The 60,948-nt window shown below is 49.1% G+C and overlaps 2 protein-coding genes across 3 annotated transcripts; both read right to left on the bottom strand.

The window, feature by feature from the left end:
* Window positions 1-1,986: 1,986 nt before the first annotated feature.
* PWWP2B (PWWP domain containing 2B) lies at window positions 1,987-19,220 on the bottom strand. Of its 2 annotated transcripts, none has more exons than XM_080911042.1 (3): window positions 19,090-19,220; window positions 11,673-13,063; window positions 1,987-2,598 (listed from the first exon to the last, which is right to left on the bottom strand). In XM_080911042.1, the coding sequence occupies exons 1-3, from the start codon at window positions 19,212-19,214 to the stop codon at window positions 2,585-2,587; spliced, it is 1,530 nt and encodes a 509-aa protein (XP_080767168.1). In that variant the 5' UTR covers window positions 19,215-19,220; the 3' UTR covers window positions 1,987-2,584. The 2 variants fall into 2 exon arrangements, with proteins under 2 accessions (XP_080767168.1, XP_080767167.1); XM_080911041.1 differs by having other exon boundaries at window positions 11,368-13,063.
* A 4,247-nt stretch (window positions 19,221-23,467) lies between these two features.
* Window positions 23,468-49,775, bottom strand: LRRC27 (leucine rich repeat containing 27; the record flags this gene model as incomplete). Its single annotated transcript, XM_080912983.1, has 10 exons — window positions 23,468-23,614; window positions 27,459-27,582; window positions 28,788-28,906; window positions 35,213-35,306; window positions 37,232-37,378; window positions 38,970-39,342; window positions 41,577-41,729; window positions 42,619-42,677; window positions 45,965-46,095; window positions 49,398-49,775. The coding sequence occupies 10 exons, from the start codon at window positions 49,773-49,775 to the stop codon at window positions 23,468-23,470; spliced, it is 1,725 nt and encodes a 574-aa protein (XP_080769109.1).
* Window positions 49,776-60,948: the final 11,173 nt, after the last annotated feature.

The following is a 60,948-nucleotide window of genomic DNA, read 5'->3' on the forward strand; positions in this document are numbered from 1 at the left end:
CTGCCCAGTGGAAGGTACTTCTGGGCCTAAGCTCTCCCAGAAGAGATGCTGAGCCCCAGAACAGTGCCTTCCCAACAGGCTGGCTAAAACAGGATGCCTGGAGCCAGAATGCATAGGAAACTCCTTCTCTACTTTGGTAATGAAACTGGTCTTTCCCTCCTTAGGCTCTACTGGCCTCAGCCAGGACCCGTGGTTCAGCAATGTGGGTGATATAGTTACGGACAGTGGGCAGGGCTCTGAGCAGGATTTCATCACATAGCACTGGCTGGCTCCAGGCCTCTAAGATCCTTCCAGCTCTGCCTATCACACCTGGTCCTGGCCTAATGCTCTTGAAGATGCCTGATGCATTCCACAGGCAAAGTGAGGATGTACAGTCTACCGGGACCTGTTTGTTTCAGAATAAGATAGACCCGTATTCTTCTGCCCAGCAGAGCAGACCTCCTGAAGATGAAAACCTGTCGCGGGCCACTGATGGCAGGGTCCACTTGGCTCAAGCTAATTGCAAACATGAATTCCCCTAGCTCAGCCTTTCCTGGGGGAACCCCTGAAAGGAAGTACAGCAACTCAGGATCTGGCATAACATGACCACTATGTGACTACAGGGCCCCTGGTTGTCCAGAGGCCAAAACTCAGGCTTCCCAGATTGTAGGACAGAGGTGGGGAGACCACAACCAAGAAACAGATATGGGTGGCGCCTCCATTTTCTTCTCCCAGCCTCAGAACCAGGGGTGGTGGGGGCACAAAGGCAAGGTTGGATGCTCTCACTCCTCCAAAGACCCCTCTCATGCAAGGTCCCCACTTCCATGTGTGTGGATCTTCAAAGATTCATAGGGCCAGACAGTGGGGTGCTGGGTGAAAGGGAGATCTGTTGTTCTAGCCATGAGCTGACAGACAAGGATGCCCAGAAGCTCCCATTCATCAAGGCATATCCCTCCTGACGAAAGGGTCTCCAGGATGGCTGAAGAGTCCCTGGAAATGGAGAGATGGTATGTGTGTAGGGTCTTGCAGACAGTGTCTGGTGTTAACATCTTTCTGCAAAGCTTGAATGTGAAGAAGGCTTTGCTTCTACAAAAACGTTGGGCAAACAAGTGGGGTGTGGTAGCGCATACCTTTAATCCCAGCACTCTGGGAGGCAGAGGAAGCAGGTCTCTATGAATCCAAGGCCAGCCTGGTCACAAAAAAAGTTCCAGGACAGCCAGGACTGTTACACAAAGAAACCCTGTTTCAAAAAAAACTGTCACAAAACAAAAAACATATTTTTTTTTTCTTTTTTAAAGTTGGGAGAACATTCTCCCACCTCCCAATCGCAGATCCAGACCCACAGGATACCATCAGAACAGCCCTGGGCTAGTCAGTGTTGGATCTGCACCACGCCCCTTCTTCCTGAGCCTGGAGAACACCTTAGAGGCAACCAGTGCTCTCCTATTGTCCACACGTTCCTCCTGAGGGCTATGGCACCCTCAAAACCCAAGAGTATTTTCCATCAAAATCAGGAACAAGAAAAGCCACTACCACCATCTCAGAACATCCCTTAGCTCTGATCTCAATCAGAGAAAATGGAGACAGGAGGCTCCAATGGAGGAAACAACCAAACCATTCTGGTCTAAGCCTCTGTCTGAGGGATTTAGGGGTGGACAGGAAAACCAAGAGGCCTGAGGCAGGAGACTGAAACCACCACCTAGAGCCTTGCTTCAGATTTGCATCCTGTCAGGTGACCGTGAGTGAACAGTACAATGGGCACAGTGCCACCTTGACGGGAAGGCCAGGGCCCTTCTCTACCCCATTAGAGGATTGTGGCTCTCACAGGTCAGGTAGGTTCAGCTTTGAGCTATTCAGGCCTCAACACCACCCGTTTCTTTTCACACTTAAACAAAGGAGCAGAGACAGTTTTTTCTTTCTGTTTTCTTTTTGGTCTTGGAAGTGACAGAGGGGAAAGGAATGTGGCCTCACAGGGCAGAGCTGGTATCTCCTAACCTGAGGCCTGTTTTCACTTCTGCCCTCCCTCTCCCCTTCCAGTCCTGGTGACACAGCAGCATCTCAGATCAAGGTGGCACCGCAGGCCGGGGCTGGGAGCCAGGGACCCATGCTTTGAGTGGAATGTGGAAGAGATGAAGCTAGGTTTCCGGCTCAAGTGCACAGAGACCCTACACCCAAGGGCTGGAGGAGAACCCCATACATGCAGTTTGGTTTCCTCAGGCCTGAAGGGTGGCTCGCGCAGAGTAAAGGAGGCCAGGCACAGGAGGATGTCCTGTAGCTAGGCCCAGCACCCATACCAGGAGTTTCACAGGCTGGGCAGAAAGCCCTGTTTCTGTGTGAGGATGCCTAAGCCTTGCAGCCGATAGCACACAAAGCAGCAAACATGTCACCAGGCTCCAGGCCACTTCTCGGCTAGGAACGGTGAAGCTTGAACAGATACATTCAGCTGAGAGGAGCCAGGTGCCCTAAGCTGGGCCCCTCCCCATGCACACCTGCTCCTCTGGAGTCAGGCCAACCACTGTGCCCAGCATGTTTCTGCACACAGCCAGCCAGAGACACATGGTCCCCTTGGACAGAAGTCAGGAGTTCCAGGACAGCAACTGCACCCTCATTGTCGGTGACCTTGGGAGAAGAAAAAAAAGGGTAGAGGTTACCAAGGGGTCAGCTGTAGGAAACAGGACCCTAGAGGGTTTAAGTATCAAGACAGAGCACTTCTGAGTTTGTATCAGTGTCCCTTCAGCCCTTGCCTTTGGACACTATGGCTTTGCAGAGCTCCCAGAGGCTGCTCTGCCTCCCCGCCAGCTCTCACCAGGCTAGTGAACCGTACTTCCCTTGTTCCCACAACTTCTGCTGCCCATGCCAGAGGAAGGTAGAGATCTTAGGCGGTGGGAGGCTTTGGAACACAGGATCAGCCATGACCAGTAGGAGGGCCAAACACTAAGAAGTCTTCGAGGGAAATCTGCTGTTCTAGTAATGAGCTCACTGCACGGGGAGTCCCTGAGTCCCTCAGTCACCAGGCAGACCTCCAGGGTAAGGGAGGGCAGACCCCAAAAATAGATGATGATGATGATGATGGTGGTGCATATGTGTGGATGGATGGATAGAGGGTGTGGTATCAGCTCTAGGTTATAGATAGAGCCTTTCTACAGCTCCAAGCATAACCATAGTTACTACTCAATTAGCACGGATACCTGTAAGCACTGTGCTAAACTGAGGTGCTTTGGAGAAATGTGTCAACTCAGCAGTCTTGAGCTAAAACGATGCCTAACATGTCTGAAGCACTAACTCTCTCTTCAGAGATGCAGATAGGCAAGTAACAGGACTAGAAAGTGAATCAGACAGGAAGCAGGGACTCAGCCAACTTTGGAGAGCAGATTCCTGTACGATCTGCGTGACAGGCTCCATCTATTTCTGCAAACCTCAAATCTCACTCCCAGCAAGCTAAGTCTGTACGTATTGATGGAGAAGAATGTTCAGAGAACACAAAATCTCCGTCTAGGAAACAACTCCAGGGAATGCCTAACCTGAGAGACAGAGACTCTGCACATCAGGAGCTGGAGAAACCTCAGCAAGTAAAATGCTTGCTGTGCTAATGTGAGGACTAGAGTTTGGGTCCCCAGTACCTGGATGGGTGTGGCAACTACTTGGGATGCTGAATCATGCAGAAGGCATGAAGGGGACCCTCTGCTTGTGTGCATGTATGTATAGCATGTTTGTGTGATTCCATGTAGACAGTCAACGATTGTAGCAGGTCAGCAATCTACAGAATTAGGGGACCTTGGTTCTCCGGACCCCTGAAGCCCCTTGAGAGTCAAAGGAGGAACTCAATTCATCAAGATGTTTATGTCAGAAAGTCACATGCAAAAAGGTTCTGGGGTGAAGAGCCTCACCCATCACCCCAGCAGCAAAGCACAGTTGACCTAGAAATATAGCACACAATCTTCTCAGTGCCCAGCATTCTAACCCACTCTGGCCCTACAGGCTGACCTACATCCAGGCTGGAACACATCTAAAGATTGCTACCCTGGGAAGGGAGTTCCAGATCTCTGAGTGGCCTTGGGGTGCCTCTAAGGTCTGGCTAGGCTCTGTGCGGATGCAACAGGTGTACTTGCAGCAGGGTGTGTGCATGTGTGTGTGTGCGTGCACGTACCCATGTGCAGCAGCGGGGTGGGGTGGGGTGGGGGTGAGGCGTGGAGGGAGGGAGAACACGCCTGAAAACCATTTCTCCTGGCCCTTCTAATGAGTGCTTTAAGGTTTGAAAGAGGAAAAAAATAAAACAGCCCTGGGAAACAATTAAAGCTAAGTCTCTCTGGCCACCCTGGCCTGACCTTTGGAAATGCCCTCAAACATCCTGTGAGACCTTCATTGGGGAAAAGAACAAGCTTTGAGAGGAGACTCTCAAGGGCTCCTGGCCTCGAGCCTCTCTTTGTCTCACAACTGGGACCTTCAAAGAAACCCTTCCTCTCCACTCTCAGGGAGCTGGCCGCTTACCAGCACTTCGGGGCAAGCTTAGCTGCTCCGGGTTGCTGACAGGCTAGAAACCCACATTCTGCAGAGTACAGGCTCATCCTATCCCAGCCTAGCCCACCCTGCAGCTTGGGGCACCTCTCTACAAAGGTGGAGAGCTGAGGCAGCTAGAGGACTCGCCCTTCAGCTCCCTCCCCACCCCAGGGACGGGAACAACCTGGAAGTAGTTGCTTTTTGATGCTGCTCTGCCTTCAGGGGATGGTGTGCATGAGCCTGCTTGTGCTAAAATCAGAGGGACAAGCCTCCTAGATTAGGATGCTGACTCTAGGAGTCAGGAGGGACCATGAGGGATGCCAAGCAGGGGAACCACAGAAATGCTTACAGCATTACAAAACACAGCCCAGTTAAAAAAAAAACCCAGTAATGAATGCAAATGAAACAAACCTGTCTTATCCTGTTTGTGTCACGTGACTCAGAGAGGAACTGTCCTCAAGGTCTTTGACACACAGGAGTGTGGAGATCCTAGATTGTTGTGTTATCTATCACTGGGGCAACCTTGGTGGCAAACCCTCCTGGAGGAGGGTATTAGTGATTTTATATCCCCAAACTATCGTATTGTATTGTAATGAGGTAAAAAAAAAAATTATAAGTATAACACACATTACTAAAAACAATTCAATTTTGCATATATAAAATTAATAATTGTTTTTATCATACCATTAAGCTTTGCTATAAAGAGAAAAGAAAAGGAAAGAAAAGAAAAAGTAGTTTCAAGTGTTAACACCAGAAGCAACACTCAGCCCAGGAACAAGCGCAAGCTGGAGCGTGGAGCAGCCTAGTCCCAGGCCTGGGCTCTCAGGAACTGTGAGGGCCTCAGGCGTGGCCAGAACATAGATTATTACCAGAGTAAAATGGTGGGTGTGGCACGAAGTAGGGATGCTACCAGATGCTGTGGTCACTGAAGGTCTGGGGCTGACTGGGGAATGTGACTTAGGGTGGGCAATCTGAGCAGCGGAGGAACTCTTGCTAGAAGTAATGGGGCACGTTACGGAGCACCGAGCAGTTAGTAAACACCGTTCGGGATGGAGCTTTATTCAGCCAGGACGTGCTAGATAAACACTGGGACGGGGGAGAATGCACACAACCAGGAACGGATGACACAGTGATGCGGTGAGCATGGGGACCACCCTCAAGCGTAGAGCGGAAATATTCTCTGTAGGGAGCAGTTTATGTGACAGCTTCAAATCATCCCTCAAGTGAGCAAAGGGAGTGACTTCTCGAAGGGAACAGTCTGAGGAGGAGGTCTATCAGATGAAGCCCAAAGCAGGGGGTCAGGAACCACCATGTAGAGATGGGTGTGCTGAGGCCATGGCTTCTCACTAGAAAACAGGCAGTACTTGGTCCAAAAGGTTCAGACAGGCAGGGACATCCAGAGGCTTTGTAAAGGGCCAATGATGCCCCCAGATACCTTAACACCTGGTATTCCCACTCACCTCCCCCAAACTGTCTGGTCTGCCTGCCTGCAGGCTCCCAACATAATACCCAGTGGCAGTGGCAGGGACAGGCCACTGGGAGCCAGTGGGTGGGAAGGCCTGAGCCCCTGTTAAAGACCTGGAATTATAGGCCTTAGTTTCCTTCTGGAACAAAATAATTACAACCTTCCCAGAGGACCTGAATTCCCTGAAAGCAATGCAGAAGTCAGCTGACAACCCATGGGGGAGCAGAAGTGCTGGAAGAAAGAGCTGGTTTGGTGCATTCCACTAAGGGATGCTGTTCAAAGGCTGGATGCGGGAGACGCTGTGATGTGGGGGGGGGGGTGGTACCCAGTGCACTTGGAGTCTAGAGGCATGTTCTTCTCTCCACTCCGCCAGCACAGTGTACTAGCACCTGCAATAGACTGGATCCTGATCAATCTCTGCTTTTCCAGGAGAAATGAATATCATGAAGTAGGAGGGTGAGGGGGCCATCATGTTCCTCAAACTGGCTGTCTCACTGTATTCACAGATGGATCTTTCTGGAACAACAGATTCTTCCCTCATAGGACAGACCCTGGAGCTCTACATCACAATGGCCCTTTCCAGATGCTACTATACAATTAGGCTGATGTTGTGGGGACACAGAGGCAGTGGTCCCTGCTGTCTTTGTGGACCCTGGACCAGTCTATCCTTGAAGCTGTCTCCCCTCTGCTACATGAGAGGCTGGCACAGACAGTGTGTGCAGGTAACTTCATGAACAATATGCTAGGAATGTTGATTGAGCAGAATGTAGAGGAATTTAAATTCAGAACATGGCTGCTCTGGCAAGAGATCACATCCAAAGATTTTCTAGGTCTGTGTGATCTAGCCAGAGTACAGACATGCCTTTAATCCTAAGAGACAGAGGCAAGCAGATCTCTAAATTCAAAGCCAGCCTGTTATAGAGCACGTGTCAGGTAAAAACAAACCACTTTAAGTCCAGGAGTGATGGTACACTCCTTTAATCCCAACACTCAGGAGACAGAGGTATGTAGATCTCTGAGTTCTAGTCTGTTCTGTTTGGTCAGTTCATGGAATTCAGAGGCAGTTTTACCAGGAGGTTTCTAAAGAGAGAACAAGCTAGACACAGGTGAAGGCAGAACAGGCCAGAGAATGGGAAGGAGCCAGATTAGAACAGATTGCTAGAGTTAGTTTGAAGCCAAGCAGGACAATTCAGTGAGAAGCTGAGAGAAGCCAGATTAAATCAGTCATCTTAGAGAGGAGTTTGAGCCAGAACAGCTGAGCTGATTATTAGCCAGCTGGAGGTCAGAAAGAACTAGGGAGGTGTGAGCTTATTCAGCAGTAAGTCTCAGAGGCTGAAAATGTTCTAGGCCTAGATTAGATTGTACTGAGGCTAGAAGCTTCCGGTTAGCAAATGGGGAGTGAACATCCAAAATGACAATTACATCAGGAAAATAAAAAATACTTTTACAGGAGAATGAGAGGTGAGTAGACCCCCCCCCACCCCCAGTAGGCTTAGACCTCTGGAACTTGATCATTTCAGCTTCTATTACATACTTCCATGGATAAAACCCAATTAGTTATTTCTGAGATGATTACACTGAACTAGAAGAAGGGCCCCCAAAGCCATTTTGGGTCCTTGTCAGAAAGGCATCTTAAGATACCACCGAGGAAGAGGAAAGCTCCAAGATGATGGAGGAAGACTAGACAGACATCAATGTAGCCAGAAGCACTTGAAAGGAGCTCAAGCTTTGGTTACCCTCTCCAGCCTTCTGAGGGAGCCCAGCTGGGCTTAGCTTTCAGACCTCTGACTCTAAAGATGTTTGTAGGCCCTACTTTGTGGCAGTTTGTGACCATGGCTACAGGACAAACTGACTCTAGGGAGGATGACAGATCAGGAAAGGGGCGCATCCTAGGCATGGGTGTGTAGTACTTCCTGGTGAAGTTTTACAGCTTCAGTCCAAGATTCTGGCCATTCGAGGTTAGGACCTAAATGCTCCCATGTCTGAGGCCTGTGATGTCTCAGTAGACACCTAGATGTTGTGGGTGCCGGGATGACCTCCCAGCTTCTTTGTAGGGAAGTGCCATAACTTTCAGTCTGTCCACAGATTGCCCTGGCATGTGGGTAAACAGAAAAGAGGTGCCATCAAACAGAACAGGTTTGCTGTACACCTCTTGGCCAATCTCCAGGCAGAACCTGGCAACCATCAAACCAGTACCTCATGTCTTTAGATAGTGCAGTGGTACAAGGTAGGCAAAGCCCCACCCCACTGTTGTCAGTCCTGAGGTCTCCCTCTCTGACCCTATGTGGCTTCCTGTCCCCAAGGGTAGTCAGCCCATTCTCTCCTGGACCCTCTTCCTGCCTCCAAGGTGCTACTCTTGTCACCCTTCCCCCCACCACAACCAGGGGTTAGAGAGGAACCTGAACTCACTCGAACCCTTTACAGTCTTTGCTGGCCCTTTGCTCCGGGAGCACCCACTCATACATAGGACAATTGGGTGGTCAGCTCCTGCAGGGCTCCAGGCAGCAGCACAGTCCAGAGCAGAAGAAACCTGTCCTGTCCAAACAGGGATATAGGCTCAGCTTTCATCCAAGACTTTTTGCCCACAGCCAATAAACTCACACCAGAGCCCCTGGGTAAACAACCCCTGGAGCCTAGCTAGCGAAGGCATGGTGGTCATCTATAAAGGCAGCTGCCTACAAGTTCATTCCTAAGCCCACAGTGCTGCTGTATCCTTCACGCATCCACAAGACAGGTGCCACTGTCACCCTGTGACAGACAAGGAAATTCGGATCTCTGTGCACATTTGAGTCAGGGCAGCCTAGCCTGTACATCTGGATCAGGACCTACTTGGAGGAGTCACTGAGTCTGATACACAAGTGACACATCCCAGGGTCAGGGCACCCACTCCCCCAGTGTGGAGAGTGTCCACGCCGAGCCCCATCAGCTGGTCCTTCGGCCATCCATCAGAGCAAACGAAGGGTCTCTCGGGGATGAGATACTGAACTCCATGGCTTTGGAAGGGAATAAATATACCTGGCTTTCTTTGATGGCTCCCAGCACACAGGAGAGTGGCACTCTCGTCCCCCAACCTTGAAGGACTGCTCTTCCTGTCACAGCAGGCTTCAGGGTCAGTGAGCTGGACCTGGAAGCTGACCTTCTCCATCACTCCTCTCCTACCTGAACTCAGTCCCTGAGCAGCTTCCTGTCCTCAAATGGCCAGGCCAACAATTGTGTCCTTTGCTGGATCCCCACCAGCATCTCAACAGCTTGTGCTTAGAGGGTCCCCAGGTATCCCTCCTAAGCAAGTTGAAAGGGATTAACTCCAACCGCACTAGGGGCTTTGCAGGGTACATTTGTCCACCAGGGGCCCCTAATTCACACAGCAGGAGGCTCCAGCTCCATCTGATGAGCCCTTGACTGGCCTGGCAGCAACCTCCTCTCTGTGTTTATACAGTCCTTACACAAAAGCAAAACACCACCAGACAAGCACCCCGCGGAGCACTTTGCTGCTATAGGGACCCAGTGCCTCATACTCCCAGAAGGCAAAGGGCTGCTGGGTGCATGCCGGTCCAGGCACAGCCTAGGACCAGGCACCAGGCAAACCAGTTGGGTGAGATTTTTTCCCCCCCTCTGCTTCTGGATAAACAGGGCCTGCCCAGAACCTACAAGGCTGCATTCTCCAAGGTGCAGCTAAGACCTGGCTGGTCTTCCAGAGTCCGTGGATCCCTTTGGGTAGATGTCTCCAGTCACTGTCTCTGTCTATAGCGTGGGTAGGAATCGAAAGTCGGTTTGTAAGGACTAGGCTAAACTCCATCTCTCACCAGAAGCTGGGTTTAAGTCACATAATGGAGGCACGTGAGAGGGGCTGGAAGCCTTTTATTTATCCGTATTGCTCCCAGCCATGACCAGCAGCTGAACAGAGAGGGCCAAAGCAAGGAAGAGGGTGAGGGAGCAAGGCAGAGCCAGGTGCAGAGTGCTCCAGGACTGGGTGTGGCTACAGCTGAGGTTCTGTGAGGGCCAGGATACAGCAGGGGGACTCAGGGCAAGTCACCTGACCCACCTCTGTTTTAGCCTGATGGACGTCCTGCCTTAGGATAAGTGGAGGCTGGAGGTCGCTGCCACAGACCCCATGTCTGTTTTGTACCTGCCTCATCCTGCACAAAGGTCCCCAACTGAGAATAGGTTCAACTGTTATGCATAACCAGGATCACAGCAGCCTGAAAGCTAGCCCCAAAGCCTGCCTCCCAATACTGCTTCCTCTCCTGGGACCTCCAATGTAACTGACAGAGCAATGAACAGGCTTGAGGGGTATCCCAGACCCTTCCTGAGCAGACATCAGTTGGTCCTGCTAAGGACCGAAAGACTGACGAAAGGCTATCTCCCAAGAAACCATGATACCAAAATGGTGGAGTGAGCAGGTGGCCTGGGAAGACAGGTCACCAAGGGAACTAATACCAAGTCAACGGGTCTAGCTGGAGGTAGAAGCAGGGCTCTGGTCTTCTGAGTATAATCACCTGACATGACCTCCATGTCTCTGTACCATGGAATTAGCATTAAGGATTAAGAAAAAAAAAAACAAAGAGGCTGCCTGGAGCCAAGAAGAGAGAGCCTTAGACCTCTGCAAGTTATCCCCATGACAGTCAAAGCTAGAAGTGGCTATCAAATGTGAGGATGCCCAGGGAGAAGTACAGGCAGGTTGTATCCCTTATGTCTCCAGACACTCATGGTGACCAGAGGGCTACCAGAGATCCCCCCCAACTCCCATGAGATGACGCCCAGCAATGCCCCACAAGCCTGAACAATGACACACCCTCACTATGCTTGGTGCAATGTCCAGACCCTACACAGACCATTTGAGGATTGACTATTAAACTAGAGTCCTCCTAGAAGAGCTCAAGACACAGAACTGGGTACACCTAGTCACACTGAGAACCATTCAGGAGCTACCACACCTACAGAGAAGGAGGGACAGGACATGCTGAGTGGAACAGCTCCACTGGAGGGTCAGATACTCTCCCTGCCTTGCCTCTCTTTTCCCTGCCAGTCAGACGCCTGGCCCACATGAGCAGGAGGTATAAGGCCACTAGTGTTTGGGAAGAGAGTAAAAGAAGTTCCCTCTTCCCACAGAGTGACAGAGATGAAAGCCTGCCTTATATCCTTTTGCTCTCCCTTTACTCCAGCCAGAGTCCAGCAAATGGCATCCCTTTCCTCAAAAATCCTAGCAAAAGACTCAAACAAACAAACGTCCGCTAACCAGACCCTTTAGAGCATCTCTCTTGGGATGTGTGAGCTCCAGAGGCAGCATCAGTGAGGGCAACCGTGTTTAGGATGGCCCCCTTTGAACGACACGCCCAGCGTCTGGCTCCCTAGCGTCCGGATGACAACACACGAGCTCACGCTGGCTGCTTTGGGAACAGCAGGCACCTAGTGAACACAAGACTCACCTGCTCACGGTACCAAAGTTACATTTCAAACTGGGTCAAGAGCTCCCTTATTTCTGGGGCCACATGTTGTGTGGCATTTGCAGCCTCGGTTATGGCTTTCCGATACATCCCCTTCTTCTTACGATTAAATCTCAGTTTGAAAAATTCAGAGAAAGGGGACAGTTTTGAAATAGACAAGAATGATGTAGTTGGAGACCCAAACCATGAGACTTTCGCTTCTTGCCAAGAGGGCTCTCCATCCTCCTTCTGGCCAAGGCTGATGTCAAGGACACGTGCTGGCCACCAAGGAAAACCATGAATCTTACCCCACACAATGTCCCCTACAGCCACCGTCCTTCCATCTTCAGTCACACACTGTGAGACGCTCTGCGTGTGCAGCCTGACCGTGAGGGGAGGGACTGTCTGGCGAGTGTCAGCAGAAGATGAAGGAACAGAGGCACTGTCGCCAGATGACAGGTCTCCTGTGTCTGGAGATGTCACTTCTGAACCAGATGATTTTAATTCATCCAGGCTGTCGGCGCTACCCACAGATTCGCTGGCACAGTCTGCTCTCCTCCCCGGACAGCCAACAAGAAAAGCCAAGCCATCACGGCCATGTTTACCTTGGGGAAATCTCTTGAGGTCATCGTCCTCGCCAGAACTTCCAGAAGACAAGTCCTCTAGCCCATGGGTAGAGCCCTCAGCAGAGAGAGCAGGAGAGCTGACTAGGGGGCCCCGTGAGCATCCATTCAGCTCCTCTACCAGCTCAGCCCTGTACAGAGGCTCATTTTCGCCATCCCCCAGGCGGTGGGGCTTCAAGCGGATTTTGGGAGGTGGCAGGTCGGAGACAGGAGGCACTGGACGAGTCAGCTTCAGCTTGGGGATGGAGGCTGAAGGCCCGCTGGGTGGTCGGTCTCCACCACCCCTGGGCTCCACATCCCTCGCTCCCTCTGAGTCCTGGCTGCCATTCTGAACAGACTGTTGGGGGCAGAAGGGCTCCACAGAACCATGCACTCTGGAAGGGATCTTCACCACCTCACCCTTACCCTGTGGTGTGCTGTAGGAGATCTTGATGACTGGGCTCCTCGGAACATGCTCTCCAGCAACCCTGTCCTCTTCCCGCTTTTCCCTCTTGCTTCTCCTCGGTGCAGCCATGGCTAGGACAGCACTGTCTTCTGGTTCCCCTAGCTTTCGGGGTTCACTGTCGGGGCCACTGCCTAGCCTCCGGCGGGGTTTGGGGGTGCTTAGGGAGCCAGGACTGGCCTCCTGAGGACTCACAGTACTCTTGCATTTTTCACATAATATCTGACGTGGCCGCAGGCGGATTGTGCTAAGAATGAGTCTGCCAGGATCCCGGTTTCGGGAAAGTCGCCGACGGGTCCGCTTGATGGTCCTGGGTGGGGGCTGTGGCACCCATTGCTGGTAGGTGTTCCTCAGCCATAGTGGGTGGGGGAAGGGGGCACCCTCAAAATAGGGTGGGAAGGGAGGCAGGTTCCCGGCAGGCACAGGTGGTATAAGAGGTGGGGGTGGCTCAGGCACAGCTGTCTTGGGAGGTTGATCCTTCTCAGGGTCTTTGTGGTGAGGAGGCAGAGGCCCTGTCTCCAGCTGCATTCCTTCTCCAGCTCCTTCCTCAGGAACCTGGCCATGACAGCCAAGAGCAGAGGTGTTATCAGCCAGAGGCAGTAGAGTAGACGGAGACAGGCCGAAGAGGCCAGCCCTGGTAGAAGGAAACAAAACCAGAGTAAAGATAGTGAGGATTCGAGCTATACCCAGCACCTGTCACCTAACCAGCTCTAGGCTTGGGAGGCCATCATCAGAAATTAAGTCTGGTTCTTCCTCCCAATCCCATGCTTCCAGAAATAAGACTCAGACTCAAAATGTATTTACAAGGCTAGGCTCTTCTCTGACTAGGTCATAACTTGTTATTACCCATTTGCTCTAATCTACCTTCTGCCGCACGGCTGGTTACCTGTACCATAAATCTGTCTCCTCACCTCTTCCGAGGCAAACCCTCCCCTGCACTTCACGCCATCCCAGATTCCTTTCTGCCTCCTGATGTTCCAACTCTTATTTCCTGCCTGTGTCATAGGCTATCAGATTTATTATTGACAGGCAACACATCCCTACAGACATAAGACATTCGCTCTACAGTCATCTGAATCTAGGTCCCGAGTGGTGGATTGGCATTCAACAGGTACCCAGGCCCCACATGTCCTGTGACATGTGTCTTGAGGGCTTCTTCTTGGTCAGAGTATTAGAACCTGAGTCTGTAGACACAAGAAAGAGGGCTTGAGGCTAGCATGCTTCTAGAAGACTGAGAAGAGCATCTGCATCCCCAGACAGTAGCCAGTAGCTGCAGAACCCAGGCCTGTTCATGTGCCTCACTTTTCCTTCCCTTTCTTTAAGAGAACTAGAGACTCAGCTTGTTGGGATCCTCCCCCAGGCAAGCCTCTTGGCCCTGAAAAATAGGTCTTATAGAGCACCCTGGTCCCAGATGTCTAATATGCATCCTGTGTGCAGGGTGGGAGCCACGTGTGGCCAGATGCAGCCAGAGCCACAGCTCTGAGGACAGAGGCACCAAAGCAGAGCCCTTAGGGTGCTGTAATCTCCCAAAAGTCTCACCACTGGCCTCTACTTCCATGGCTCCTAGAAGAGGTTCAACAGCCAGCCTGTCACCTCTGAACCCCACCCTCAGAAAACACCACAGGGTCCCAAAAGAGGGTGTTGGCAGAAAGGGGAAGCTGGAATAGCCACCGTAGGGAGCAGCAGCATTCCTGTGATAAAAGGCAACCAGGTCCTGGGAAACATAGTACTCGCCCAGACAGGGAAGAGAAGGCCCTAGGAGAGTAGGAAGGATGGCAAGTGGTTGGTTTGGGAGGCAGAGCAGACAAGGACTAGTGAGAGTCTGGAGAGTTGCTATCCAGAGCTCATCTCCCTGGCAGCTTCCACAGTTACCTAGAGCATGAAGTGGGGGTTCCCTCTTGCCCCTCCTCTTCTGCTCATCCCTGCAGCCTCCTTGTGCTGAAAGGTGCTGTTAGCAGAGGGCACTCCAGAGGGTCTGCTTGCTTTAGCCCCACAGGCCTGGGGCAGACTCTGCAGGCTGAAGATAGATCCCCACTGGCTGCCAACCCAGGTCCTTTCCCAGAGTTCGGGGGCCCCATTCTCCTCAGAAATGGCAGAACCCTGGCAGAATGCAGCTACTCTTCCTTCCTGGAGCTGCTGCCCCGCCCCTGCTCCGGCCACACCCAAGGCCTGCCTAGTGGGTAAACAGAACAGCTCACCCCAGGTCAAGGAAGGCTGGCTGATAACCTTCCCCTGGGATGGCTGAGGCCAACTGCTAGATTTTGGGAGGCCATGGATATCCGGGCTCTGTTTTGGTGCTTCTAGTCTGTAGGCAGTGAAGGCTGTGGCTGTGATTTGAGCTCCCTCAACCCTTTAGCAGTTCCACAGAATGACAAGCAGTGACACTCCCTCTTCCCATAAGACAACAAGGTGAAGGGACTTGCAGACATGTTCTAGTCCTATGACGTTGGGATCCACTGCCTCCGGGTATAGAGCTGGCCATGGCAGAGGGACAAACTGTGATCTGGCCTGGGGTACATAGGGGATGTGGATCCCAAGGCTTGGCACCCTCAACGAGACCAGGCTGTGGCCCAAGCTGGTCAGTCTCAAGGACAGAAGCTCACAGGAAATGCTACAGATCTTGGCAGTGAGAGGAACCATTGATGGTTCACAACACACTAAGTGCCTACTGAGTGGATACAGCTTTGGGATAGAGGGTAGATATGTGGGAATGGTACCTGCTGGTTAAGAAATGATTCCCCAGGGCAGGAACCAATCAAATCTCCAAGAAGCATAGCATTGAACTTCTGATTTTAGGAAAAGATGGGAACACTGAGCAGGGTTGAGAAGTCCAGGAAGCTAATAAAGAGTGGCCCATACCCAAATGCAAAAGCAGTAGAGATTCAGAGGGGACAGAGACATAGGGCTCCCAGGGACACTGAGACTCTCCTGTTCTGCATGATGCTCTGATGAGGACCTAGTCCTGGGGACATATGGCCTGGCCCAAAGTCCTGGGCAAGACACCAGTGGCCAAATCATGTCCCTGGGGACTCACCTGCAGGAATGTCTCAGCCATTCACCCAGAGTAGCCTGGCTAAGGACAGCCCATGGACAAAAAGAATACAGTTCTGGCTGCTTGCCAGAGCTCTGGGCTGCCCCTGCTTGCAGCTGCCTCCATCTGGCTTCCCAGATCCACAGGCAGACCCAGGACTCATGAGGCTGCTGGCACTCAAGTGGCACCCTCCCACCCCTACTATGTCTGTCAGGGACCTTCCTCTCTCAGTTTGTGGTGGCAGAGGCTATCCTGCCACTGCCTGAGGGTTGAGTCAACAGGCTCCTGGATCAGAGGCATGCGGATGTGCAGAGCTGGGCGGGAGTCTGCGGAAACGTCTCTACATAGCTATGTTGCCAGGAGCCTGCAGCCCCAGGAAGGCCCAAGTCCAAACACCCAAGGCCCCACCTTGGGTTGTACACTAGGGCTTGCTTACTTTAGAAAGTCCCTGTAGTAGGGCTAGAGAGCTGGAAAGGGAAGGTCTTGCTGGAAACAGGGCTGCTTTGGACTGCTGAGTTTACAGAGGCCTCCAGGGGCCACCACTGCTCTGGGAGTAAGGTGAGTAGGTTTTCAGGACAAGTCACAGCCTGGAGATCAGAGCAATCCCTTCTCCAAAGCATACAATTGGACCTGCCCTGCATCCTTGGACACAGACCCCAGATTTCCAGAGGAGAATAGGTGGACCCTGCATTTATTAGCATCGATATCATCCTCAGACCAGGCTCACCACCCCACCCCCATGTCTTCCTTGCCCACTCTGTCAACATCTCTGTGGTACACTCCCCAACACCACCATGCCAGCCAGGACCCCAGTACACAGGCTCCAATGCACAAGACACCTGAACCCTCTAGTTCCTTGAGGGCAGAGAGGATGTCTGAGCACCATGGTAACCTCTGTGCCTACCACGTAATCTCAGGGATGCCTATCAGCACCTGAGCCTCCACCCTGACATATTCCAGGACAGAACTTGGTGCCCTTTAGCCTTGGTGACAGGCAGTTACTGTGGTCTTGGTCAAAAAGGATGTCACACTGACCATCCCAGCAGGTAGGCTCAGTGGTTGTGTGGTAGGTACAGTTTAAGAATCAACAGCTCAGATTAGAAGTCTGGAATCATCGGGCCTTTGCTAGTCTTGCAGACTACCTTTGGCCAGGGTCACCTCACCCGAGGTGCTCAACAAGAGACATAACCTCTATGGCACCTGCAGAATAGTGTCAGCCCTGTCCCTTCATGCATGACTTGAGTCAGCACACTTTGGAAGGGTTCCTCAAATTTGTAAGTAGGGATCAAAAAGGCAGCTTGTCAGAGGCTTAGCCCACTCCCTGGCACAGCGCAGCTGCTCAGTGAAAATACAGGCATGCATAGGTACCCAGAGCATCAGAGAACTTGCTTCAGGCTGCTCTGCAGCCTGGCAGCAGATTCAAGATGTAAGTGGGAGGAGGAACTTGGTACTGTACCAGGTGGCTTGTGAGCAAGACCCCCCTGAGCTCCCCAACCATCTGCAGACAAGGGAGGGAAAAGAGTAAACATCTTTCAGTCTAACTTCATGATGAGCACCAGTAGTGTCTGGATCCAGACTCAGACCCTTCCACCCAGCAGTCTATGTGAATGGGGCCAACCACGTCACACTTCCAATCTAGCAAGGAGGACACACGGTGATCAGGAACCATAAAGGACAACCAGGCCACTAGGCCTGTATCCAAACTGTGGGAGCTCTGATGCCTATAAACCTCAGCAGCACCTCAGGAATGCTGATCTGCTTGCTGCTTTGAGCCCCAAAGGCTCCCCTGAGGTTGGAGGAAATAGGACTTGGGAGCTCTTCCTTGGCTCACATCCAAGGGCCTCCATAGGAGTAAGGATAGGTACTGGTCCCAGAGGAGAAACTGGTACCTGGGAGGGCAGGTCAGCATGTGAACCCTGGAGGCTGAGAGCAGACCCTGCAGCCAAAACCACCCAGACAGCTGCTAAGCTGTGCTCAGTTTTGCCTCAGAAACAGGGCTGTAAACATTAGCTTTGCAACTCATAATACTATGGATAGAACATAGAAAACAGAAAAAAAAGGGGTGGTCTGCAGGAAAGATCAGGGGTGGGGAAGGAGAAACAGTTTCAAAGCCAAGCCTTAGAGGACTGGAGGGGCAAGGGCGGCTTTATTTTCAGATTCTCTGCAAGGGCACAGAAGCAACCAAAGCCACTGCAGAGAAAAGCTGTGACCACTGGCCAAGTTCCTGCTTCCAAGGGGCTCTGGTTATGGTAAACGGTGGGACACAGACACAAACACCCTATAGCTGCTAGTTCCCATGTTCAGGATCCCAGCAGCGGGCTTGTATTCATAAAGGGTGTGTGCATCTGCAAGCCAGGTTAGCCATCAGCCTCAGGGCAGAGATCCCACTATCTCTGTAGACACAGCCACAAGATAGGAAGGGCTACCTCAACCTATCTTATCTTGGGTACTAGAGCCTGAGTACTGGGGAAATGCAGGTCCTTTGCTGCAGACACTCTCTAGGGAGAGGCCAGAGCTGGCTGCACAGGTAGTGCAGGGGTGCAGCCCTGCAGGCTCAATACTGAGCCAGACCTGTCTAGGGAGGACAAGGCAGCCATCAGCAGGGTGGGGGAAGGCTTGGACTGGAAGCTTTCAGGTGGCTCTTCTGCAGCCCCTGAATGTCACCCCATTATAGGCACTCCTTGTACTAACCAACAAGAGAGGGGCACCAGTCACACGGGAGGCCATATGTTAAGTCACATGACTTGTGCATAAATGGCTTCTGGCACATCTAATGAAGACATAATGTCAGCAGGGTAACTGTCAAAGGAGGAAGGGCTCTGCTCTGTGGTGGGAACCCAGGAAAATCTGGGCTTTAGAAAGGGAAAAAGTTGGGTGTTTGAAAGCAGAGCCTTTTTCTGTTCCTAATTCCAGACTAAAGCCTGGCTGGAGCATAAGAGTCACAGACTGATTAATGCCTAATCATTTATCCGGCAGTGACAGCGCAGTGCCATGTGATTCTGGGTTCAGGTGGCTGCTCTGCGTTGCAGAAGCCCCTGAAAAGGGTATACAGGTGGTCTCAGGAACCAAGCCCAACGCGCTCCTCCAGTAGAGAGGCACTGGCCCTGTAACTTGTACCTTCTACTCCCCCGCAAGGCACCTCGCCCACAGCAGTGTTTTTACACCCCGCAGTCGTCGCAGCTGGTCTCCACCAGACACTCCTACAAGCCTTGGGCTTCCCCACTCTTGTGACAGGTGAGGCCACGGCGTAACTGACCCCCTTAAACGAATCGCAATTCTGCAAGCAGTCGAATTCAACAGTGCGTCTGAACAAAGAAAAGTGCGTTAATTATGGCAGATGTGCGGAGTTTCACGCAAGGCTTCCCGTGCATACGGGCCGGCACCCGCAGCCCCTCTGCGGGGCCACACGCTCTCCTGCCCCGAAAGTCACCGCGACTTTGGGAGAGAGCCACTTTCGCACCCAGACCGGCGGCCAGCTGGCGCGCCTCGAAACCCCGGCCCAGCAGAAACTGAAAGCGGACGCTGGGCTTTGCTGCTCCTCCGGGAGCCCGCATCGGAACCTCGAATCGGTGGAGAAGTGTCCCAGAGGATTCCTAGGAGTCCCGGGCCCGCGACCCTGCCCCGCTCACTTTTTCGTGCAATCCAGCAGGATCCCGGCGAAGCTGCGCTCGCCACAGCTCACGGTGACCACCAGCGCGCCGTTGACGACCTGTTCCACCCGCACCGGCAACCGGCAGCCGGCCCGCGGCTCCATGCTCCCGCCGCCTCCGGAGGCCGCCCCCACCCGCCACCGCCGCCGCCGCCGCCGCCGCCGCCGCCGGGTCAGCCCCGCGTGACGCCGCCTGACGTCACAAAGCTCTCTGTGCCGGCCGCCACCGCGGAGCTGGGCTGGGGCGCGCGGCCGCGGGCTGCGCTCCCGGGAGCCGGAGGGCGTGGGGCGGTCCGCTCTCAGCGTGCGCCCCACAGCCGGCTCTCAGGGCTGGGCAGGCAACGCATTGCAGGGCCCCACCAGGTGGAGAGAAGAGTTCGTTAATCTTGACGCCACGCTGCCTAGGAATGCCCCCTAGGAGGCCTTGCCAGGAACCGAGGGGTAGCGGGGACACTCCCCGGGTCCATGCCCTTCCCCCACTCTACTGCTCTGGGTCCCACCCCGGGCCCCACCTCCTTCCTGATCCTGTCGGGGGCCACTCCCTGAGCCCGGCGCAGCCTGGGGGCCCTTCCCCCACGTACTCTGGGGTCCCAAGTCTACGTGTCTGTGCTAGAGTACCCCGGCAAGGTCTCCTACGCTCGACTGCTATGTCCACTCCGTACTTGGGAAAGTCTGTGGGCGCATGTATTTGAAACGACTCAGGCCTGACAGAGGAGACTCGGGGTGCTGAGAAACACCAGTGGGACCCTTACAAGAGGCCTAGTGTTTACCCTCACCACACCAGCGACCTGGCACTGAGCTACCCAGGTGTGCTCGGCGCCTCCTAGGCGACTAGGGTTCCCGTCCGTTTGAGAACCTTGCAGGACGCAGGGCTGATCAGCACTAGTGTTGGGAGGATTATTCTACCCAGAGCTCTAGGACCAGTCTCATGCTTCTGGGACTAGGCGCTGCAGCACGCCTCGCCTAGTGTACAGTATGAAAAGCCACCTCCCATGAGCAACCGGGCCCGCGAGGGCAGCAGCCTGGCCATGAGTGGGAGGTGGCGGCGCCCGGCGGACGCCTGACCGCCACCCTAGACCTCCTCCGGCTTCCGCAAGCACTTGCACTCTAGATCCGGATTCGGAACCCGTAACTGACTGCCTCTAAGGGACGTCATGTTGCAATGACCAAAGGCGTCTGCGAACCGGGCCCCTAAGCCTGGCTTGCATCGCCTTGATCTTGCACTGGTAGCACCAGAAAGGCAGGGAGGTACTGACCACGGGTCTACTGGGCTCATGTCCCTCTCTGCTTGTGAGTGGAGTTCTTGCCCTGCTGGGACTTGCTTCAGGGCTGTTACCATTGACGCGGCTAAAGAGAGCCACCCCGGCGCCACTTTACCTCGCCTTAAGGAGACACCAGAGCAGATGAGAAAATCTGGGCGGAGTCAGGAGGAGGGACAGTCCCCCTCCCACAAGCGTCTGTTTTCCTTGTGCTTTCACTCCAGAGCCGGGTGCTGCAGATTTTGGAGCAGAAAAAACGATGGTTACAGGAACCATTCCCAGCTCAGTTCCAGGTGGAGGGCTGGTGGGAGGCTGCCCACTCACTCAGCCCAGATACTAAGCATCTGTGCCTGAGTACCGGGGATGCCTGCTAAGGACAGACCTCAGCAGGACACTTCCCACCCACGGGTCCAAGCTGGGGACATCTATAGTCTGAGCAACTGGGGCTGTGAGGGAAGGTGTGGTCAAAGAAGACACTTGAGCAAGCAGGTGCCCTTGTTGAGGGACACACGGTTGTAGAGCCAATGGACAGATAGAAAGTCTGCAAGATGCCAAGGTCCCATGTGGGACATGGATAGAGGGACATCTTGAAAACTGCCAGCTTATTATGTAGAGAAGGAGCTTAGTTCTATTAACTCCCAGATGTCAGCAAGGAGGGGAGTGGGGTCGTGATAAGGGCCAGTGACTAGGAGGTCTGGAAGGGACATGGGGACCTGGGGTTCAGTGGCTGGAAGCTCCTGGACTGTTGAGAGAGGGTTGAGAGGAGCCAGAGGCCACCTGTGCTGCTAACTCTGTCTGCCTGCCAGGTTTGTGCTGTGTTTTTAAATGTGTACTTGGAAGCCATTTTTAAAAACCTGTTCTCTGTTTGGTAGAATATTTTAACGGCCAGCAAGGAGATGGATTTACAATTTAAACAGAGGCCTTTCAGGGCCTTGTCCCAGCCCCACCCACCTGGACAGGGAAGGTGGCCAGCTGCCTTCTTGGGACTTAAAGTGTCTTTTGAAGAGGAAGGTGAAGGGAACAGGGCTTGGAAAAGCATACCTATTTTATGATTTTAAAAAATTAGTTGGGAGATGAGAGGAATAATTATCTGTGATAAGAATGCGCACTGTACCGGCCTGGAGCCCGCCCCCCCCCCTCATTGCAGTTGCTTGTAGACCTCTGCTACCCGTTTTGTTTTTCTGAGTTTCTCTCTCTTTCTCCTCCTCCTCCTCTCTGGTTTAAGACTAGGTTTAACTTACTCTTTAGATCAGGGTTGGCTTAGAACTCACAGAGATCCACTGTCTCTGCCTCCTGAGTGCACCACTACTCATGACTAATGTCCTCTTTTCATTACAAAGTCTAAACATCTCAGTGTGTGTGCAAGTGCCAGTGTGTGCCATGGTGCACTGTGATGGCCACAAGACAACTAGTGCAAGTTGTTTCCTTCCTACTATGTGGGCTCTGGGGACTAAAGTCAGGCCATCGGGCTTGGCAGCAAGCACCATTACAGCTGAGCCATCTCCCTGGCCTCTGTCTCTGTCTTTCTACGTCTTTTTTTGAAGTCAGCCAAGCGCTGAAGCTTGCTTGCCCTAACTGACAGGGCATTCTTATGCTTCTCTGATATTCACCCCATTCCCATATAGCTGTTCATAGCTGATTACTACAAATGTTAAAACAATGTCTCATGAGGCAGGAAGGTGCTCTTGCCAGTAAAGGTACATGTTGCCAAGTCCGATGCCCTGAACTCTACGCCCCAGGAACCCACGTGATGAAAGAAAAGGACTCCACACATATGCACACAAGACACACATACACACACACACACATACTCACACACTACACACATACACAATCTTAAGGAAATGCTTTCTTCCTACCCATTTCCTTTGTTCCAGGAGCTGCTGCAATTTCCAGCTCTCCTGCCCTGTTTTTTTCTCAAGCGCTAATAAAATTGTCCTCGAGTTTCCTTCCAAATCTGCCTTTTAGACTTACATTTATTGTGTGTGTGTTGTCTACATGTATGTATCATGTAAGTACCTTGTGCCCACAGAGGCCAGAATGGGGTGTTGGATCCCCTCGAGCTGGAATTACAGATGACTGTGAGCTGCTGTGGGGCTCTTACCCACTGTGCCGCTCTACCCTTCAAATATGTTCTCAAATTCCTTTGTTTACAAGACTAATAAATTCAAAAAGGGGACTCCATGTTCCCTAGTTATGAGCTCAGAAAAAACACATCAGCAGAGTAGAAGCCAGGAGAGGAGTGACCACCCTCTGACCCAAATCTACCAGGAGAGGGGTTATACCCATTCAAACATCCAATATCCACCAGAAGACAGGGGAGAGACTATTTCAGCCCAGATATTTCAAATCCCCATAATTTACAAGGAGAAAGAAGTGGCATAGATACTCCAAGGATCTAGAAGCCAGGGGCCCAGTCAGGATCAGGTCAAGTCTTAACCAGAACTTACACAAGAGGAAACAGAAAGCCTGAATAGTTCTCTGTATGTTCCCAACATCCTGAAGAAAGAGCCTTGGGTTTATAGTCCTATTCAGAGCTGCAATTTGCCAGGCAGCCCCTGAATTCATGGCAAGATTATGGGGGTGAGGTGGGGTGGCACCAAGATATTTAAGAGTTGGGGGTGGGGTAGGGGTGGGTGCCCAGGGATCCTACAGGGCAGAGGCATGTCTGGGGCTAGGTGTCACTGTTTCTGCGCAAACAAAGGGCCAAGCCAAAGGACATTGGTTTGAACAGGATAACATGGTCCACTAACCCCCATCTGAACAAAGATGGAGCTGCAGAAGTCAAGCCAGCAGCCTCCCCTCTCCATGGATCAATGGAAACTAAGATGCCCTTGTGGCTTGCTGGAAGGTCTCTGTCAAGCCGACTGGTGGAAACAGCGACAGAAGAGAACAGTTTGGCTTGCTTACAGCATTCTTCCTTTTAATGCAGCTAAACCTTGTATAGCCTCAGAAAGAGAGTCAGGTCTATTCAAAGCCACAGCCTGTGGAGCAGCTGAAGACCCAAGTCACTGTCCGGGACAGTCCCCACACCACATAGGGGACAGCAGCTCCTCACTGTGGGAGGTACTTGTCATTTCTGCTGACAACACCACTTTCCTAGTATTTTGTGTTAAAAAATATATTTTGAGGCTGTGATGCTGGTGGGTGAAGTGAAAGGTTTCCAGTGAAGGATGGAAAAGGATGGTCTTTGTTCAAGGTCATCTCCAGCTTCAGTTTCTTTAACTCCTCCTGAAGTTTCTTAGTCTTTGGGGAGAAGAAGAAGGGGTGTAAGTTAGACCAGGCAGGACAAATAAGCCCCCCACTTCAGTGGATATGGGGTGTGTGCAGGGAGCACTCGGGTACCTTTTCCCCAAACACCCACTATCTGCATCTTAGTGTAGTTCTCCTCAGGGGTGTGGAGGGGTCACTCAACCATCCTTTCAGAGTTAGCATATTGTGAGCCATTTGCCACAGTGTCCCCCTGTCATGCCCCCCAACATGCCTGTGCAGGCAGCAGGATGAATGAGGGACAAGAGAAGCCCACTGAGGCTGGTACTCCTGGTACGCCTGGTACCCCAGCATCATACTACTGTGCCTTATGGTGGAATATCACCCTAAACATAATCCCAGCCAAGGTTTCCAATTCTAATAGAGCCAGCCAGCCAGAGAGGGCCAAGGAAAGAAACTGCCCAGCCTGGAGTCAGGTGTGTGCTTTGTGCTCATGCGCTACAGCCCAAGGAAGAAGCCCGGTGGTCACAGGTGGGCAGTGTGATCAGTAACCAAGCTCTGCTCACCTCTGTCTGCTGTGGCCAGCTGCTTGATCCTTAGGTGGAAACCTTAGCTCATCCCCTCCATCCCTCCTGCTGATCTCAAGCCCAGCCCCACCATCCTGGCCCAGCTGAGGGTGTGGCCACTCTCAGCTCTTTGGTCCACACCACACCAGTCAGCATTGCTGTTGGTTGGTTAGTATCCCCCTCATGGAGCCTCAGTTTAGACTGCGCTGTTGCCTTCGTCCCTGTCACTCAATGTCTTCAATGAACACTCCTAAGCCTCCTCTGCTCCTGTACAAACCTGCCTCTCGTGGCCAGATGCTCTGGTCCACTGGTGAGCAAGGTCTTTTGGCTTTTTTCCCCTTTCCTTTTTTTTCTTTTCTATTTTTCCTTGCTCTGCTTATTCCTCTTAGACAACCTCTGTGGGTAGAATTTATTCCAAGCCCTCTAGAGAGGCTGGGCAGAAAGTAACTTTTTTTTTTTTTTTGGTGGGCCTGAGTATCCTCAATAGCATTTATGCTGCTGTGGCCTCTTCCTCCATGATCAATGTGGCAGTGGGACTGTTTGGTCCTTGGTTAGGACATCAAGCTCCTAACATGTGGTCCACCCTTTCTCTAAATGCTTTTTTCTCTTTTGAGACAGGGTGTCATGTCGGCCCGTTCTAGCTCGTGTCCCACTATGTAGCCGAGTATGACCTTGGATTCCTTATCCACCTCCCTCTAGTCCTGGGACTGTAAGCATGTGCTGCAGAGCAACCTCAGGTTTCACACATGCTAGAAAAGCTAATCAAAAACAAGTTTTCTTCACTTACTCTGGCATTTTCTGGAATCTGCTAGCACAGGTTGAACCTCCGTGAGGCTTCTAGTTGTTGTCTTAAAACCTTGTTTCAGCTCAGTTGTCCTTACCCCTTTTCTTTACATTGTGCTTCCTGGGGCACTAATTTAATTTTACCTCCAGGCACTTGCTGTGTTTCTACCAATGTCTGGGAATATCTTCCTCTTCTCCTTCTCCTTCTCTCTCCTCCTTTCTTCTTCCTCTCCCTCTCTCCCTCTCCTTCCCTTCCCTTCCCCCTTGTCCTCTTCCTCCTCCTCTTCTTCTTCAAAATTTTTAGATGTATTTGTTTTATGAGATCTTGTCTGCATATATTTATGTGCACCATGTGAGTGCCTGGTGCCAAGGGAGCAAGGGAGGTCAAAGACTGCACTAGGTCCTCTGGAACTGGAGTTAAACGTGGTTGTAAGCTGTCATGTGGCTACTGGGAACTGGATTTGGATCCCCCAGAAGAGGAGCATTACTCCAGCCCTACTGTGCGTTTCTTAAATTTGGTATCTCTTCATTCCTTTTGGCTTTCCTGCACGCTTACTGAGGCCTCTCCAGGGGCTGAGTGCAGGGTGGTTCCCATTCATCAGCATGAGATCCCACAATCACCAGACCTCATAGGTGGTGGGCATCCACTGGCCACTCTGTACTGGGCTGGTTCCAGGGGACACCGTGTAGTCTGTTTGTCAGGTGAGAGGGTTGGAGAGGAAAGAAGGCTCTTCCTGCCTTGACAGAGGCAACCTATCTGCCTGGTGGACCGCAGAGGCTTTGTGACAGCAACAGCTGCATAAACAAGTAGTCACAGCTCCCTTTTTAGGTCCCCAGGACCCCAGGGTAGCTCCTCCACCTCTACCTGCTCACCTGAGGGCAGGCCCCCAGGTGCCCTTTCCTACCATCCTTCCCAGAGCTCAGGCAGGCATGGAATGGCCATTATCACCACACCTGATTCCCCAGGACAGGCTCTGTTGGGTAAGACAGTAGAGACAGTGGTGACTGTCCAGGGAACAGACTCTCAACTTCTACCCACTGTCCCTAGGTTTGCATTCTTTTTAGACCTTTGTATTAGTTCCTTGAAAATTTTGTCCATCATGTTTTAATCATATTTACACCCTCTTCCAGTTCTTTCCTGATCCACACCCCCTACCCACCTAACTTTGTGGCCCCCCCCACCACTTTAAAACTCATTAAGGTCAATGTGTGCTTCCCAAATAGTCTAGGATGTGTGGCTCACTGGGGCATGGTAGGCTGACCAAGGTCTACACTAGTACCAGGGGGCAGACGCCTGGGGCATCCTCCCTCACACACCTATGGTTTGCCAATAGCCTCTTTGCTAGGAGTGAGACTTGGAATCAAATCCATGCTGGGATTTGGTCAAGGTTTGCATTCTTGTGTTCCAGGTTCTAGGGAATAAATCTCACAACTGGCTGGTGTCCACCCCCACCCCCGGATCTCCCCCCCCCCCCTCAGGCTCTTAATACTTTATCTCCAGGGACTTTCTTCTTTGCTGGCATACAGCATATGTGCTAGGACACAGGCTCAGTTTTTATGCCAAAGGTCAGATAACAGTGACTGAAAATCAGGGGGTGTGGCTTCTTAGGGGAAGCTGGAGCCCAGTGCTGCAGACTCCCTGCAAGTGTTATTGGAGATCCATGGTTTTTACCTCAAAGCTGTCTTATCTCATCTGTACCTGTCTAGAATGGTAGCTCCAGTTTGTTTTGGGTTTTTTTTGTTTGTTTCTGGCTATAGAGGGTCAGTGATTAATCTGGCTGAAAATGTGATGTGCTGACTTAGAAGGCTCAACCTAATGGTGGGGTTGAGGCCAGGGTTTACTTTTGTCTATCTGGACATGGAGCCACAGATAGGCTCTCAAGAAAGCCTGGTCTTGAGCTAATGCCAGATTTAACCGAAACTAAGCAATGGTGGAGTCATGGGCACCCAGGTACCATTGTCAAAACCTCTGATTCCTTCCACCAGCTTTCTGTCAGGGCAGGAAGGGCCTCTGCTCTGTGCTTTGCTCACAGCAGGGGCACTGAGGCACAAGGTGGACGCTGATGATGTCAATCACTATGTAGGAATGTCTGGGAAGAGCTTAGGGGCACCATTTACTCTGTTTAAGAGCTCAGGGCCATGGTCACACAGATCCCTGTAGATTAGACACAGTGTTCTCTTTCTAGGCAGCAGCAATGAGCCCTTTCAAACAGCTCTCTTTCAGCTAGCACAGGGCTTCAGCCCACCATCTGGGTGTGAGGCCTTAAACTCCACAGACTCATAGAGTAGACTAGTTCCAGACCTGATGCTGGTCCCCATTCTCTGAGGCCCTAAGCTAGCATGTTCATACCATTTTGTCTGGTGCAGGTGAGGGCTCAAAATGTGGCCAGGCTATTTTCTGGAGCTATCCCCCCCCTGAGTCCACTACAGACATGGCAGGCAAACCACATGGTTAGAGGCTATCTGCTCTCAGTGTTATAGAAAATTCCCTTCCATTAGTGACACATTCCCAAGCAGGCAAAGATACTCACGTTTTCCAGGTCCTGGTTGGCCGTCTTCACGTCTTGCATTGCGTTGGTACCCAGGAAACTGCGAGCACGAATCTGCTGTGTGTGCCGTCTTATCTTGTCCTCCAGCTCTGCTAATGGTGAGACACTGGAACACAGACACTTGCTGTTTGGATGCTGGCCTGAGACTGGAAGTCTCATTACAACCAGAGAAAGTACCATTTCCCTGTAGTCCACTAGCCATCCTGGGGCACCAGGTAGCTGTGGCATGGCTCCTAGAGATGCTGGGTTGAGGGAACATAGTTACCCACAGGGCACTATGCTTAAACACCCCCAAGTTGGGGCTGGAGGGCAAGCTCAGAGGTTAAAAGCACTGTGGATCTTAAATAGGACCAAGGTTCAGTTCCCAGCATCCTCTTGGTGGCTCATAACCACCTATAACTCAGTTACAAAAGATATGACACCCTCTTCTGGTCTCCTCGGGCATTATATACATACGGTACACAGACACGTATGCAGACAAAACACCCATACACAAACATCAAGTCCATGTGTGACTATGCCTGTCTAGGAGCCTGTTCTATGCATGTGGAGAACAGCATTTCTTCTCGTAGGTAAACAGATTTACTGAACATTTAGACCGAGCAGAACATCTCATTGACCTGGGATTTTTAAACACATGTCTATCTCTGTGACTCTAAGGTTGTTGTTTCTTGACTGTAAATGCAATGATTTAGAATGGCAGAAAGAGGCCAGGAACCTCTTTAGGTAATGCAGAAAACCCCTTCCCATCTTTTTTCTGCACCGCTTGCTCTCTGCCACCTGCGCTGGACACAGCGGTGCTTCTACAGCATCCCAGTGGATTGGCTCAGATCTCTCCCCTTCCCTGTTGGTCTTTTATTGGTACCTAGCTTCCCCAAAGCTATGGGTCTGCCAGCTGGCCAACTGACATGCCACTACCCCTGTTAGCAGCCTAGTGTCCTCCTGGACAGAGACTCTGTTACTAGGGCATCAAATCCTAAGGTACCATGAGCTGGTCTTCTCATGTGTCCTGTTTTCTGGCAGAAGCCACACTCAGCATACCACTATGGGAAGGTTAGGTGTAGTCTTGAGAGCTGAAAGGTCAAGTGCTAAGGCACTGGAGTAACTGGGGCAGGACTAGGGTTGCCTATAGGAGTACTCCTGTAGGGAAGTCTTCTAAGTCTTCTTGGTCATCTGACAGGGTAATAGAACTCCAAGGGCAGGGACCATGTCTTTCTGGATCGCTCACTGTGTCACTGTGCTGAGTGTTCACATATGGCTGGACATTCAGAGGCACTGAGCTGGGAGGCAGAATACACAACTGTCACCAACCTTATTTCTATAGTCCTTTGTGCTGTCCCCTCTCTGCTGGGCTTTCCTTTCCCAAATTGACTCACTGGCATGTTCTCATGGTCTGCCAGATCTGTGGCAAAGGGAATCTTCGATGCCATCTAAAAGAAACCGGAACAAGGTATTTCCATCAGTGGGTAAGAAGGCTGCTCTTCCCACAGGCCCACTTGCCAGGCTCACGAATCTTCCCTTCACCCTGCTAGGCCACCCAGGGACTACGTAGAAGAGACATTCCGTACAGGCATCCCCGCATCTCTCAAAGCCACCAACAACACAGGCTGGAGTATACAGGCAGTGTCAATCAAGGGACGCTGGGTATGCTCAAGGTTATTAGAGTTGACCCAGGATCCCCTGAGAGTCTGTCACATGACAGAAAACACACTGCTGTTAACAGGACCCGATTGCATTTATACAGCTGTGAATTAGTTTTAAAATCACCAAGTTTCAAGTCAATACATGAGTGCTGATACAAACGGAATGTATCAAGTCTAGGCCTTTGACTTGGCCAGCCTGCAGGATAGCGTTTCTGGCCATGGATCTAGACACTGTGGGTGGGACAAGTGATAAACCTACAGGTGTCTCAGTTGTTCCCCCGATAGAGCAGCAACATTCTGAGGGATACCATGGCATGTCCAGATGTACCTTTTGGCACAGTCACCCCTAGCCCCCCTGGCCCTCAAGGCTACGTAGCACTAGATCTTTCAACTTTTACTGACTTGTGAGAACAGAACATGGGGAGACAGGCCCAGAGCAGAGCAGAGAGACTTATGTGCCCTCTGTAGTATTAAGGGTCACTTGGAGTCATAGAAACAGGATTCATGGCCACATACACCGTGTTTGGCCTTCCTTACCCACTGTGGTCCATGTGAACAATGGACTGGCCTCCCTCCCAGCAGCTGCCTTCTGCCCTGTAGCCTGGGTCACCTTGTCTCCTGACTGCTGTGGCCTTCCTCCAGGGCCTCTCTATTCCCAAGTCTCAGACACCCAAAATCTAGGCTAGTCTCCAAATTCTCCTCTGATTAGGACCCAAGAGATCTCCTGTCTGCTCCTAGCTTTTCATGCCCACCCAGTGCCTGTACCTTCTACACTCTGCTCAGTCTCAAGAGCTAAGTAAGGCTCAGCCCTAATCCTGGCTCCTTCAAGACCTAAGCTGTCTGGTTCCCTCTTAATATCAGAGGTGAGGGAACTTCATCTTGTTTGATTTAGGACCCAGAGACAAGAAACTAAGGTGCATATTTTACATATTAAAGCAGACCTGACCTTCAGGTTTTCCCTGCATCCTTCAGTCCCTACCTGGCCTACCCTACCCTCAACTCTGAACTTTCCAGCCCAGGGGCTGCACTGGAGCCCCATCCCTTTCTCTTTCTCCCCTCCTCTCTCCATCGGTCTGTGCATCTCTCCTTTCTCTTTTCTCCTTTTCTCTCCCCCACCCCCCTTTCCCCATGGTGATATCCCTCGTCCCAGTCCTTGGGGCCAGCGGACTCACCCGAGAACAGCTTCCTAATAAACCTGCCTTTAATATCATCTAATCTGGCTGGAACTGGCTCATTTCATTGTCAGAGAAATAACTTATCACATCTCAATGATTAAAGAAACAGAAGGAGACTAGAGGCATTTCTATCTTCCTTCCAGGTCTTCTGCTGTAATGGCCAGCTTCCTGCAGAGCCCTTAGATGGCACCTGAAGCTGTTTCTGCACCTCCGGGAAAGCAGATGTGCCTGGATAGGACACACTAGTAAGGGCAGCAAGGACCACGTGACCAGTGCTACTCTGAAGCCTCCAGGGGATGAGGTGGGGAACTAACTCAGCCTCAGACTCAGGACCTTCAGTGTGTGTGCATTTGTCTGTTGTGCACAGGGTACGCCAGTAGGGGGCAGGTTGTGAGACTCCAAGGCTGACTTAGTAGAGTGAGACTGAGTGAAAGAGGAGGGGGTGAGCTTCCTGCCAGGGCTCCTGCTATGCAGTATCTCCCTGCAAAGGCGAACTTTGAACTCAGCCAGACCCCGCCTCCTCATCAGATCTGCATCTTCCCTTCCCAGCACAAGATTTCCAGGTCTGGATCTTAAATTGCCAACACCTGCAGTTCAGCCCCAGCACGCCTAGCAGTCTGAAAGTCCCGGATCCCAGGAAGATGCAGTTAGGGGACAGGAGCCACCACACCCTTCTTTTACAGCCACCCCGGAAGTGCACAGGGCTGGGGCGCAGCGGAATTTGGAATTCCGCATGCTTGCTGACTGTGACAGCTGCCTCACCACATGAGATCAAAAGTCTTCCAAAGAAATTCCAACAGAAAGAAAAGTATGATGCTAAGTCCAGGTGAGTTTTTTTCCTCATTAATTCAGACATTTAAAAAAAACAAAAAACAAAAACAAAGGCACGTGTTTGTGTTGGGGTTTCATCTACATGAGTTTACTATTACAGAAAAATACAGGCAAGAAAATTTCATCAAAATACCTTATTCTGTAACAACAACAGCCACAAAAAGCTAAGTGCCTGAAAATTTTTAGGCATAAGGAGTACTGGTGACTGGGAGGTTCTCACCAGCTTTATAAGAGAGTGTCAAACACTCAAATGCTATGGAGGCCTAGGGGAAAAAAAAGAGCTCAAAGGTCACAGGCAAGGCTGTCAGTTTCAGAACAACATGGAGAAGAGAAATGTAAGCTTTTCTGAATAGGGTGGTCTCACCAATGTCTAATCTTAGAAGTCTTTTACCAGGCTGCGCACGCACAGCACAAGAAGCTCGGGAACGGCAAGTGGGCTCAGTCTGGAGCCAAGCTGCAAAGGCGTTTCCCCACTCATACATGGTGAAGACTCCGGCTTGGCACACAGTGCTCAAGGCTGGAGCATCAGCTCCGCCCAGCAGCCTCCAGCCATGCTCAGCACCCTAGCACCCTCTAGTGACCTCCTGTTCAACTGCAGGAGCCTTTACAGGCTGAGAACAAGCCCCAGGCTGACACTGTTAGTCTCAAATGTGTGTTTGTCTCTGCAGATGACAAAATATACCACCAAGCATCTTAGCTCATTGCTTTCTGTTAGGTGCTGTCGTCTCTGAAGTATGAACTCGACAGTCTCCAAAGGCACTATCTGGCTTGTTTGTTTGTTGAGATAAGGCCTCTTGTGGCCTCAAACTCCACCCTTAGCCGAGTCTCCTGTCTCTGCCTCCCAAGTATTGGGATTACATCATAAGACCATGCCCAGTTTCTGTGGTGCTGGGGCTCTTACCCAGAGCTCCGTGAGTGCTAGGAAAGCCCTCATCACCTGAGAAACATCCTCTGTCTGTTTGTCCTGTTACTGATCTTTCAGGAGGGTGCTGGGGGCTATAGTCACAGATTGCTCACAGTTCAGGGTTCTTAGCTGGACTGGTGGAGCAATTCATACACGATGAGCGCATACCACCAGCCATTTGGGTTTTCTCGCGGGAACTGCCTGTCACATCCTCTCCCCATTTCTCTCTTAATCTTTGGTTTTTTAAAAAAAAATTTTAAGATTTTTTTTTTTTTTTTTACTTTGTGTGTACTGAGTTCTTTGCCTGCATGTATGTATGTGTACCATGTGTATGCCTAGTGACCAAGGCGACTAGAAGAGGTCACTGGATCCCTTGGAAGTAGAAACGGTTGTGAGGTACCATATGGCTATTTGGAACTGAACCCTGGTTGCAAGAACAGCAAGTGTTTATAACCAACCACTAAGTAATCTTTCTAGCTCTCTTTGGTCAATTTCTTCTCCTCCTCCTCACTCTCTTCTTCTTTCTTTCTTTCTTTCTTTCTTTCTTTCTTTCTTTCTTTCTTTTTTTGGAGAAAGAATCTCCCTGTGTATCCCTGGCTATATTGAAACTCACTCTGTAGACCAGGCTGGCCTCTCCAGTGCTGGGATTGAATTTACCACCACTGCCTGACTGATAAAAATATTTACAAATTTTTATACACATGGAAAAAAAACCTTGGGAATGTAGAAAGGATGATGGACACATAAGTGAACACCTGACATAGTACAATGTAGTGTTCAAAGAATAAGGAACACACACTCCTCTCTGACATCTCACACAATGAAGACAGTACCATGGTGGACCAGAACAGAATGGCCTTCAGGATGAACAGAAGGACCCAGGCTAGCTTTCAGCATGTGTTATCTGAAAGCCTCTGGTCCTCACTATATCATTTAGGAAGGTCCTGTTTCTGGGTCTAGGATGGCTTTAAAGAACTACTCTTGAGAAAGGCTTCCTGGGTAAGGAGTGTATGTGACATGAGGTGACAGGTTCTGTTTGAGCTGGAGGAGCCCAGATCTCTTGAACTTCCATCCAAGGAGATGGCAGAGCTGTGTCTCCACTGGCCGTGAGCAGGGGACCCACACCACCCAGGGACCCTGCCTGCATCAGAGTTTGAAATCCCTACCCTGTGCTTCCTGTTAGTTTCCTAGGACACTCTACAGTAGCAAACATTTCCAAAGTTTGTTTCATTCCTTATTTCTTAAGATAACAAACCATTGTTTGAGTTGGATGGACAATGTCGGCCTGCCCTACCCAGCCATCAGCTGCCCAGCCCCACTGCAGATGAGCCACACCAGACAGCAGTGACAATGGGTCTTGTTAAGACATCAGCAAAGGCCTCTGCTTCAGGCAAGTTGCACTAGACGTTGGTGACAAAGGAGCATTGCAGATGGCCAGCAAGGCCCTACTACAGATTTGGTGATGATGGGTCCTGGTAGAGATAAGTGAAGAATGAGTCCGGAGGCCCGGATCAGCCACCGAGGGGAGACCAGCATGACTGCAAAGGCTAATCATGCTATCCTGAATGGGATCAAGGCTGGTGTCTTATCTTTCTTTTGCTGTGAAGAGATACTATGACCAAGGCAACTTATAAAAGGAAGAGTTTACTACCTAATACCAAACTTGATTCCTTACAGTTTCAGTGGGTTAGCCCATGGCCACCATGGTAGGGAGCTTGGCAGCAGGCAGGCATTGTACTGGAACAGTAACTGGGGAGCTTGCACACTGAGACAACCATGGAAGGGGGGGAGGGAGGGAAAGTGAGCGAGCTGAGAATCATGTAGCTTTTGAAACCTCAAAGCCCAGCCCTGGTGATACTTCCTCCAACAACGAGGCCGCATTTCTTAGTGTTTCTCAAAGGCTCCTACCAACTGTGGACCATGCATTAGAACACAGGAGCCTATGGAGGCCATTCTCACTCAAACCACCACAGCTGGCTACATGTGGACAGGCTGCTCAGAGCCAGATCCATGGTTGTTATGTGGTATCCATGCTCCTAATAAAAAAAATTCTCCCTAAAACCTTGGAAGTGAAATACGATGGAAAAACAACTGATAAAAACCACTAGCCCGAAGTGTCAGCTCAGGGGAGACCTGGAGAGACACAAAGGTCCAGCCAGAGCACACCAGACAGCATGAATGCTAGTTTACAAGCGAACCCCACCAGATCAGGGTGCCTGTGGAGAAGGCAGGAATGGGCAGGCATGCCTATTCTGAGTGCTCCTCTGTGATCTGGGAAGATCAATATCAAAGGAAGAGAGGAGGGATGTATAAAACTCTGCATTGACTTTGGAACTTTACTATAGATTTTAAAATTAGTTTTTTTTTTAAAGAAGATTTGATCGGTGCTCACTGATCTCATCAGCAGGCAAGCACAGAGTGGTTAGAACAGACTATGCAATGCCTTGGGACCTTCCTCAGCTACTGACTTAATCAGTAGCTTGACTGACATGGGAAATCGCTTTTCTTTTTTGACACAGGGTTTCTCTGTGTAGCCCTAGTTGTCCTGGAACTTGCTCTGTCGATCAGGCTGATCTCGAACTCACAAAGACCCACTTACTTCTGCTTCCAAATGCAGGGGTTAAAGGTATATACCACCACTTCCTGGCCAGATACAAAGAGTATTTTTTAGAAGAAAAAGGAAACATTTGTAAACAAGCTAAGAAGTACACTACCTGCCTAGACCCAAGTACAAAGGATGCCAAGCACATTCTAGAGGAGCAGCCAGCTACCTGGTGCTGACTGGCTCCTGTGCCCTAAGGGACCAGGATCTGCAAGGGGTGCTGCACAGACATCCTATGAGACACAGCCTGACAGGGGCCCTGAGGTCGAGGATAAGTTGCAAGGCCACTGTTCTTTAGGTCCTAAAGTGGCTGGCATGTGGGTGCAGACTTTATAGAATAATACCCCTAGATACATCTCAACCTAGTGGTTTGCTCTTTTCCCCTCAAGTCTGAGCATCACATCCTTCAGATGGAACTAGTAGTCAGTGGGCAGAGGGCAGCTTCAAAGGCCAGGACAGCTGTAGTGCTCCAAGGGTAGGGCTGTGTGCAGCACCACTGACTTAGAGGAATAGCCTGGACATTGTGTGTGAGCCCCATCCTGCTCATGCATGGGACCCGAGGCAACCTGCCTGCCACGTACCATGTTCCTATGTGGAGGCTGGAATTTACTGAGCTCCCTCCTGTGCCTCATCAGCTGGGTCTGCTCTCTCCACTCCTGCAGAGCTCTCTTGTCTCTGGAGAAGAAGCATGGTCACATTTAAGTCACAACCTATAAGTTACTTGAAACAGAGCTGGAAAAATCTGCTGTCACTTCAGCTTCCCTAAATCCTCTTCTTTTTCTCTCTACAGTGAGAGGTTGACAGCCCTCCCCTCCCTTCCTCTTTCCTTCAGCTGGGCTTCTTCCAAAAACACGTTGAACAAAGACCTGGGTAGGCAGATGCCAACTGAAAGGCCCTGGACGTAGGTTCCATTTCATGCTGTAGGTTGACACCTTGCTGAGGTGGCTGGGTTCCCCATGTCCCACTGCCCAGGAAGGAAACAGCTAGGTCATGGGTACTGTGTCACAGGCTGCAGATTCTGCTGAGGGTCACAGCAGCTTCTCAGATACTTGATAGTGCACATCCTCTATTTCACCTGACCCCCCGGGGGCCAAGTGAGCTTCCAGGGATACAGAATGTTCACAGTGTCCAGAGTGGTAGGGGTGGAATGAAGCCTAACTATGTTAAAGCCATCTCTGCTTCAGTGGCTGCTACCCCAAATCCTGTTCTAGATCAGCCTCTTTTCCATCCTGAGCTCCATTTCCTGTGTAGGTGCCTTAGAATGTCCAGGGTCCTCTGGGTTCCAACATGAAGTATAGACCTGGATCTTCCTCTATATCTCCTCCCAGGTGTCCCACCACTAGCCTAGATGGTTCAAGTCCCCAGCCCCCGAGTGCTCAGATGTGCTCCAAATCTTCTACTTAGCTCCTGGACAAGGGACTTTATTTCATCAGCCACCTCTCCATCACAGGAAACAGAAGGGGTTTGCTCACCCCGGGGAAGCTCTTAATTCTGAAAGCAAGGGCACCCGTACCTCCCCCATAGCTGCTCAGCAAGGGAATACAACACAGAAGTAGGACAATGGAGAGAAGTCACTGGTTCTTTGTGTACAAGGCCCATTGTGGGAGAGGACAACTGACTACAGGGTGTCCGCTATCACACCAACCTATGGCTGCTTGTGACCAGTGTGTCCCCAGTTGGGTCCCAGACAAACAGGCAGACTTCCTGATTGTGGCCTCAGGAGGTTTATTTATAGCCAGGCTTCATAGGGGAGGAGTGGGAGGTTTCAGGGACATGTGCCTAATGTGGCCAGGATCTCAGATCCTGGTAGGACAGGGAAGGAACAGTAAGAAAAACAAACTAAACGGGAGAAAAGATGAAGTCAAAGGCAGCATGTGGGATATGACTAGGGAATTCACAGAAGCTAAGGATATAGAGGGTCTATCCTTGCTTTAACCAGCACGGACATATCCACTGGGATCCCCCATTGGCCAAACCCAACCATGAGGCTTGGAAACCTGTGGTACTGTGGATGTGGTCCATACTGGCTGGCTGGAGGGTGCCCATAACTGGACACAGCTGGGTTGTCAGTAGAGCTATAGGGCAGAGGAGAATAGTTGTTGAGAATGGTAGGTGTGACAATCTGGCCACAGGAACCCAAGGGCAAGGAGTGTGTCAGCATGCCACTGACATGGGAAGTTCACATGTGGCCAGTCACTTCTAGCAACATTTTTAGATATGATGGCAGCGCCTGGGGATGGGCACGGGAGGAGAAAGGTACTTGGCCTGTAAGGGGACAGAAGCTCAAGGCACTTGGGAAATGTAGGCAGGCATGGTGGAAAGGCAGGAGACAATAAACGGCTTGAAGGATACCCACTAACTACTATGCTGTGCAAGTCCAACAAGGAGTCTCTGGATGGCTGAGCAAGAGCCTGGGCATCTTAGTGAACTGTAGAGTGTGTGAAGTGTACAAGCAAGGCCTTCTAAATCCAGAAGCTGACCCAGCCTGGCCAGGAGTCTGAAGCTATCAGACCCCTGGTGAGGCTGGTGACAAAACTACACCAACATGGTGGACCACTGGGAGGTCTCCCAATCCTGACCCTACCCCAGCCCAGGTGCACCTCCTCCGCTGCTCCAGCATTGTCTCCTTCTCCTGGAGCTCCCGAAGAGCCGCCTTGTGAGTTTCTTCCATCTTTTTTGTATGAACTGTGTTTTGGTATGTTGAAGAGAGGTTGGGCAAGATGCCTTTGAAGGAGGTAGACCTCTTTCTAAAATCACAAAATGTTCATAGCTGAAAATGTAACTCTATGATGGTAATCATGCTTGTTAGAGAAACAATAATGAACACATACAGATTGAAAAGAAGGTCACAGAATAAGACCTTGTCTCCGGGGGGGGGGGGAGAAAGAAAAAAACAAAAACAAACAAACAAACAAACAAAAAAAAAACCCCAAAACTAAACCAAAACAAAACAAAACAAAACAAAAACCGAGACCCTAACTCCTGGCCTAATAAATAGTGGAAAAGCTTAAAGCAGGCCTGGTGGGTTCGTTGTATACTGAAATAGTCACTGGTTCCAGCTACAGTAATCCAGAGAAAGCTTCAGTACTGATCTGTGTCAGTTGAGGACTCTGTCCTCTAGATGACCACCAGTTACTGAGCTAAAGTCCATAGGAAAGGGCATCTCAAACCATTCCCAGGAGGTGGCACAGGGTCATCAGGGGAGCCAGAGGGAGTGTGGTCACACACACTGAGTGTTCCAACCACGCAAGCCACACCAGTCTCCCAGGGCTGAACTCTGGTATCTATGTCAGACAGAGAAACAAACTTAAGTACTTTTGGAGAGTGGACCATGATTGCCAGAACAAACTGGAATTATCATTTATCACAGTGAGCATAAGGGGGAGGAGACAGGTTTCCAAACAGCAGAGTAGAGTGTAACTGTTCTCATTGTCTGTGACTCAAAGTGAGAACATTTCAGTAACCCCAGGCCACCAAGACCACAGGTCATGGTGCAAGGTGCCAACGCTTTTTGGCTGTAATGTATATATGTGTGCTTTGAGATGTAGATGAATGTTAAAGCCTAAGAGCTGCAGAGGTGGTTCAGTGGCTGAAGTGCCGGGTGCACAAGTGTGAAAACCTGAGTCTGGCCCCTAGACGCTCACAGAAACCAAGCGCAGTTACATGCCCCTGCCACCCCAGCACGTGGGGTAGGGGCAAAGGCAGATGAACAAAAATAGCAATGTTCAGTGAGAGAGACATTTGAAGTCATCCTCTAGTCTCCATATGTACACTCATAGGCACACATACGCATACACACACGTTCACAATAACATTTACAACATTCAAAACCACAGCATAGTTAAAGAGTGAGCTGCTCTCCACACAGGCCTCTTGCCTGACATCTTGAGACTCCACAGCTTCTGTGGATATCTTCCCAAATGTCCAGAGAGTTTTAAACCACTGGTTACTGTCAGTTCTAAGAGTCTGTCACCCCCAGGAGCTCATTATTGTTCCCGAGATATGGTCACATATCTCTGGAGGACGTGTGAGCTGGACTGAACACGTTCTTATTCTATATGCATGCAGCACCACACAGTTACCACACACATCAGCTGCATGCACAGGTACGACACACCACCCATGAGCTGAGTGAGTTTCAGCTACATGCCCTACTCTGCCAAGTGTGTTCAGTGACACTGGCCTGCTCTGCTTCTATATGCAGGATTGGTCCAGTATTCCCTAAACAATGGTTGTGGAACAGACAAGCTCCTTAGGAAGTAGACACCATCCTTCAGAGGAGCATGAAATAACTTTATAGCTCTGTAGGTCAGGTAGTCCTCCTCAGCATAGCCTTACCTGACCGTAGGCCATGGCTTCCTGAGCTTTCTCTCCTTGGCATTTAGCGCCGCCTTGAGATTTGGCGGCAGCTCAACAGCCAAGAGCTTCTTCTCTTGAATCTCCAATTGCTCATTCTCCACAATCTCCTGCCTCAGCTTCCAGAAGCGCCGGATTTCCTCCTTACTGGGCCAGATCTCAGAGGCAGCACTGGATTTGCGGAGATCACTCAGGTCTAGCCTGTCCATGGGTGGGAAGAAGTCATCCTTCTCCTTCACCACTGCGGCCTCCTGGTCCAGGACATTAAGGCTGTGCTCACTGGGTGAGCTTTTATGGGGCAGAGTGAGCACAGGGTACGGAAGGTCATTGCTGCTCATCTTGGCCACTGAGACTTCTGGTGGAAGAAAAAGACATTGCAGTGTTTGTGGGGTTGGTCTTCATTATCAACTTGCTGGGATTCAGAATCACCTGGGAGACACATCTCTGGGTCTGTGAGGGTGTTTTCAGAGAGGCTTAATTAATGAGGGAAGGCCCACCCTCAATGTGAGTGGCCCCCTGTTATGAACTGGGGACCCAGACAGCTGAGCTCCAGAGTTCATCTCTTTCTGCCTCCCAGCTGCAGACACATTGTAACCAGATGTTTCAAGTGCCTGCTGCCATGACTTCCCTAGATGGGCTGTCTCTCCTCAAATCCTGAGCTAATATAAGCCTTCCTTCCTTAAGTTACTGCTGTCAGGCATTTTGTTACCTAACTTGAGACTATGCCTACTGCAGTGGCCGCTAAGTCAATGCCATTCTCAGGATCTGCTGGCTTCTAGGCCATAGCCTTTGTTTCTTTGCTCAGATGTCTGGGAGGTGAGGGGGAGTCCACTCAGGTCTGGGCCAGCTGGACCCCATAGGCTGCTACAGACCCACAGCAGCTACTGGGTGGGAGATGGGCACACTTTGTTAAAATCCCTGAGCTCCTTACACCTTTCTGCACCTTTCTCCACCTACCATATCTTGCAGCCCATGTGCATGATACCCTTATGGGCTTTTCTGCTCTCCTCCTCCAAGATATCTTGAATCTTTATTTCAATTAAAAGCTAGCCTGTGTGCCTGCTGTTCTTTGGCAACGCTTTGCTGACTTTTAGTTCTGGGTGAGCTATTGAGAAAAATCCAAGTCCCAGGACTGCTGAGGTAGAGTGGCACGTGCCCAGTGGGGACACAGGCTGCAGGCTTGTCCTCAGGCAGGCAGAGGCTCTGTGCCATGAGCCAGGAGGTGCAGGACTGGACAGGAGCCAAGGTGTGGGGTCAGGCAAGAGTGAGCCCTCCGCCGTCTAGCATCTTCTGGTCTTGACCACTCTTAACTACCACTGGTCCCCTCCTTGTGCTTACATAGAACACGTTACAACAGGAATGACTGCCAGTCCCAAACCCTACCCCAGAGCCAGTGTCACACTGACTTCTGTCATCTGTCATGTCACGAGGACCTGAACCCCCACAGCTGGCCCAGTGACACTTCTTGCACCACTTCCTGGTGCCAGATCCAGTGTCTTCCTGGAAGTGTGGTATATTCAACTTCCTAGGCCTTTAGTCTCCTCCAGCCTGGACTGGAGCTTTTCCTTCTCCCCTTTCATGGCATCCTCACTTCTGAATGAGCAGAATGCTTTTTCACTGGGGTCTGACATACATATCCTCTAGTATTCTGCACCACTTGCCCCAGCTGTTGCCGCAGACCTGCTCCAGACCCCCAGTATAGAAGTGGCTGCTTCCAGACTCCCACCCCTGCCTCTCAGGGTTCTAGAATCCCATGCGTGCACCTGCTTCGGCCAGCCTGCAGTGCCTTCTACCCTGCCTTTCCTCTCTTATCCTGTCCTTATCAAGATGTCCTTAGGGTGCCATCACATTGCTCAGAGGCTTGCTATGTGCAGCCTTCCCCTAAATTATGTGCCTTTACATAGGCAGTCTAAGACACTGGAGCTAGATGTCACCCAAGGAGGAACCCTCAGCTAGGTCCACACGCTGGCACAGGACCACTTGAGGCCTAGACTGCACACAAGAGTCCCGGGGGCTTCCTAAAGTGGAGCTCCTCACCTTCCCTGCTGCCCAGTGTCACTCCCTCTAATATTTCTGAGTCACCTCTAAAGCCACCCACAGACACAGAGCTAGGGCCCTTTATAAATGTGATTGCTTTAAAACACTGCAACCTGGGACACTTAGGGTGGATGATCAAGGCAAAGACTGGTGCACCATTCCCTTCCCCTTCCTCCTCTCTGGCTGCTCAATATGTTGAAAAGATGGGGCAGTATAAGTGTCTCACCTCACGGGAACAACATGTTTATTCAGCTAGTTCTTAGTATCTAGGCAGGAACAGGATATGCTCCATGGAGCTTTTTAAAACGTTGTCTGGAGGAGCATCAGGCCCTCACAGGGTAGCTGCTTGCTAGTGACTTGGAGGCAAAGACTGCTCCACTTGCCTTATCCCATGAACTTTTACCGCATCTAGACAAGTGTGTACTGCTCAGAGTGGACTTGAGCTTGGTGTTTGGGCCAGTGTAGGGGCTACCCTTTGCCATGTGAGCCCCACAGAGACAAGAGAAGCCACACTCCCAGTTCTCATCTAGTAACAGAAAATTCTCTACAAACCTGGAAGCGACTCATCTCCAGGGAAGGCATTCTCCACTGAGCAGATGCGTAGGAAGGTGAGGATGGATACCAAGCCTTTCTGCACAATCAGGTAAGGAGGGAATTCCAGAGGGCAGTGTCTCAGGTTCAATGCCGTCAGTGTAGTGACCTGCCCTGGAGTGAAGGGGACTTTCAGTCCTCTGCCCACCTCTTGGTGAGGGACTCAGAGGGGAGAGGAAAGCAGGTAGACTCAGGGAGCTCCTGAGTTCAATGTTATCCTCAGTCACATGGGGAGTTCATGGCCAGCTTGAGCTACAAAAGACTGGCTCAAAAGAGGAAGAGTAGGAGGAAGAGGAGGAGGAGGAGGAGGAAGAGGAGGAGGAGGAAGAGGAGGAGGAGGAAGAGGAGGAGGAGGAAGAGGAGGAGGAGGAGGAGGATGAAGAGGAGGAGGAGGAGGAGGAGGAGGAGGAGGAAAGTTAGGGAAATGAGTAATGAGAATTGACAGTTATTTATTTGTTTAGTCTTTTGTTTCTGTGGAGACAGGGTTTCACCCTACTGTTGCCCAGACTGGCCTACAATTCCCTGTGTGACCCAGGCTATCCTCAGACACATAGCAATCCTTCTGTCTCAGGTCCCAAGTGCTGGGATTACAGGAATGTGTCACCAAACCTGGTTGGATTGACAATGTCTAAGAATGTCTTAGGGGTTCACTTCCCACTCCAGTCTCAAGGCCAGGTGAGAGCCAACTGTCCTCTTCTGTATTTGCTTGTGACAAATACAATGTGACAGACCACATCATGGTCTTTCCTGCTTCCCACCTTCATTCATTTGGCAACCTTCCCCCACATTTCCACCGCTAAATCGGCTTCCCTCGAGAAAAATGCACCTTTTCTCGCTTAAGCTGCTTCGTGTATTGTCACGGCGACTGGGAGTAACTGACAGGGAACAGGATTTTGAACTCCTTGCCACCTTATCCTTTGGGTCTTGCCTCTCCGCTCCATCACAGCCCTTAGAACTTCAAAGCATTTGAAGCCACCTTTCATTTTACTGCTGTGGTACTTACCTAGCTCAACCGGTAACACTTTGATAGGATTTCTTTCTAAGAGCAAAGTTGTCAAATGTCTTTAAAGAGAAAGAAAAAATAAATAAAACAGTTTAGAAAGCAGAAGATTAAATGACAGTCTATACAATATGCCAAAAGTCCCCATTTTCCTTTTCTTGGGTCCCAGATGTGCTAACACACACCCACACCATGCACCACTGGCAAACACCTCAGAGTCAGAGGGCAAAAGGAACATGGCACCTGCTCTGTTTTGTCTTTCAGATTTAACTCTGACAACTATAGCCATTATTAATTTATTACTCTCCCCTTTACTTCTGAAGGATCCTCAGCCAAAATCTGGCATGAGCTCTCAGACAGCCTGTTCCTGCTCTGTGCTGTTCCTTTGAAGATGGGGAGGGCTTTGTCTCCTGGCCAGTGCTAGGCAAAGCACAGGGCTCTAGGCCCGAGCTGCACCCAGAGACTCTGAAGGATGCAGAGACCGTTGCCTGCTGTACTGCTGGGCGCAGTGTGGTCCCACCTGTGAAACCTGAAGCAGAGAAGACTCCTGGGTGGGCAGCACTGTGGCCTCAGTACCCAGGAGCAGGGCTCACACCGCATTACCTACTTCAGCATTACCATGGGGCTGCTTTCTGAAGAATTCCCTTTATTTGAAGTCTGCTTTTGAGACAGAGTTTTACTCTGTACAAAGGCTGGTGTAGACTTTGCCTTGCAAATTAGAGTAATCTGAAACTTTCAACAATCCTCCTGCCTCCACCTCTCCAGGGCTAACATTGAGAATGCATGCCATAACTTGCCTTATTTGAAGTAATGAATAAACTTTTTTTTTTTTTTTGAAAAACTTACTATTTAAAAAATTATGTATATGCATGGATTTTAGGGCCTACATGTATGTACATGTACCATATGCCCATGGAGGCCAGAAGAGTGTCAGATACCCTGAAACTGAAGTTACAGAGAGTCAAGAACTGTCCACGTGGGCATTTACAGAGAGCCTAGTCTGCTCTCCAGAAAGCCCCTTCAACTGCTGACCTTTTTCTTTCTCCCCAGGAAACTTAACATGACGTGCACAAAGACAGAGTACTGCATCCTTCCCGACCCAGCTCATCGGCCGTGCTGTGGTGTTCCTGAAATCTGCTTGTAAGGGACAGCCCGCAAGGACATGCCAGCTCTCTGGAAGCAGCTGACTGTGACTCAAGACAAGAGATTCAGCAATGTGCCATGAACTGCTCCAGCACCAGAGCCAAAGACATTCCAGTCCGTTTGGCTTGACGACTTTTGGAAGAATACTTATTTAATATTTATTATTTACCAACTATTAGATTGAGAGTATGCAGAGCGTACTACTCTACATAGCAACACCCTGTGATGAAGAGCCTGTGCTGGTCTGGAGGTCCTGACAGCACTGACTGTCCTCACTGGTCACAGCAATGCTAATCTACAATTGCACATGCACTTGTCTGCCTGTAGCCCCGAGAGAGCCAATCAACAGGCTTTGTTTTAGTCTCTGTGCCCATACTCAAACATCCACACATGGTGGGGGGGGGGCTCTGATGATACTATTGTTTTAATTGTTTTTTAACTTTAAAGCCTTTAATGAGCCCATAATTACTTAAAATTTCTAATTAATATGTTTCAGCCCTTCCACAAGTGGATTCACTTTTAATGACATAATGGGTGGAAAATCAGAGGTTCAATTATAACTTAAATAACACAAAGCAGCTGGCTTTGACTGTCAAAATCCAAGGATTCCAGATCTGGGGATGGAGCACCTCTTTTGGGTGGAGGCAGGAAGTGGTCCCCTCAGCAGCAGAGTTTATGTGGCCTTAACTCTCAAGGACAACTGCTTGCCAGACCGAGTGTTAACAATAAAATATTTTGTGGATGAAAAACACTCAGATACCCTGCATAAAAGATAGTTGCCTTGTGAGGAAGAAAGACAATCTGCACAGGAGACAGGCCCAGAAGACCAGGTACCCTGGTCCCACAGGCATGACTGGATGGAAACTGCCCAGAGAGCCACTCAAGAGATCCGTCTATGGTCTCACCAACAGGTATTGGGCCAGGCATGTGCCCTCCCCTTATCAGTCCATCCACAGCTTGCCCTGCAGGTCCCAAGAGCTCCAGAGGACTGTTCAAAATGGACACATCAAAAGCAAGCTGCTTCCTGCTCAGCTGGAGACTGAAGACCAGGGCGTTTGCTTTTCACCATCATCTGCGCCAACTGCTCTGTTTTCATTTTTATTTACATTTTCCTAAACAATGTAACCTCTGCAAACCTTACGCTGTTAGGTTACACAGTGGACTCAGGATAGCACCACTGGGATACCCCTACACGGGAACTGGAGTCACCCTTGGACGACTCTTGTTTTCTGGCCTCATGATGCCAATCCCAATAGCTCTGAGATTCCCCGAGGCCCTTTCGAGGTCAGCTTGGCCAAGCCTCCTGCATGGACCGCTGCCCTGGCTGCCTGCCAACTCTCCCTGCTTCCTTTGCCCTACTGCTTCCTTCCTTAGGCAGTGATCTGGGGCCAAGTCTAATTCTAACCTTCCCCCGTTCTGTTAGATCTTTCAAAATAAGTTTCAAAGTTGAGAGCCCTAACCCTAGAGGCCTTTGTCAGTTTTGTCTCCTGTCACATCCCTGACACCTGGTAAGCATCCAATTGCTTCAGAAATCTGTCTGCCCTTTTTCCTCTGTCCCAGCCAATGAGGTGATAGGTGGTCTGAAGTGAGTCAGAGCTAACATGGAACAGGAAAATATGCGGCATGGAGAGAGAGCCCAGGAAAGGAGATGGTGAGCCTGCAGATAGGGATACGGCATGGAAGCCTGGGCGTCGAGGGTGGGCTACACTGGGCTCTGCAACTGGGGGGTTCCAGGAAATCCTGGGAAGCCAAGGAGTAGGAATGTGGTAGGACAGTCCACACTGCTTGCTTGGAGATTTCTAACTTTTCAAAGTGGGGCAAAGCCCTTCCCTAATAGTCAGGGGGGATTACCCACAGCCAATGGCGACGTGTGGCAGGGTTTTCATACCCAGTATACTTTTGATCTTAGCTTCCCACAGCAGGGTCAGGTGGAATCAGCTACCCAAGAGCATGTCAAAGGACCCATCTCCACATGGTTGGCTGCACCTGGGATGGCTGGCCTGGGCTCTGTCTGAAACATCTGGACTTGCACAGCTGGTCATGCATCTCTTTGCTCTCTCTGAACCATCTGGACTTTATACATTTTGAGATGGCAGCTCATTATGTAGAGCAATTGGTCTCACACCCTCAGACATCTGCCTGCCTCTGCCTCTTAAGTGCCTAGCCCAGACCAAGACGATTTAATTGCACATCTAAGGACACTTACTTGTGAGAGCCTATCCCAGATGGAAGAACCCTGATCTTGTTGAAACGGAGGTCCAGCCATGTCAGGTTGGGCAGCAGCTGAAAGAAATCCTTTGGAATCTCGCTGAGCAAATTCCTCTGCAGGTGTAATTGCTTCACAGAAGGAGACCAGAAGGTGCTTGGTCAGCCAGTAAAATTTAAAACCATCCCCAAAAGGACTAAAACAACCATAACTACACATCAAACCAAACAAACAAATGGTAGATTCCAGAAACAGAGAGATTTAAAACCTAAAACTGTTTTTCCTTCATTCTGGCCGGACTCAGCATCACACTCAGCAAACTTAGTGAACAAGCAGCAAGAGACATGTCTGATTAATTCCCAGTTGGCAGTGAGGAGGAAGCTAAAGGACACAGACACATTCTGCTGTGGCATGATCTGTGATGACCGGCCACACAGAAAGAGGCCCTCGTGCAGGCAAGAAGAGTCCTGAGAAGTGTTGACCTGACTTTGCTGGGGTAATATTCTAAGACCCCTCAGTGGATGCTTGAAACCACAGACTGCACTGGGACATTCTCCTGTCTGTGTGCTCCTGTGATGAAGTGTAGCTTGAGAAATCAGCACAGCAAGAGGTTAACAATAACCAATAATGCAATAGAATGGTCATAAAGATACATTTATGCTATTAAAACATAGTTTCTGCAATTTTCTACTGAGCATTCCTGGATAAGGGGGAAAGCTGTGTGTATGTGTGTGTTTATTCTATATATGTGTGTATGCACATTATATACATGAAATATACAATACTATATGTAGGATTATATAATGACTATATTAGACATTTTATTATTATTTTGTGTTGCATGTGTACATGGTGAGCATGTATGCACCGGCACATGTGTAAAAATCAAAGGGCAACGTGGATCCAGTTCTTTCCTTCCACTTTACACGGGTTTTGGGCATGGAACTCAGGTTTCCAGGCTTACTTGACAAGGACTTCCGCCTACTTAGCCATCGTGCCAGCCTATGAATGTGTAATTCCATAGTCGCAGTGTGGTTGGATTATAGAGTATTTTTAAAACGCTCCCATCGATGCTGCTGCTATATGCTGTCAAAGCGTTATCTTGCACATTTACACTTCTGTCCACACTTGCCACGGGGCAGCCTCAGATGTCAGAAACATTGACCTTAAAGCAACATTTCCCGAGTTTAAATTTAGGTTTCAAAAACTCTTAGCTGTGTGACTTTGAGCAAGCTCCTGCACCTCTCTGTTCTTGGGGGTCCTTGTCTGTAGAGTTGGGACAATAGGTCTTCCCTGGCAGGATCTCACAGTAGGTGTGAGTGTATCAGGCATTAGGTCACACTGTAGGTGTGAGTGTATCAGGCATTAGGTCACACTGTAGGTGTGAGTGTATCAGGCATTAGGTCACACTGTAGGTGTGAGTGTATCAGACATTAGGTCACACTGTAGTGTGAGTGTATCACACATTAGATCACACAGTAGGTGTGAGTGCATCAGCCATTACAATTATGCTTCCTTTCTACTCCAGTAGCCACAGGCAGCTTCCCCTGCCAGGGTGGTACTGCTCCCAACTCTACAGATGCCATCTTCCTGATATAAGTGACTTCCAGGTTCTTGAAGAATGTTGATTGCCATTGTGGTGTTCTGTAAGTATGAAGAGAGAACATCAGCTTGGAGAGCATCAGTCCTTGCCTGCTGGCAGATGGCATGGTCTTTTGAGAGTAGAGTAGCAGCTGGCACGCATGGAATGACATGGCCTTGACTGGATGCTTATGAATACTTCCACATACTCAGAGTACACACCCACATAGAACACATATGCCTCCATGAACATGAAAATGCATGTTTCTATACACATACATTCTCCAGGCACATAAGAATACGTATCCACATGTGAGGATATATATATATATATATATATATATATATATATATATATATATATATATATATATATATATATATATATATGCCACATATGTATATGCCATCTTCAGTCATCTGGTGTCAGATGTCCCACCCACACATCCTTATACATGCTTATGTGTCTCTGGGCACATGAGGACATATGTCCTCAAAGACATGCACATGCAATGCCCCATCATGATCCTTCGAGACTTGGCAGAGTGGAGGCTTTAACCTGCTTAGGCATGCTCTTTTCCTCTCAGGGTAAGCTAATCCTGATATTCAGACTGGAAACCAGGGTTCCTTCTGAACTTGGGAAAATGGACATCAGGGAGGGTAGCACACCATCTCTCCCCAGCAAACCTGGCAAAGCTGGCTCTGCGCTGTCTGGAGCCCATGAAGCACATTCTGCTGTGCTCTTCCTCCAGATCCTAGTGTGAACAGGGCATTTTTTTCTATGTCCCCTGAGCATCAATGTCTCTAGCGTGGAATTTACACCTTTGGGGACTGATTGCTACATGGTTGCAAAACGAAGCCCATGGCTCCTAATAGCTCTGGGGCTTTTTGGCATAGTAATACATTCATGGTGATGCCTGTTTTCTCAGAGAGTTATGAGTCTGGGTTAGACCTGAAGGACTTTGAAATTTCCTCTTTCCTTTTTGAATAAAGACAATGGGTACCACACAGTCTCCTTGATTCCCCTGAGAATGGAGAGCTTCACTTCTTAGTGATGTGTGAAGGAGGATAGCCAGCCAGGCAAGGCCACGGGGACTGTTGAATCTGAGGCCACTTTAGGCCTCACAACAAGACCTTATCTACAGAAAAAAAAGGGGGGGGGTCAAGAGTGTTTGCTCCTCTCTTGCCTTGAGCAGATATGGGCAGAGGGAATGGACAGCTTACCTGAGTGCTGAGATGTCTCTGACAAGGTCTTTCTGATTTTACTCTGTCATCTTGTTATCTTACAAAGCACCATGATGCCATTTCTAGGTTCCAGGTGAAGCTGAATGTGCCTTAAGGACATTCTGTGACACCAGGGCAGTGCCAGCACTGCTGTGGTATTCTCTATCCTGTCTGCCGTCAATGCTGCTTGCTTCAGAAAGCACAGGGACAAGGCCACCTTACTAGGGAGTGCCCTGAAGGCCAGCTTGACATGAGGAAAGCAGTGTGTAACATTGTGAAAATGAGAGAAAGTTTCCAACTGTTTTCAGAGTGCCCAGGGGACTTCAGAAGGACATGTATTTTAAATCAGAGACCTAGGGTGTTTGGGAAGTGACCTCCATCCAGCTTTCTCATCAAGAGACACAACCCACGGGTTGGAGAAGGCTGCCCCATCCTGATACCTAGCCCTCTCGGTTGCCTGGCACCGCATCTCAGTTGCTTTTTGTTGTGGTCAGCTGGTGAAGCGTCAGGTAACCCTCTGCTCCTTCTGGAATTCATCTCTCCCAGCAAGAGGAACAAAGGGCCTGAGCTGGTTCTGCTCCTGGCTGCAGGCACCTGTGTATCATACCCTCCCAGGATCTGGACTTACTTGAAGGTTGGGAATTTTAAAGAACTTTCCCAAATGGTGCAGGCCTCTTTGACTCAGGTCTAAGATTGGTGAGGAAGAAAAGACGATCCCTTCAAAATCCATTTGATCATCATCTCTGGGAAAGGGATCAGGGAAGCTCTCGGTGTCGGCAGCAGCAGCATCCTTGGGATCTTTAGCAGCCTTCTCGGTCACTGCATGGGTGCTGGTCGCTGCATGGGTGCTGGTCGCTGCATGGGTGCTGGTCGCTGCATGGGTGCTGGTCGCTGCATGGGTGCTGGTCGCTGCATGGGTGCTGGTCGCTGCATGGGTGCTAGTCACTGCATGGGTGCTGGTCACTGCATGGGTGCTGGTCACTGCATGGGTGCTGGTGTTCTCCATTTGATGCCCTCCAGTGGCCACTGCTCATTCTTCTTGGTATGGAGTCACCTGGAGACAAAGGGGGGGGGGTCAGTGTGTGTGTCCTAGCAACTAGAAGTCACACAGGGCCGGGAGGGGGCAGAATAGCTAGAGTACATATCTGTAGGAGCCCGAGTTGCTGAAAAAGCAATTTAGCTTTTAAACTTGTAAATACTGTACCGTAAGAAAGTAATGGGTAAATTCTTTGCTCCTCACACTGTACCACCAAGTTTGAAGAAGAAAATGATGATTGTGAATTTGGGGGGGGCTCAAGAACCCCAGGCTAGCCTCAGACTCACTGTGGCAAGCTTCTAATCCCTGATCTTCCTGCCTCCAAAGTGTTGAGACAAGCAAGTAGCCACCTGACTACAGTTTAACTGGAAAATACCAGTAGAAACAAGCATCCAGGATAAAAACAGAGGGGGGACTTCTTAAGTTTGCTAACCACCTGCTAAATGGGGAGCGGTTTCTGGTAAGACAGTTTCCTATTTCCACCCTAGAAATTTTTCTGCTTCTTGTCTCTAAGACTCTGAATTCAGGAAGCCAGCCCCTAGCTCCCATTCTGGCCCAGACCAGACCAAGGAGGTATCCAGGTAGGCACTGGGGAAAGCCTGGGCAATGACAATCTTGGATCTTAGTTCAACAATGCTTTTGCTTAGCCGGAAAATACTTTTAAAATCTTCCAAGCATTGGTGGAAAGTGTGTGGATGAGAGGGAGGCAGGGTACCGGTGATGCTGTTTCCACACTGGGCTGGGTTAGGGGGAGCTCGACTTTTGGGCCTCAATTCCCATCCTCCCAGGTACGGCTACTGTAAAGGGGCAAGGGGGCCTAGTCATAGTCTCTCCCACCACCGCGCCATCAAAGGCCGATGTTCACAGGACCCCCCAGGAGACCATACGCCCGCCAGTCTATGACCCCCGCCCCGCAACTTGGTGGTGGGTCCCACCCACTCCAGCGGGCCAGCGGTGATTGACGTAACAGCTATCCCACCCTCCAGCCCCGTTCCTCCTCCCCGCCCACCTGTGACTCCGCCCAGACACGTTGGCTGCCCCGCCTCCGAGAGGCTCAGGCACCGCCTAACAAACGAGGGAATCGCGTGGCATACACGGTCGCCACGGAGACGCTGGTGCGGTACGGAGACGGAGGGCGCCAAGCCATGGGTCTGGGTGGAATGGCTTCGGTACGCGTGCGCCTACCGCCTCTTATGCTGGAGGTGGGCGACAAGGCCAGAAAGAAACTTTGAGAGGAGGGGCTGGTAGATTCGGGGAGGTCAACCGATGCTTTTCCAGACCAGACCGCCTACCAGGGCAACGGACCCTCCGGCCTCAGGCCTCTGGGGCTGACCGCTGCCCCTCGCGCCTGCGCAGAAGCAGTAGCCGCAGTGCCACGCTCTTAGCGTCCCAGGCTGGTGCAAGGTTTGCTGCCAAGAGGCATCCCTTTTTGTAGCGGGGCTTGGTTCTGCACAGACCCTCTTAGTGTGGAAACTCAAAGGTTGCCCTTTCCCATTTAGAAACCTGCTGGGCAGGGCATTTTGGGAGGCAGGTCAACCAGTTCCATATACCCTAAACCACATCATCCTTTAGAGAAAAGGGATCCCTCCTGAAAAGAGATTATGGGAACATGGTAAACTGCCTTAACACCAGATCTGATGGGGATAGAAGCCCTGCTGCGGATCCCAGATGATCCTGAGCAATGAGGTGATAAGGGTCACTCCTTTCTGGAGGATAGAAGTTGAGATCTTAGCAAACTTAGTTCTACAGTTTTTAATGAGTAATTGACACGTGATCAAATCTAAGGGAAACAATCAGAAATGAACTGGCCTGGGCATTGAATTGCGCCGTTTGCTGGCGTGTCCATTCGTATAATCTTGCTAAACATTTTTGAAGCAGTGAATCAGGCCGGAACTGAAGGTATAAGGCAGAACCAAAGTGGAAGTCTAGATCTAAAACATCAAATTCGGTTTATTTGGGCCAGCGAGATGAGTTCATTCTTAGAACCTAGGTAGGAGAGAACCAATTCCACAGAATTGTCCCGTAGTATTCCCCATATGGGTGCCATAATAAATTTGAATGGTAGGCTTTCAATTCGTTTACTAATAAATTCCTTGGAACTGAAAGTGAGATGGGAGCAAATTGTAAGAAAATATCCCCAAACAAGAAAACGATAAAACCTAGAAAATGCAAGAGCTGTGAAGTCTAGTAGCCCTCTGATCAAATGTCTCCTGATGTCCCATCAACACTGCAGAGATGGGTGCTGGTCATGGAATTTCCCCTGAGTCTTCTCTTGGTTACAGGTTAATAAAGGTTGGGGTCAAGAGGTGCAGGGAGGAGCTTTTAGCAGGCAGAGTAAGCAGGCCATTCCTGCCTGGCCTCACATGCCATCAGAGAGCCCCCTTTCTGGTGACTTTCAGTGAAATGCTTGCCACACACTCATGGGAACCCAGAATCCATTTAATAGTTCAGGCATAGCGGTGTATGTCTATAATCCCTGCTCTTGGGAGACAGACAAGTGGATTCCGAGGGCTCATCGGCCAGCCAGCCTAAACCACTTTGAGAGCTCCAAGCCAGTGAGAGAGACCCTGTGTCAACAAATAAGATTGACAACTCCATAGGAAGAACACCCACAGTTGACATTCACCCTCTCCACATGTAAATATATCCACCCATATATGTGTGCAGATATGTACACACACACACACACACACACACACACACGTTCCATCTTCCCTGTTACTAGAAAAATAGAATTTTATCTAAAATTGGACATATACACATTTGATTGGTGAAATGAGACACTTGGTGTAATGTTCATGTGCTGATAATCACAGGGTCCCGCCTGCTGGGAACTGCTGTCCATTGGCACCTTGGGGAGCCACTGGGTACTCCAGCCCAGCACCGTCTCAGCCCATTGCTCCATCCCTCTGCTGTCTTAAGTTTTCATTTCCCTTAAAAACCCATCAAATTGGTTTTTGTATTCAGTAGTTAACTGTGTGTAGGAACCTATCTTGCCATTTTTCTTGCTCACTCATTATCCAGCTAAAACGCCTCTGCTGAGTAGCTCCCTTGGCAGACGTTTCTGGGCTATTCTCCTTAAGCTTATGAATGTACCCCCTTTATTTTCATCTAATTCTTGAATGACTATTTAACTGGTACAGAGTTCCTTGTTGACAGCAATTTTCTATCAGGATTTTAAAGCTACTGCTTGCTGGCTGCGGTTGAAAAGGCTGATGCCAGCCCCACTGGCATTTCAGTGAAGAAATCTGAAAACCTTCTGAAGCCCCACTCCTGCATTTCTAGGTGCACACCGGGGTTCATGCTGTGCCCGCTGAGGACTATGAACTCTGCTCAGGCTCTTTCCCTTTTTTGTCATTTTATTACATGTCTACATCCTGACCTTGACTCACATTGCTAGCAGTCCCTCACTGTGTCCCTCTCTCACCCAGAATGGTTCTTCCTTCGAGTTACCCATCTCTGTTCTCATGGACTATCTACCAGCTAACTAAATCTTCTCCCTGGGGTGCAAACCTCATTTTTCATGTCTAATGCTCTTCCCTTCCTCCCCCCCCCATGTGTGTGTGTGTGTGTGTGTGTGATATAGATATTTGATTGGCAAAATGAGACACTTGGTGTGATGTGCTAGCAATCACAGGGTCTCCCTGCTAGGAACTGCTGTCTGTAATCCAGTCCAGGAACAATATAGATCTGGGCTCTGTGCACAATGGTCTTATTTTTTTTAAAAAAAGATTTATATGAGTATACTGTACCTATCTTCAGACATACCAGAAGAGGGCATAGGATCCCATTCCAGATGGTTGTGAGCCACCATGTGGTTGCTGGGATTTGAGCTCAGGACCTCTGGAAGAGCAGGTGCTCTTACCCACTGAACCATCTCTCCAGCCCACAATGGCCATATTTATGAGTCTAGGTTCTTCTTAGAGCAGCTGTTGGAGGTGTGCCTCTGCTGGGCCAGTCTGTCCTCAGCAGTGTCACTGGATTAGGCAAAGAACTGCCGAGGACAAGAGAACACAGGGATTAGTGACCTTCATGAGTCTTGGGGTGTCTCACATCTCTCTGAGAACAATGGCAGTGTGAAGGGACCTCAGTGTGACACACCCTCCTGATGTCTTAAGCTAAGCAAAAGTAAATGACAGCAAGAACAAATGATAATGCTAAAGCAAAAGAAGATAGAGGAGCATCCCTAGTCCCAGGCTGGGAAGAGGGGATAGCAGGACAAGGCGAGGGTAACCGGCAGGATGTAGAGAATGCAGCTACAGATCAGAATGTGCTCATATTGTCACAAATAAGTAAGGCAAGGCCAACTGGTGAGGGCCAAGAGCAAGCTTAGTCCGAAATAACTGCTGTCATGGGGGCAAGAGCCTGGGGCGGTACTGAGTCTGAGGAAGCTGAGTTTGTCCTGGACTCTAGGTCACTGTGTATTGTGATAAATGTTAAAAAAATGGATCTACTATTTCCCACATGTCATTCTGAGTGTATCCTTACGGAGCCACAGGCCACTTAGCCAGGAACTGCTCACCCCAGCTGCTTCTCTACCAGCCGGGATCTTTGCTCACAGAGCCCGGTAAAATCATGACTCAATAACCAACAATTTATCAATCAGATTCATATGTTAAATTCTCAACCCACAATACATCCACACAATAAGCTCACAACCATTTGACGAAGATGTAAACCATCCATCTAGATAAAAAAAACACATTGACCCATAGAAACCCTTAGAAATAATCATATCTACCTTTTGCCAATTAAGAGCACCTGAGTCTAGAGCCTCCTCCTTCAGCTTCATCTTGATTATCCCTGCTTCTCCTCCTCTTCTATCTAGACTTTTCCCCTGCCCACTCTTCCTTCTCATTCAGTGATAGCCTGGACCTGCCTAGCTGCATAATGACATCATCCTACATCTGGGGATCATCATCTTTTGCTACTTTGTGGATTCTTCTTCCATCCTTCTCCACTTCTTTTTTTCCACCCTTCCAACCCTGTAACACTAGGTATGAGAGATAAAAGGATAGAGAGGAAAGGGGGTGGTGTTATGATAGGTTACCTCCTGCTGATTAAGGGGGTCGAGTTTGAGTTTCTTGGAGCAAGTTTGATCTTTGCCATCAGAATATCTGATTTCTTCCCCTCTCTCTTCCTCTCTCTCTTCCCCTCCTCATATTCTTCCTCTTCCTCCTTTTTGTATGAATACTTAACAAACCACAACTAACAACAACTGCCCTGCCTCTCAGGGTCCTAGCATGTATATACCTTCTGAGAAGTTCCCAGCATTCCCTATGTCACACGATCATAGAAATGATCTGCCACTGGCAAAATCACGTTCCTGCTAGAGCACATGGCAAATCATAGCCATCTGTTGGAGACAATCTGAAGTAGCCCTGTATCCCACACCTGGGATTTAAATGAAATTCCTATTTAAATTAATAGTCTTATAATATTCTCTCTCTCTCTCTCTCTCTCTCTCTCTCTCTCTCTCTCTCTCTCTCTCTCTCTGTTTGTGTGTGTGTGTGTGGGGTGGGTCTCTGTGTGCGTGTGTGTGTGTGTGTGTTTAAAAAAACCAAAAATTCTAAAAATGCCACCGCATCTGGGACTCATAAAGGGAGAAGGAGGGATAAGAGAGGGTGGAGCTGGATTCATTGTGAGACCAGAGAAGAGAAACATACAGAAGAATGGGGATGAGCTGGTCCGTGTGAGGTTCATCAGGGTTTGCACACTGGTCCCCCAGAACTGCCCAGCCTGCAGGAGTGGCTCAACAAACAAAAAGTACTTTTGGCAGACTCGAGGGTTCCTGTAAGGTACTAGGGAGGTGATCTTACTAACGAGAATTGAACAGTTAGAAAAGTCTTTATTGGCTGGAAAGTCCCTGGCTGGAGCTCTGTCAAGGACAGATTCTGTGTTCACACATCAGAGTCTTGACCCCAGTTCTTCGTTGTGTCACCGTACGGAAAGGAGGCCGTTAGAGAGGTCAGCACAGTGAAATGTGGATGTGTAAGTGGGCCCTGATACAGCGTGACTAGTGTCCTAAGAAGAGCCCAGGACACTGCCACAAAGCTATGGAGCATGTGAGGACATAGGGAGAGAGACCTCCAAAGGAACTGGTGCCACCTTGCCTGCGTCTTTCCTCCCAGTCACCACAAAAGTCAAGAATAAGTCTGGGTTGTTAACCAGACTGCAGGACTAACTTGGCAGCATGAGCTGACTGACTGCAGAGGGAGTCACTCAGCCCAGGCCAGGGAGAGGCAGGAAATGGGTGTGGGAGGCTGATGATAGAGTCAGACTGGGGCAGATAAAGAGGGAAAATCCATCTTCCTGGATGTTTAGGCAGAAGTTAAACCCTGTCAAAACACTTAAAGTCATGGCTAGTGCTCATGTTAAGTTCTTTAGTTTCTTACAGTAAGCACTTCTTCTGATGTTCATCTTCCTGCTAGTCAGTAAAAGATGGTGGGAGGTGGGGATGATTTGGATCTCCAATTAGCATCTGTTGGACTCCCCTTTGCTGCCTTGAGCCAAAGGATTGCCAGTCAAGCCTACGGCCACTTAGGCCACCACAACTGTTTTGAGCAACCCATAGATGTCCTGAGACAACTACAACAGCGTGTTCTGGCTCCTGAAGGCCTAGCCCCAGCCAAGGCCATTTCAGTTTGAGTGGTTGGTTACCCTGCAACTATTTTCACTTAGGCCACAGGGAGTACACTGCCCCCTGGTGGCTCAGCAGAGCATCACTGTGACTGGTGATAATAGACTATGGTGGGGAAGCGGGGAGGGGGCAGCAACTCTCTTCAGAGAGATGGTCACAGAAGTTGGTACTAGTCAGAGGCCACCAACAAAGGTAGTCTGTGGATGGCACCCAAAGCAGGGTCTGGGCACATTGTCAGATGCAGTTTCCTGTGCTATGCCCACAAACAGAATTCCTGTTTCTGAATATTGCTTCCAATGATTAGAAAGTGGGTAAGGAGTAACATTGGTAAAACCACATTTGGTAAAAAGCATCTGGACCAATGAAAAACTTTCCAATTCCTTGGAGACTATCTAGTGTTTTATTTCTGGTATACATGGCTATCTAAAATCTTGAACTTTGAATCTATTTCTTTTCAATTCTGCTCACTTCTACTCCCTCAGCTTGCTATACTGGTTTTCAAAAAAGGTATAAAACAGATGGTAACTGTCATTGAAAAAAGAATACACACACTGTGTGCTTCAGAAACAAATACACCTCGTGGTGGGGGGAGCTGTTGCTTTATGGAGTGCATCATATGTAAAGGGGACAAAGAACTGTGTCACCTCCTTTCAACGTCAGCTTGTCCACTTTTAGGAAGTGCTTTTGTAATTCATGTTCAGAACTCAGTATTTGTTAGACCAGCTTTGACCATAAAACCTGCTGTGCTGAAGATAGTCACATAGGCTGTGGACCTGGAGCCATGGTTCCCTGGGAAGAGTGCTTTCTTATTACACACAAAGCCCTGGGCTCTAGTTCTAGTGCTGTATACACTGGATGTTGTGGCACATACCTGTAACCCAGAACTCTCAAAGTAGAGGACCCAAAGTTCAGAATACCAGGCTGGGATACAGGAAACTCTATCTTGAGAAAATAAAATGACAAGAAAGAGGTTTGCAGGTGCCTCTCCACTCACAGGACCTCTGTTCTCTCGGACTTGACTGAACCTTGGTGTGGACCCAGCTTTGCTCCTTCTGCAGGCTTCCTCCCTGGAACTCCCACAGTCACACCAGGAGAGGACTCAGGTTGGCAACCTTCACTGTCCTTCCTTCCCAGAATTACTATCTTGCCTGTCTCACTCAGAGCCTGTTTGTGGGTGACTCTTCCCTCCCCTCGTCTGGGTTAGGTTCCTCTACAAACATACGAACATCAACAACCAAGATAACGTGCTTCCACTGGAACACAGTAACCCTACTAAAGTAGGCTAAGAGTTGAAGCACAAGAACAGCAATATATCCAAGATCTTAAAGAGGATATGGATAAATCCCATAATGAAGTCTGCGAAAACATGAACAATAGAATTAAATAATGAAAAAAAAAAAAAAAAAAAAAAAAAAAAAAACCCTCGCAGCGTCAAAGTGGAATTCAACAAAGATAAACTAAAGAACAACAGTGGAAACCCAAAATAAGACCAGAAAAAAATTTTAGGAAGTCAATCAAAAACCACAGAAGTAACCTTCACATACCAAATTTAAGTCTTGGACTAGAGACTCTCAGGCATTGAAGACAAGGTGGAAGAGATGGATCCCGCAGTCAAAGAAAATGTTAATTCTAAACAAAAATCTAGGCATAAAACCTCCAGGAAATCTGGGACTCTATGAAAAAAAATCTATAAATCACAGGAATGGGGTGAGGGGGAAGAAACTGAGGTCAAAGGAAAGTATTTTCAACAAATTCATAGAAGAAAATTTCTGCTATAGAAGTTTGCCTATTTAGGTAGAAGAAGCAGACAGAACACCAAATAGGACCAGAAAAGAAACCCTTCATGGCATATAATAATCAAAACTCTCTCTCTCCATATATATATGGATGTTTAAAGCAAAAGACCATATAAAGGCAGACTTATTAGAATAACACCTGACTCTAATAGAGACTAAAAAAACAAAAGGGCCAGGACAGATGTTCTGTAAACTCTAAGAAACTACAGCCTAGACTACTGTACTTATCAAAACATTTAGTCACAATGGACAAAACCAAACCAAACCAAACCAAAACTAACCAACAAACAACCATTTCATAATAAAACTAAATGTAAGCAATTTCTACGAATCCAGCTCTACAAAAAGCACTAGAAGGTCTGAAGAGGTTAAACACACCCAAGAAAACACAAAAATAAATAATTCCATACTAACAAATCAAAAATAGGAGGAAAACCCACACATTGTAACTACAACATAACGGGACTCAATAAACATGGCTCATTGATAACTTTTTAATATTAATGATATCAACTCCCCAATAAAAAGATATATACTTACAGCTTGCATTAGAAAACAGGATCCATATTTTTGCTGCATCCAAGAAACACACCTGACCATCAAGATTAAACATCACCTCAAGGTAAAGGATAGAAAAAGATAGTCCAAGAAAATGAACTCAAGAAACAAGCAGGGGCAGCCATTTTAATATCCGACAAAATAAACTTTAAATCAGAACTAATCAGAAGAGATAGGGAAGGTTATTATATACTCATCAAAGGAAAAGAATCTACCAAGAAGATATCACATTTCTAAACATTCATGCACCAAACACAAGGCACACAAATTCATAAAAGAATCACTACTGTAGCTAAAACTCACATATTAACCCTCACACAGTGATACTGGGTGACTTCCATACCCAACTCTTGCCAGTAGATATCCAGACAAAAGTTAGACAGAAATGCTGGAGTTAAATGACATCATAAATCAAATGGACATAGTAGATTCAGACATAACATTTTACCCAAATACAAAAGCATGTGCCCCTTTTCTCAGGAGCTCATGGAACTTTCTCCAAAACCGACCACATGTGTGGACAACAAACCAAGTCCCAACAGATATAAGGAAATTGAAATAGCAGTCTGCATCTTAGCTGACCGCCATGGACTAGAGCTAGATATCAGCCACAAAAAAGATGCAAACGAGGAAACTGAGCTGAAAGAAAAGACGGGTTGAGACAGAAATTAAGAAGGAAATTAAAAAAAACTTTTTTAGAATTGAATAAAAATGAAAAAACAGCATAATTAAATTTATGGGACCTAAATGAAAGTAGTTTTAAGTGGTAAGTTCATAGTAATAAGTGCAGAAAATGCATTAATAAATAAGATGAGAGCTCATATCAGTGGCAGACCAAAAAGAAGAAATAACACTCGAAAGAGTAGGTGGCAAGAAATGATTAAACAGGGCTGAGATCAATAAAAAAGAAACAATAACAACAACAAAAATCCCCAAACAATACAAAGAATAAAAGAGTTGATTCTTTGAGAAAATCAGTAAGATTGACAAACCTTTATCCAAATTAACTAAAAGACCAAATTAATAAAATTAGAGATGAAAACAGGGACATACATTTACATTTACATATTACAATACATATTACAATAGACATACATTAGACATACAAGAAACATACAAGAGATATAGAATGGACCAACAATAGACATTACAATAGAAATCTAAAAAGTCGTAAGGGCATTCATTAAAAATCTGTACTCCATCAAATTGGAAAAACCTAAAAGAAATTAATAGTTTTTCTGATATACACAACCCACAAAAGTTATATCAAGATCATACAAACAATTTTAAAAGACCCATAAAACCTAGTAAATAGAAACAGTAATTAAAAGTACTTCCAATAAAAACAACAACAAAAAGAGGGTCATCTGGGTTTAGAGAAGAATTCTAACAGACCTTCAAAGAAGAGTTAACATCAATACTCTTCACATTATTCTGCAAAATATAAATTGAAGTAACATTGCCTCAGTCTTTTTATGAGGCCACATTTACCCTGATACTGAAACCACACAAATACCCTACAAAGAAAATTACAGACCAATTTTCCTTATGAACACAACAAAAATGCTCAATAAAATACCAACCAAATCCAAGAACACACACAAAAGACTATTTACCACAATCTAGTAGACTTCATCCCAGAAATGCAGGGATGGTAAAACAGTATAAATCAATGAATGTAACCCACTATAGAAACAAACTGAAGGATTAAAAGCACATGATTATTAGTTGCAGCAAAGACCTTTGACAAAATCCAGCATCCTTCATAAAAGTCCCGGAGAGACTAAAGATACAGGGACTTACCTCAATATGATAAAGGCAATATACAGCAAGCCAGCATCAACCTACGTGGGGAGAAACTAAAAGCATTTCCACTAAAACTGGGAATAAGACAAGGGTGTTCACACTTTATATCTGTTTAATATAGGAACTTGAGGTCTTAGCTAAAGCAGTGAGACAACACAAGAGATCAAAGGAATACAAACAGGAAAGGAAAAAGAATCTTTATTTGCAGATAAAAGACCCTAAAATCTGTTGCCGGAACTTCTATAGCTGATAAACATGTTCAACAAAGCAGCAAGATACAAAATTAACACACAAAAACCAGCAACCTTCCTATACACAAGTGACAAAGAGACTGGGAAAGAAA

The sequence above is a fragment of the Micromys minutus genome, assembly GCF_963924665.1.
Source record: "Micromys minutus genome assembly, chromosome: 2".
NCBI lineage: Eukaryota > Metazoa > Chordata > Mammalia > Rodentia > Muridae > Micromys > Micromys minutus.

Excerpts from the sequence above, each read along its gene's own strand:
- PWWP2B (XM_080911041.1), bottom strand. The coding sequence starts at position 19,214 with ATGGAGCCGCGGGCCGGCTGCCGGTTGCCGGTGCGGGTGGAACAGGTC. Across the intron at positions 13,064-19,089 it reads CTGCTGGATTGCACGAAAAA|GGCTGGCCTCTTCGGCCTGT; the intron begins GTGAGCGGGGCA and ends TCCTTCTACCAG.